General features: G+C 36.4%; 1 long non-coding RNA gene across 1 annotated transcript; it reads left to right on the top strand.

Annotated features, from left to right (window-relative positions):
* Positions 1 to 40,176: 40,176 nt before the first annotated feature.
* LOC118500221 lies at positions 40,177 to 63,762 on the top strand. The gene is made up of 4 exons (XR_004902776.1): positions 40,177 to 40,541; positions 55,232 to 55,242; positions 56,861 to 56,862; positions 63,747 to 63,762. It is a non-coding gene; the product is annotated as an uncharacterized LOC118500221 (long non-coding RNA).
* The last annotated feature ends 8,327 nt before the right edge of the window (positions 63,763 to 72,089 follow it).

The following is a 72,089-nucleotide window of genomic DNA, read 5'->3' as shown; positions in this document are numbered from 1 at the left end:
TGCAGGGGTGAGCAGCAAGCGGTGGCTCTTATTAACCTACTACCTGTTCCTTTCAGTCTCCCGTCTTGCTTGCACAACGTTTTTCTTTGGAAAGGATACAACTGGGAATGAATGGGAACACAGTGACTCATCTTGGACAGAGACCTGTGTCTATCCGAAACTCCCAACCATCTTTTCAAGTTAGGAAATCATCCAGCACATAGGATGTGCAATCATTGTCAGCCTGAGACCATCTGTGGCTTAATCCAGTGGTTGGCAGTCCCTGGCCTAGGGGCACACTCAGTCTGTTGCTTAATTTCTTATGGCCTGTGAGCTAAAAATGGTTTTTAAATTGCTACATATTGGAAAGAAATCAAAAGAAGAATAATACTTTATAATGTGGAACTACTATGAAACACAAATTTCAGTATCATAAGTAAAATTTGATTGAAACAGCCGAACCCATTCATTTATATTAATTTGTGGCTGGTTTCCCACTATGTAGAGTTAAATACTAGACACAGAAATTGGATGGCATAAAGTCTAAAATACTTAGTCTTGCTGGTTTATAGAAAAAGTTTGCTGGCTCCTGGTTTAATCTGTTTATCCCACTTCTGATACCAACATCAGGGGCTGGACCTCCCTGGCCTATCTGCTCTAAGGCTGATATTTTAGAACAGAAGTTTAATCCTAGTTGGCTCATTTAACCTAAGACTAATTTATTAGATTGGAAGCCTATTTTTAAATTTGTTCAGCTGCTGTATCTTGAATAATAAGCAAAATTCAGCAGAACTAAAACAAATAGGGAGGCAGCTGCTAAAGAATACAGCATTTAAGAGTGCATTATTCAAGAGTACATTCTGGGTGGCGGGAGAAGTGGGGAGAAAATGGAGACAACTGTACTTGAACAACAATAAAAAAAGAGAAAAAAAAAAGAATTTGAACTAGAATGCTATCCTAGCCCGGGTTCCTCACAAGCAGAGCCTGAGATGGAAGTTTATACACAGTAATTTATTTGAGAATCCCAGAGAACAAGATAGCAGAACATGGAGAGTGAAAGATGAAAGAAAGGAAAACCCGTACAAGGATGTGACTGAACTGACAATGGCAAAGGGCCCAGGTGCTCAGTCCTGTGGGGACCCACTAATGGGCCTTCTGACAGGCATCTCAGTATGGTGTCAAGCATTTATCCAGCCTTTCCTTTATGAAAATACTCATTAAATGCTTGATAATCTTTAAAAAAAAAGAGTGTATTGCAGCTATAAGCATCACTCACTTTCTCATAATCTCTTTATCCCACAGTAAGATAATCATTGAAATATCAGGTTTTTTAAAAACAATTCATCCTTTCTAATAGGTCTATTCTTTTTTCAGGCCTACTTCTTGGAAGCAGGAAACTACTTCTTAGTGTCTCACTGACTCATCCTAATTAAGGAGACAAAGCTTAGAGGCCCCGGTTATTGTCAGCAGTTACTGATGACATCAGTTTTTTTGTCCCAGTGTTTGCAATGTGTGAACAAATGTAATGTGTGCATTGCTTTATGTCCCAAGGCAAGATTATCTACAACAGAAATTAACTTTCAAAAATGGTGGTAGATTGGGGTGTGATAAGGAAGGAATGCATAAAAAGCATCAGCCATTTCTAAATTGTATTTACCATAATCTGGGGAAAAAAAACCTTAAGAATATCTTCCTTCAGGTTTTGAAGAGATGGCCCATGATTTATCATCAGTGTTTGATATTTATTATCAAGAAAATATGTAATACAGTAAAAGGCATACTTTTGTTTGCTTCTGGTAACATTATTATGACTCAGTTTCTGTAGTCAAGCTCCATGATAACTAGAAGAGTAACTCAGAGATATTTAGATTACCAACAGGGACCTTCATTTTCTTTTTTCATCTACTGCTTTTACTTTCAGAATATATAATCTAATTGGATCAGTTTTCACCAGCCAAAATGGAGAGGCAATATGGACTGAAGTTTCATTCAAGCCACCTTAGAGACAGTTAACCTTCACACACTGCACAGATGTGTGGTTACCCACCATTTCTTGTTTGGGGCATTATTCCTACCCTCTTCCATAGCAGCACCATTCCAGGTACTTGGTTTCCTTAGAACGGACTTTGTCGGCCCAATGCCAGAAGTAGTCACGTGACCCAGGCCTGGCCAATATCCCCAGCCTTTGAGTAGTTCAGACATGACCATGTGGCCATATTACAGGAATTGAAATTCTTGACAGGGATTTTATTATCAGAAAGACATACTCTTTTCTTTTGAATATAAGGGACTTCATTAGTTTTTTTTTTTTCACATTAAACAAATATTAATGAGTATCTTTATGTGCCAGTCTCGGCTCTGGACTGTACAATCAGTGAAACCTGACAGGACAAACATTCCTGCTCTATGGGGTTTACATTCTAATTGAAGAGGAAAATGGGTAATATGCAATAATCAAAATGCTTTTGTAACATTTAGCATGTTAGAAAGGAATAAGAGCCATGGGAAAAGGGGGAAACAGAGCAAGATGAGTGGGATTAGGAGTGCTGGGGCTGATGGAATGCAACGGTGAGTAAGGTGGCTAGGTAACTCTCAAAGAAAATGACATGAGAATAACTTGGAAGAGGTGAAGGGGTTAGTGGTGCAGGTATCTGAGTGTAAAGTGCTGCAGCTACAAGACTGATGATATTATGAAAGAAAGATAAGAGGCAAATCAGGAAAGTGAGGTGTCATGGAAGGAGGTATAATCAACTTCTAGCACTTTATTATTGCATGAAAAGAACCTGCATGACATTGAAGCTAAGCAATGCAAAGAAACTATGTTGAATTAAATTTGTCTGCCTTTCATTCTCACTCTGCTCTCCTCTAAATCACTTTTTCCTAGGACAATAGATTTGGATTCATTTAACACATATATGACAAGAATCAGAGTTACTTGAAAAGAAGAGGTCCATTTTGAAATTTTGCCCAAAAATGGAGCAGTGTAATTGACAGATATTTCATTTTTCTTCTACATTAAAGAAAATACTTGCTAGACTCAGCATTTCTTCCTAGCTCCACACTTCCAAAAAATTTTTTAATAATATAGCTAGTTCACATCGAACCAAAAATACATCCATCTCCTTTCCAAATGAGTTGCAGCCAAAACTATGACTTACTTTTGCAGCCAAAAATACCTTCCAATCATTTTGAAACTACTTTCTAATATAACAATCTAGTCTTGAGTGACATTTATATACTTTCAAAATTTGTAGATAATACCTTATTTACACAACTTACCACAAAGCCATTTTTAATTTTAGACTTTTATTCTCTTTCCTTTGCCTTTAGCTAGTTCCTTAGTTGACCTTGTAGCATAGTATAGCCTATGATTCCTAAGATGTCTAGAGATATACTTCCTCAATGACAGTGATCAGGAAATAAAAAAGGTACCCCCCAAATCCCCTAGTTCTTCTATTCATTGATAGCTTGTTCATGCTCTGTTTGGGGGTAGAAGGCATTTTCCCTGTCAACACAGTGATAATCTTTTTTTAACATATATATATAATTATTTATGTAATTACAGTTGTTATGATGATCTTTCTTACTACTTTTAGCATGTCATGAGATGCCAAGATCGTCAGGTACCAGGCACAGTTTACAATTTAGTAGAACCATTTCTATAGTTTACATGAAATATAAATATGTGTGCCTCTTTTGGATATTTTTACTTTCATTCATATGAGCTCATAATGCAGAGATTCGGAGAATATCTTGAAAGAGAGACATCAGGTAAGATTTTAAAAGGCACTACTCCTAACACTTCTCAATCCCTAGACCTATGTATTTAGTTACAAATGAGGCATTAAATTGTATTAGTTGTCCTGTCAGACCACGTATCACACAACATAGGGCAGATCTTCCCATTACGGTGAATTGAGGGACACAGTGAATGAGCTGTCAATACAGCGAGTTATCATTATATAAGGCCAACCACTTATACGTAGTGTGAAGATAACAGTAGTTCCTTTCAGCATATTGCTTTTATTTCTGGGAAGTAAGTGACACTGACATAAGCAACACTGATGAACTTGATAGTACATGAGACATTCCATTAAGCCTATTGTCATAGACAAAAGCAAAATGGCCACAGGAAATAAGGTTAGATTCCTAATAATCTTGTCCAGTGAAGGTAAATAATTGCCATATTTATGCTGCACAAAAACCTGATGTAAACAACATCATATCATCAGCTAGATGTTTTCTAACAGAGTATAGTGATCTATTAAAAATTCAGAGCTTGCTGTTGGTGGCAAATTTGGCCTTCAGTTATGGCTGCAGTCAGAATTACCTTAGCAATAAGAAAAGAAGCCACTGGATCCAAATATAGTCTCTGTTCTTCTCTGGTGAGATAACAAGGCTCTGGCCTTTTAAAAAAAAGATTTACCCACACAGTGTTTGTCTAAAACCTTAGGGCACAAATCCTCCAATTTTAGTTCTTTAAAGTCCATGATCATTCAGCCAAATGCCTGCCACTCTTCCCAAATAAAGGTAAATCCGAATTTCAATCTAGACTTCCTTCCAGGCATAACAAACTGCACAATGTCTCCGTTGAAGTTTCGCTGAGTGGGAGGACTTCCTCAGTCCATTATCTTTTAAGCTATCTCTTAGGAGTGTTCTGAAACTGCAGCAAACCACTTTTGGGTAGTGCTGTCATATGCTGCAGGATTCCCTATAAGCATATCTAAATACTTGTATCCTTGTTAAGTTGAACAAGACAAATTTTCTATAAACTCACAGGCATAGGTTAAGTGAGAGAGAACATCAACGTGACCAACACAGAGTCAATGAATACTGGGAGAATTTGTTCACTTAGTGTACCCAAGCCCTTGATCCTAAAAAGACCACTTCCATTTAATGGCAGACTTCATCTGGGCATACCCAAACTTATGGTTTAGTGGATCATATAACAGATAATAGATCACAATGGTCAGTTCATGACTCAAGGTCACCTGTATTTCATGATCAGGCTTTTGTACTCAAGATACTTGTGGAATATCAAGCATTCTGTCTCAAAAGACAACTAGTATTCTACTACAGAACATATAATTTTATGTCTAACCTTCAGGGTCACATTTAAATGTCCTCCCTTGAGCTTTTAATACTTGACATTCTGCTTTGTCGGCAACTGCAGACCTCCCGTATTCAGCAGAAACGTAGGCACTAACTTGTTCTGCTTAAAATTCTTCAGTGGTTCTATAAAGTATACAAAGTGAAGTATTTTTCTTGATGGGATAAGGAACCATGAATTTTATTTTGTTTCAATTACTAAATACACTTGCCAAGTATGTACTCTTGAATTTGGAACACAACTGTTGGAAAAAATATAGACCACCTGTCCCAATTACTGTGAAATAAACTCAGTCACAATCATTTACCAGTTGATGCTGTAAGTAAGTCCCCAGTGAAATGCTGGGGTCGGTCAATGTCTAAAATTTTTAAGCTATTCCTTCTCTAAATAATAATCACATGTCCTTACAATTTTCTGAGTTCTTGAAGAAGACAGAGAAGAGTGACAAAAGTATATATAAAGGTAATTATAGCAGCCTTTACCAGAGGTTCTTTGTTTTCTGGTTTTCTAATTGTCTCCAGTCCTGTTACAACTAAGGAAACCAAGTATCTTATCTTACTAACAAAATATAACATTTACTATTTCCAGAACTTTCTTGAGTATTTTATAATGTATTATATTTAATAATGTAATGTATTCTATATACATTACCTTTATTCTTACAATGAAACTTTTGAGCACTATTCTTATCCCCCTTTTATATTGCTTTTGAAGAGAGCAAGGCCCAAAGTCACAGAGCAAGTATAAGGGGTTTCAGCATTTGAACCCAGGCTGTTCGCACTCTGCTGTCAATATAACACCTTGTTGGCATGAAAGCAGCACAGCTCCCTCTGTCTTCAGGCCAGGGTGGTTTCCTTGGTTGTACTGATCAAATAGAATCTTAGTAAATACTTTTAAATTTCATCCTATACTTTGCAAGTACAACCAAATATCTCTGGTGTTTCCATTCCCTAAAGCTGGAGTACCACTTCTTGTTCTTGTTGAAACTCACTACCTGTGCCTACCAACTCTGATTGTCCTCATTTCCATTACAATAATAATGCTCTTATAGTTGCAGCTTCTCCCACAAGTGGGGGAAGGACAAGAGGTCGTTTTAACCCTCCTGGAGATTTGCTTTACTAGCTTCCCCTTCTGATCTCTAATAGCCAGATCTACTATATAAGCCCTTTCTCTTCAAACTATTGAATGTATTTTCCTAAACTATGTCAAGCTCTGGCTCTTCACAGCAGTCATCATGAGGCAGGGCCTAGTATAATTGTACATTAGTTCCAACAGCAAACTGTTAAAGCTCTTGAGCACTGTCCATGACTGCACTTTAATGTGCTTCCTGGTGGGTCAAAAAAAAAAAAAAAAAGCGGCATACTCCAAGTACATGCTCTGGTCTCCTGGACAAAGTATCTTTAAAATCAAAGACTACTTCATCTCTTCTACCTTCTTTCAGTCCTCTGACAACTTGTACAGCTCCTCCTGGGCACAGTTCTACTCCTGGATACGGTTTTGCATAATGAGGCTGAAGCCAGTGACAAATTTCAACTCCCATTACCAGATGTGTCTCATAATTGGAAAGATGATCCTAACAGCAAAAAAGGAAAAGGGAAGGAAGGGTTCATGATTCTAAATGCTCTGGTGTGACAAAAACCTCACTTAATCCTTCCAGAAGCCCACACTTAAATGAAAACAGAAATCTGATTTTTTTATCATCAAGAATTAACCATGAAGAAGTAATAAAGCTGGGAACTCAGCCTTCCCTTCCAGGGTCCTCTGTGCTCCACACCATTGCACTCCCTGCGACACAACAGTGCAAGCACTGGATTTGAGCTGGAAGCATTTTCTTCTAGAGTCACTTGGTTGAGACTCTAGAAGTTAGTGCACTTTGAGTACAAAAACCAATGGACCTAATGGACCTAACTTAATGAACTTCAATTTTGAGGCTTCGTTTGCTTATAGTACAACAAAATTCTGTAGTAAGGGATTCCCAGTGTTTCTCCAAGAGTTCAATAACATCATCAACGATGGAGGCTCTTTTCATGCTCTTTTTCAACCACGCTCAGCAGGTTGACTCAGCTTTAGTCTTGCTCCTCATGGTCAGAAGATATATAGTTCATAGCATCACCATAACCAATATAGCATCCAAAGGAAAGGAGTATTTATCCAAAATTTCTACTGTTATAGATGAAACCTTTCCTATAAGCCAAAAATTCCTATAACCCTTCCTATACCCTAACCCTATTTCCTATAACCCTTCAATTCCCATACCAGGCTGCAGCTATTATGAGCTTAGGTGCTTGGCATGACCTAGCCACAGATAAAGCAGGCAAAATGAATATTCTTTGGACAAAAATGCCCTTTAAAGAGAATAGAGGGAGAGGATGTTGTTTGGATAAGCAATCCAGCATATCTGACACAACACTGGAATTTAATCTGCTTAGTTGTCTATAGTCAGAATATCTGAATTTATTGCTTTCTCCATGTAATATAACACAGGGCCACCAGAATTGCCTGTTTATCTAGTTATTTTTACACATCATAATCCCTCCAAATTACTTTAATATCATGTCTATACTACATGGCTTGAAGCCTTGATTTTGTTGGGTTGCTATCCTGAAATAAGAACATAATGGGGCTGATACCTTACTTTCTGATTTACCCAAACCCACAGTTAGCTCCACAGTACTAAATGGGAGTACCTCATGCTATGAGTTTCACCTAGCTCCATTCCAATGTCTGAGGTCTAGTTCTTAAAACCTCACTTCCAGGTACCAATATGTAGCAAAAAGTCTATAAAAAACAGAAGAGCCAAAACCCAGGTACCTTTGCTATGGGACATTTATGACAAGAGTGCTCAAAAATGTTATGTCTCATTACCCACACTGTTATTCTAGGTTTGGGTGTCAGTTTTTATAAAAGATGTGCACCAGACTTTTCTGAGTGAGATCAAGTAGCCTGCCTTCTCATTTATTTAGTAGTTATACAAGGTCTGTCCAGAAAAAGTCCAGCCATTGTTAACATAAAAGAATGGTGTACACAACATTGATGTAATCTGGCAGCCAAAGAGAGTGGACTGGAATGCACATGAGTGAAGAATGACAACGCTGACAACTTTACCATACTAGTCAGTGGGGCAGTGCATGCCCTTGAGTGAGCATGTGTACTGTGTGGCCATCACATTCAAAATGACCCAGCAAGCAGAGTGACAAATATGCATCAGATTTTGCTTTAAGCTTGAATATTCCTCCATGGAAACTATTTGGATGATTCAGAAGGCCACAGCTATGAGCAAGTGGTGACTGGCAGCTTCATCATGACAACGCACCCACTCATGCATTACATCTTATGCAGAGATTTTTAATGAAACATCAAATCACCCAGGTAACTCAGCCCCACTATAGCCCAGATTTGGCACCCTGGGACTCCTGGCTTTTCCCAAAACTAAAATCACCTTTAAAAGGGAAGAGATTTCAGACCACAGATGAGATTCAGGAAAATATGATGGGGCAGCTGATGACAATTGGGAGAATTGTGTGAGTTCCCAAGGTGACTACTTTGAAGAAGACTGAGGTATCATTGTCCTATGTACAATATTCCTTGTATCTGGCATCTTCTTCAGTAAATCTCTATTTTTCATATTACATAGCTGGATACCTTATGGACAGACCACGTATATCCTAAGAATGATCATTTTGTCACCACGCAATATGGGGAAGCATATTGCATAGCATATTGCATATTGCATATTTACTGAGCATAGTTTCATCTTGGCTATCTCAAGAGGAATAGGTTTTATTCAAGAACAGATGCCAGTGGACTCTGAATCAGGTACCACAACCCTAGATTCCATCATTTGTGTCTAAGCCAGCTGAGTTACTGGCATTCAACACAGTGAATAATACACAGAAGTTTATTGTTTAAAAAAAATTTATCAGAAGGATGCAATGAATTTCAAATGTTCTTTAGACTTACTTTTGAATGAATCTAAGGCTTACCTGGAGCCTTTTAGAGAACACCTTTTTCATACCACTCAATATACTAAGTGTGTTGCATATTTAATCAGCATAGAGGTAGTAATATCTCTATTACACAGATGAAGAAACATAACCAGAGAAGGTGACTGTCCCAATATCATACAGCAGGGAAGCCTATCTACACTCCTAGAATTATTTGACTTTGAATAGCCTAAAAATAAAGTTTTTTAAAAAGCCATTTAAATTGATCACCTTTCAAAAATGAGGCATGTAAAGAGCAATAAACACAAGGATACAAAAAATTAACCATCTTAAAAATTCAAAAGCTAAGATTTTAAGCAGTCTTTAATTATTAAGTTAACTAATGTGAAGGTAAGATATGTATGAACTTTAAGTAATAATCTTCATCCTAATAGAATTTTACTTAGACCCTCAGTTTCTTAAACACATTCTGTACTCACTCCTGTTTTAGATTTTTTTTAAATGTTGCCTTTCCCACCTGTTAAACTAGAAGGAAACTAACTCTACTGTGACTACTGTATGCAAGGCATGAAGTCAGGTGCTTTATGCATACCAGGTCACTGAATTTAATAATCTTGTATTTCTCTTACTTGCAATGTGTACTTTCCGTTTGATTGAAGAAATAAATTACAGTAATATCTTGTGAGACTTCCTTAATATATACATTTAAATATTATATTATATCATTTATCTGAGAACTTTATCATCTCTGAAATATCTCCAAATTTATAAGTTATGGTTTCTCAAAAATGATTACAGGTATTTGTCATTGTTACCATGATGAATACCTGTAATTTTCCTTGTGATTACAACCATACTCTAAATGGAATGGTACCAATTAACTTAGGTAATGATTTTGATCTACATTCTGATGTTGTGTACATGCCCCTCACTTTTAATTTGCACTCAGATATTCACATCAGGAGGCAAGAGTTTGGGTGTTCTAAAGACAGAGTGCAATACCACATCCAAGTAATTGGAAATTTGGGACTCAGTCTTGTATGCATAATGCATTGTTTCCTAGTTAAGATTTGTTTTCAATCTGAGGTTGTGTAGTAAAAAATGCAAACATTTTGAAAATTTTTAAACTAGCAACTTATTATTATGGATACTCTGCAGTCTATCAATATGTGCATTTATTTTTATTTTTTAAAATATATTTTATTGATTATGCTATTACAGTTGTCCCATTACCCCCTTCATTCCCCTCCACCCGCACACCCTCTCCCACCCACATCCCCCACTTTAGTTCATGTCCATGTGTCATAAGTTCTTTAGCTTCTACATTTCCCATACTCTTCTTGCCCTCCCCTGTCTATTTTCTACCTACCATCTATGCTACTTATTCTCTGTACATTTTCCCCCTCTCTCCTCCTCCCACTCTCCTGTTGATAACCCTCCATGTGATCTCCATTTCTGTGGTTCTGTTGTTCTGTTCCAGTTCTAGGTCTTTACTTAGTTTCTTTTTGTTTTTGCTCATTTAAAACACCAAAAAAGTTCACGTTTTAGAGACTTGCTTTATGGTATCAGCCTAAATTAAACTTCATTCAAAACGTATTACTTTTTACTTTTCTCTGTTTGACAAGCAAATATAGATTCAAGTTCTGCCTTTCCTGCTATAAAATTGTTTAACATCAAGCTCAAGGTCTCTAAGCCTATTCTTTACCCCAGAAAATCCCTTAATAATTTAGGGTATTTTTTATAAGGATTATGAGATAACATATGTGAAAGTGCCTAGCCCAAGGCAGACTTTTGGTAAATGTTTCTATGTTTTATTTCTGCAAACTGTTAACCTATCTAAATGTTACACAAGCTACATAAATTACCGAAATCAAGGAAAATTAGAGTTTGTAAAATATATATATGTACTATATCCAACGCATTTTCTTTTCACTTCCTACATGTGAAAATATTGAATTTTGAGGTGAAGGATGACTCTGGTAACCAGTGACAAGGCAAAACATAACTATTACTTTTCTTTCTCCTCAATTAGTTAATCAAATATTTAAGTCTCTAAGAGGCAGAAGGACTAAGTGTTTTCGGCAGTCATTTGGGACACCCTCCCCTATAAAATATTCCTGATTATTTCCCAATGCTGCCTCCAATCCGATGTTTACCTCACTATCCAAGCTTGCATTTTAAACTAAAAATGTGCCGTTTTTATCCCCACACTTCTATAATGCTACCCCCACTTGGCCCTGGATCACCTCTTCTCCTGTTACTTGATCAAGTCCTTTACCTTACATCTCAGTCTAGATAATACCTGCCCTAGAAGGTCTTCCATAAATATCATACTCCCCAAACAAAATATAATTACTTATAATTCTATCCTTTCCTCTGCCAATGGGGAGAGCAGATGCTTACTAAAGAGGAGCACATATGGAATTCTAATGCTTGTTAATTTAACCCATTTCCATTGCTCTATTGACTTCTTTTCCTATCCTACTGTCCATATTCAGCTACGGTAGTATGCTCAGCCAGGAACCCAATTTGAGACTTCTAAGAATTAACTGATGTGATTTTAGTAGCTAATATTTGTACTTTGGAGTCTAATGTACCTGTCAAGTCCATAGGCACAAATAATTCAGAGTGGGAAAAAAGGGAAATTAGGAAAACATCTTGGTCTGTGTTATGAATTTACCTAGGCCTGATCATGAGCTCAGATAAAAAAATAAAATTAAAATAAGATGATTAAATGAATAGCTGTAAGAGCAGTGAACTATTAGAATTTTTGCACCTGGAACCTTATATGTCAGTTCCTTCCTGATGTCTTATTGGGTATCAGCCCCTAACACTGACCTTAGAATAATATTAAGCAATTCTGATTGAGCAATGTAAAGCCATTATCCTATAGGTCTAATAATAAGAAACAAACACAATAATAAAATTTTTAAAAATTGGACAGCATAAATGTTATGACTACATTAAAAGTAATGAAATATTAACTTGAAAAACATATGTAATAATGCCTCGCATTTATTCATATCATATTCAGAAGCACAAAGGAAACACAGCCTCTTCACTTTCGATGAACACATGTGATGTTCCCCTAAGGTTCCTCCTCTTGGGGAGCTCAGTGTGGGGGGTGATGAAAGCAAAGCAGAGAATATTACATTTATTCCACTACAGTAACATGGGTCTGTTATAACAAGTGGAAAGTATTTCAAACTTATGTATTCTCTTTTAGATCATTCCGTCCTCAAAGATCTACCTTTTTTCCTGCGAATCTGAGGACTCCTCTCCAACCTGGAGAGACTGTGAAAGCCACGTTGCTTACATTTCAGGGTGTCTCACTTGCACAGGTCCCTTCCAGAGCTCTGGCATCTATGCACAAGGTGATACAATGTTTAACAAAATTTGCAAAATTACCTGCTAACCACAGCTGATGCAGACCACTGGCTATTTTAACTCAGATTGTCTTTCTCTCACAGCTCCCCTCTTGTGTCGTAACTCTGTCATGGCCATGGGAAATTCTGGAATTAATCTATGGGGATATTTAGCTGAAAATACAGAGTCTATACTTAATGTATTTTTGCATTTCACAGTTGTTTCTGTGTAAGTTAAATTATTGCTCACAGTCTTGAAAGGCTCCTAGGAGAAATGTAGTCAATTGAAAGAATAGTTTGGTACTGAAGGAGACTTGCAATGCCCTCGATTTTTTTAAAGCTTATGTATGAGAGAAGCTTGGCAGAGGGCTTTCCAGGTTTGTCAGCAATCTGTGTGCAGGTCTACATGACATTGCCAACTATAAGTCATGAAGCCAAAGGAGCTTTTCTTAAACTGTTACTATTTTTTAAGAAATTAATTTTCAATTGATGATTTTTAATTCCAATTTCTATTGAACATGCTACATGAAAGAAAGTTACTTGTCTAATCTCTTTGCATAGGTGTGCAACAAATTTATCATATGAAGAAGCAATTAAAGTGAAAGCAGTCAATAATGTAGGGGTAAAATGTATCATTTAGTTACATCCTTTTCCTCTGGTATTTTTAGAGCATTTTACAGCTTTTGATAACATACTTTCTTCTGTAATTTTTTTCCTGTTATAAATATACATGTTTATTTCCATTCCTAAATTTTTACTTGTAATTTTCTATTTTTTCTTTCTCAGAAAAGCTCCAAAAATCTTGTGAGCTTTAGGTACCAAAAAGCCTGAATCATCCTCTGGTTGTGGCTTAAGCAAATTTGCAGCTCCAGTTGGGGCAGAGACGACAAATGTCCATGGTGTCTGCCTTTGCTGCAGAGATCATGGAGCAGATTAGTATGGATGGCCCCATCTGGCGTGTGGGGGCATTATGCTGGCTCCATGGCAGGGGCCCTTGTTCTCAAACACTGGCTGCTTTGCTCTCTTTGCTGCAACCCCAGTCCTCTGCTGCTCCACCAGCCTTCTCTAAATACACCCCAGTCCAACAAGGAGGTGTATGTAGATGTTCTGCAGTTCCCTTCTCACAGGGCACACCAACCACAGGGGAGCAGGGGCAGTGCTTCAAGGTTCTTGTGAATAGCTGTCTTTCACCAATATCACTAAGTTCCTGCACCAAGTTGCAGGGGACTCCAAGATGGGAGCTTTCTTAGAGGTTGTGACTCCCATAAAAAACACCAAAAGTTTCTTTTCAAATCACCACTAACAATCTATACATTTCTAAAGAACATGATCTCATGTCAGCGAGGACCCCCAAAAACCCAGAATTTATAAAAAATTGTGTATTTATTTTTACATGTTTAAACTTCAGTTACCTTCAAAGTATTCTCCATAAGTGAGTATTGATGCAATACACCTATCAAGACTCTTTCCCACTGCTCAAAAAACAGTTTTTGAATTCATTGATTTTGATGCCTTTTAGTGCTTCTGCCATTTTTTGTTTCACCTCTTCCACATCCACAAAACATTTCCCTTTGAGGAATTTTTCTTTCATCTGCGGGAACCAAAAAAAATCGCTCAGGGTGAGATTGGATGAATAGGGAGGGTGGGAGATGGTGGTCATGCCATTTTTTGGTCATTTTTTTGGTCAAACTGCTGAACATTCAGTGCAGTGTGGGCAGGTGCACTCGTAAATCACCCACCATAAAATAGGCAAATGCACTGAAAGAATCTTCAAAAAAAAAATTTACTGAAGCTGAATGCAGCCTCTCACAACGCCAGCTGGTACACTGACACAGATGGGTTCCTAGAACACTCAGCTAGCCAGAAGAAGCCTATAATACAAGGAGCCCACCCTCCAGAAGATAATTCTGGGTTGTTGTTTTTTTGGGGGGGAGGGTCCTCCCTTGTAACTTAACAAAATTATGATAATCCAAACATTTAACCTAATTTCCATTTTCTTGATCCAGTTAGACTATGATTATATTTTGTCTCTGACCATAACCTTCCTTACATAAACTCCAATACTCTAGGTCTATTTCTTGCTTCCATAGAAAATAAAGTCATACACTTACAGCATGGAATCCAAGCCTACTTTCTCACTAAAATTTTGAAAATCCTACTTTGGATGTCTGAAGCCAAATATAAACAATGTCTTTCTTCTTTTCATTTTTGCTGTGATAAATCCTAATCTACCTCCAATCCACCAGTCATGAAAAATAATGGATCTCATGTTGATTAAGGAAAAGGTCATAGACACAGAGAAACAAAAAACAAAACAAAACAGATATTACTAGATTTTCCCAGTCTTTTCCTCCCCCTCACTTCACAGGAGTAGATGAAAGAGAAGAAAAATAATTTCAGAAAGCCTATTTCAAAGCTAATTGGATACGAAAATGGGAAAGAAAAAATTCTAACAAGTTATGAGCACCAAACTGTCTTCCATTTGATCACCTCTACTCCTCCTTAAGGGCTTTCCACTGAGTCACCCTTTCGTGAGGGAAAGACAGGAGGAAGGGCAGAGAGCTGGATCCACCACAGGAAGTGACTTCAGGCTGGTGCAGCGCTCCTGCTGCAAGAACAGAAGGTGCTCTTCAAGGTTGGGATTCTGTTTTTAACGGTGACGAAGCAAAAAATAGAATGAATATCCATTCTGACATCTTATTTGCATTTGCATCTTTTCCCTTTAGTAACTGTAAGAAATCTATGCTATATGAATTTATTTTATATTTGCTAATGGCTTTTCTGACAGATGTGGCATAATCTGACCACTAAATTCATTATCCTTGTTTATATTTGGCCAACTATGTCACATAGCAGGAGAACATATTTATATTTAATAAAAATATCAACCTAAAGCAAAGTATAATACCAATAACCAATTCTGTTACTTAAAATGTGAACTCAACCCTCAAAATGCTGAAACATTTTTGCCTATATCCACCTGTTTCATTTGTTCCTTTCAACATTCTATAGTGATTGCTGGAGCATTCAATGCTGCCAGCATCTCCGTTTCCCTGTGTTTTCCAATAATATTCCTAATCTGCAAGATCATCACATGTTAAACAACCCTACTTATTTTAATTTGGAAGAAACTGAGGCTCTAATAGAAATAAGTATATTTTCTAAAAACTAACACCAAGACAACCAAAACCATCTTGTGGCTCAGTCTCCACACTTTATACTACACAATAGCCTCCTGAATTTGACTACAAATAATTGTATCACTCCATTTTGCATAAGCTTTGCCTGGAAGAATCACAGAGGTTTTGTGAGATACCTCAGTAAAAAAACTGTTCAAAAAGCCTTTTTCTTTTTTTACTAAAGAAAACAATATCCAGAGAAGTAAAATTCTTTACTCAAAATCTAGTACCCAAATGGTGACAGATCCAAGACTCCAATATTATACACCATATAAAATTGGTAAAACTATGATATAAAATATATGGTGTAACGTAAGGAAATGGCACTTGTATTTGTAATTGAGTAAAGCAAAAATTTTAACCTAAGAGCATTAAGATTTTGTATGGCATGCAGAGAAAAAATATTATTTTGCAGAGTTTTCATATATTAAATAGGCTCAAAAAACTCATTTTGGAAAAGATCAAAAACAAATTCCAGATGAACGAAAGAGTACATTTTAAATGTAAAAACAAAAATAAAATTGTATTTTAAGTAGTAAATAGAAATTAATAATTTCTAAATCTCTATATAAAATAAGACTTTCTAAGATCAATTGATAAAATGAAAAAAATGAATCTGACTACACAAATATATAAAACATCTTTGTCTAAAATGCATACAAACAAGATATCATAAGGAAAAGAAAAAGAAAAAAAATTCTGATCACAAGGAGAATTAAAAATCAAGCAAGAAGCCAGGAAAATGTATTTCTAAAAACATTACAGGTAGTTAATATCTTAATATTTATAAAGAAATGAAGAACATTAAGACTGTTCTGAGCTGAATTATGTCCCCTGAAAAAAGGTATGTTGAAGCCCTAACCACTATTAACTCAAAATGTGACCTTATTTATGGCCTTTACAGAGGTAGTTAAATAAGTTTATTGCAGTGTGGCCTGATCCAATACACCAGAATCTTTACAAAAAGGGAAAATTTGGACACAGAGATACACATTCCTACAAGCAACATGCCCTCTGAACATGCAGGCACAGATGGGGTATGATCTCCCAGCCAAGGGAGAGCAAAGGTTGCCAGCCAACCAGCAGAAGCTAGCAAGGGGCATGGAACAGATTCTCCTTCAGGATTCTCAGATGGAACCAACCTGCAGACAACTCGATATTGGAATTCTAGCCTCTAGAACTGAGTCAATAATTTCAGCCTTGTTTCTCTCTCCTTGTTTAAGCCTCCCAGTTCATGATATTGTGTTAGGGCAGCCCTGGCAAACAAATACAAACCCCAAATCATAAATGGGCAGAGGACACAAGCAGATCAATTTTTAAAATAGCTTATACAAATGGTTAATAAATGGTTTTAAATGATTAAAATTTGCACATAATTTTAAAATGCATATTAAAAACATAATTTTCTCTTTCATAAAATAAATTGGCAATTAAAATGCTAATATTGAATGTTCTTGGATATACATGGAGAAACAATTTTTCATCATGAGTCAAGAAGCTTCAAAAAATGTTCTTAATTTTTCACTGGGTATTTTTCATTTCTCTAAACACCTCTTTAAGGAAACAGGCAGTCAAAGGTCAATGTACACAATATTACATTGAGAGAGCAAGTAACTAAAATACCTTAATTTCCAAGAAAAATAGGGAAAGATTTAAATAAAGTACCCATACAGGAGGAATTAGTTTATATGTATGGATAATATTAAGCACAACAGTTTTTAAAACTACTGGGAAAAACTCATTATTTATTTTTTTACAAAAAATAAAAACTCATAATTAAAGTTAAAAAACTTCTTTTTTACAAAAAAAGAAAACTCATAATTACGTGATTTACAACTATAAGCTTTGCTATGTCAAATGTTATTTCAGTAAAATAGGTAGTGATTTTTCAATATGAAAAGTGACTATTCTGAGATATATAGGATTGTTTGTTATTATTTTCCCTTCTTTTATGTGAAACACACATAAGAGGGAAAATAATCAAAATGAAAAGTAACATTTTCCTAAAGCTGCCATAACAAATTACCACAACTGGTTTGTTTGGAGAAAACAAATGCATTTTCTCACAGTTCTGGAGGCCAGAAATTCAAAATCAAGGTGTTGGCAAAGCCAAACTCCATCTGAAGGTTCAGGAGGTTTCTTTGCCTCTTCAGAAGCCTGTGGCTTCCAGCTTTGTTGGCTTGTAGCATCAGAGCTCCACTCTCTGGCTCCGTGTTCCCATGACTTCCTTCCCTATCTTTGTGTCTTCATCTCCTCTTATAAAGAAGCCAGTCACCAGAGTTAGGGTCCAGACTAAATCCAAGACAATCTCATCTCAAGTTCCTTAACTATTGAATGTCAACTGTAAGTTAAAAATTAAAAAGAACAGTATAAGATGAAAGTAACCTAGATAAATTCTTAATAAATTCTAAAGATGAACTTAAAAAAAAGATTCTTAACTAATCACATTTTCAAAGACCGTATTTTCAAATAAGGTCACATTCCAAGATTTGAGGTAGAGGTAGACATGAATTGGTAGGATACTTTTTAACCCCTTACAGAAAGCACAAGGAAAAAAGGAAGAAATCATAATTAAAAAATAACATGGTTATCTTTATGTTCTGAGATTATACATGATATACTAACACGGCTTCTTTATTTTATATTATTCAGTTTGCAATTCTCTTTATACTATCACAGAATAATTTTAAATCAGTAAGATCATGAGTCTTACGTAAACACACGATAAACATGTCAAATATTTATTTAACTCATTTAATGAAGACACAGTAAGATGTTAAATTGATTTAAAGATCTTTCCAAGCTTTAGGAGAAATCTCACTGCTTTCAATATTTCTGAAGTGGGGAAAGAAGAGCAGACACACACAGATGTCAAGATCAAGGAGCTCTGGAGATTTGATGTCTAAACCTCAGGGATGATCCAGAGCTACCTAGTTCTTCCCTCTGAACAAAAGCCAGCTCTGAGCTCCTAAGTCTGGGAGAAAGAAAAAGCACTCTAGCTGCCTGCTAACTAGGGAGAAAATCTAGACAAGAGGGAGTTAAATATTTTTACAAGGTTGCTGAAAATTTTGTGCTACAGTAAAATGCTGTGCAGCAAGGGTTGGCAAACCACAGGCTAGAAGCCAATCCAGCCCACTGCCTGCCTTTGTAAATAAAGTTTTATCGTAACACACACACACACACACACACACACACACACAACTGATTCAAAGAGCATTTGAGAAGCTCAATATTAATCTGTAATATTAGAATAGGATTGCTGATTTAGATACAAAACTAGTTAAATTTAAAAGGGCTATAACTATAACTTTTGAGGTATTTTTATTCTACCATGCAAAAATCATCAGCATCTCTACAAGATAAAAATTTTGAAGTCAACTTGTAACTTCACTAAGTCTCAGGCCTTTCATCAATAGTAAACAGTGAATTCAACTAAATACATTCCCCTCACATCCATATGACATTGAAAGAATAAGTGGTATAAAGAAAAATACATTTTAAAAAAGGAATAATATTATACATATTATATACTGACAATTTCAAAAGTTAGTTTTTAATTATATCAAAAAATAGCTCATAAAATAGTGAAGAGATATGATTAAAAACAATTAATATTCCTTTTAAATATAATTAAAGATTCCACTATGAAAGTTTAATAACAAGGGTCTTATGTGATTATAGATTATTTTGAGTAAGAAAAACGTACTATCAATTATTAGTTTCTATTTTTCAGTAATAAATTCAAACTCATTTTTTGAATAGTTTTATATTATAAAAAAATTGAGGTGTCATCTACATAATTTATTAAAATAACTATATACATAAACTATCATATCCACAATATTTCTTTATTTTATTATATAAGGTGAGGCAAAAATAGGTTTATAGCTGAGATTATACAAAACACAGAGTTTATTCCTGTATATCATTTATGAATTATTTTATTATTTTCCATATGAACCACTGTAAAGCTACTTTTGCCCCACCAGATGTACATATGTATAGTGTGGTTTACATGAATATATAATAATCTATATATAACTTCATATATTGGGTTGGTCAAAAAGCCTGTTTAGTTTTTTTCTGTGAAATAAGACCCATTTTTCATTTTTACCAATAACTTCATTGATTTGGGTATTTTGAGTATGCTGACTATTGCCCCTGTGGTATGATCATTGTTCTCAGTTAATATTTTGATTTGATCACTATCAACTTCAACTGGTCTACCTCACTATAGAGCATCGTCCAGCCAGAAACCTCCAGCATGAAATGTCACAAACCATTTTTGACATGTTCAATCAGTCACAGCACCTTTTCCAAACACTGCACAAATCTTTTTTTTTACATTTCAGTTGCATGTTTACCTTTCTTGAAGTAATAAAGCACAATATGCTGAACATGTCTTGTATTTTCTTTCATCTTCAATATTAAAGTAGCTATACATAAATTTGCCAATTTTGATAAGTTTTATTTTTAATGCACAGTGATATGATAGCTATCACAATACAATGTAACAAAATTGTTTTGAATGAAGTTAAAGACAACTAAGTGTTACTCATGGGAAAAACCAAACAAACATTTTGGACAACCCAATAGTTTTTAAAATGACATATAGCTTTATATGTCATTTTAAAATGACTGTTATTAAACTATAAGTCATTTTTTAAACTATAAGTAGTTTTATAAAACTGAAAGTCATTTTTTTATAAAACTATAAAATGACTTAATTTAAAGTTTTAGAAAAGATGGGTCAGAATTTTTAAATTGTTAAAACTTTTTTACCCTGGCTGGTGTAGCTCAGTGGATTGAGCACGGGCTGGGAACCAAAGTGTCCCAGGTTCGATTCCCAGCCAGGGTACATTCCTGGGTTGCAGGCCAGAACCCCCAGCAACCACACAGTGATGTTTCTCTCTCTCTCTCTCTCTCTCTCTCTCTCTCTCTCTCTATCTCCCTCCCTTCCCTCTCTAAAAAAATAAATAAAATCCAAAAAAACAAAACAAAAAAAAAACAACTTTTTTATACACAATAACACCTAGTAGAAAGTACATTTTTAAACAACCTTATGTAGCTATGGGAAAGCATCAAAATATTCTTCCATACCTACATGTATTTCACTAAAGGCTATAAGGATTTTCTAAGATCAAAACTGTTAGAATATTTTGCTCTTCAAAAATTATATAGTGTACCTATGTGATTTTTTTATAAGTACACTTTTCTTCATCTATTACAACTGCATCCACCAACATTGCCAATTTTATATAACCAGAACAAGGTGACATAAATTATCAGTTGTACCTTTCACACTTAAATATCAGGTATGAGGCACAGGTAGAGACCTAGAAAGAAGCCAAAAATGTATTTCAAAGGAACTCACTGGAAAATATGTAAAAAGCATTTTAAAACTTCCACATATTAACTATTTCATTCAAAGTGAAACTAAACAATAACTGAGTCTTTTTTTCTGAGCCTGGTACTTGGCTGGATGCTATAGGAGAAAGAAAAAGTCAGACTTGGAGAGCTTTCAGTTTCCCCTACCAGACAATTCCCAAATCCTGAGAAAGCTGATAATTGCAATATCTTATTTATATTACAAATGGAAATTTATGTTTGTTTCTTTGTTGGTTCATAATCTGAGAGATAGCTCATGACTAGTACATCAACAAGACTGATATTAGAAAGAAAGAATGAAACACATTCACCCATTTAGAAAATAATTACAGAGCACCTACCAGGTACTAGATGCTTTGATAGACAACTGAGGGCAACCCCACTAACTCCTCTATTTCATGATGCTGGCTATGGCATTGTAGATAAAAATCTGTTCACATGAAACAAATTGAAAATTATAAAAGAGTGTATATAACAAAATATAGTTTATAATCCAGTACTAAAGCATTGAAACAATTCTTGACATCTTTGTTTTTCTCCTATTCCATAAGCAATCCATCAGGAAATCTTGCCTTCTTTTCCTTCAAAATATCAAAATCCAAATACTTTTCATGCCATCTCTTGTCTGATCCACCATCATCCTAACCTGGGCATAGTAGTAAGCACCTGCGTACCTACCCAGCTTCCATCTTCATCTTCCTGTAGCCTATTTCTAGGCTGTGAGAGTAGCTGTGAAAGTAATCTGCTTGAAATTTAAATCAGGTCATATAACTCCTCTGATAAAATGGAAGATTTGGGCAAGTTTTTATTTACAATAAGAACCATCACTTTGGCAATGTCCTACAAAGCCCTATTTGGTATGGCTTGGTTACCTCTCTGACTTGTCTTTGGCTCTCCCCCTACTGACACTTTATTTTCCAAACATAACAAACCTATTCTCACCTCAAAGATTTTATGCTCCTTGTTTCCTGTGCTTTCATGGCTATTCAATGACAGTATCTGAATGTTTCCCTCCAGGGAAACTTCCTTCCAGGTCCCTGCTTACACATCATCTTATTAGAGACTTTCTCAAGGACTGCTATCAAAATATATAAAATATACAAAATAATAATATATCTCTGTCCCTTTCCACCTTCCTCTGTTTGTTGTTCTTCATAGAAGTTAATAGCCATTTGGTTGCACTAGATATTGACTAATTTTTCCTTTTTTGTGGTTTGCCAAAAGATAAAGAGAATGCTGGATAGAGGAGGTACAGCCTGTTTAATCAGCACAGGGCACAGTGAAGCTGGAATGGAGACAGGGAGAGACAGGAAGGTAGAGATGAAGAGGGAGGGTGAAGACAGAGAGACTGATGTGGGGGTTAAATGAAAAGATAAGCAGAAGGAGGCATGGTGAGAAGTTTGAATTTCATTCTAGCTGCAGTGGGTGTTTTACATATCTGATTTACAAGGTATAAAATGGTAATATTGAAAGATCACTTTACTGTGTGGAAAAAAGATCGTGGTGGAGTGTGTGGAATATTTTCTGGCACTCCCTATTCACTTTCTTCCTTTGTCTATTCTGGGAAGCTGATCTTTATAAGCAGTATAATCAGACACTCTGGCCTTCTGACTTCCATTAGATTTGGCCAATGGCAGAATTCAAAGGATGGAAGGAGGGAAACTGGGGGAAATTTGTCCTCCCAATACATACTTGCTGACCTGAGGTTTAGAAATCTTCATGTTCCTCTACCAAAGCCCTCAGCTACTAAGGGGGACAGAGGTGTCCTACAGTCATTGCTCACACCAGGTTCCAGTAGCCCCTCCTTTGCCCTGCTCTTTATGACCTTGAGCTGGCCCAGGTATGTTTGACCATCCCTTCATAGCAGGTAAGTCAAGAATGAGTCAGGAAGCAACTATGGTAGTTCAGAAGGGAGGAAGCTTAGACTAGTATAGTGTCAGGAGAGATAAAGATAGACATGAGATATACTTTGGTGTAAAATTGGAGGACTTTACAGTCATACTGTCACTAGGGGATTTGCAAAAAAAAAAAATACATAGGAACTCCTATGTTTGTGCTTATTGTGAGCTGAACTGATGAGTCATGTAAAGAGACAGAAAAACCAGGATGGTGGAGAACAGTATGGAGGAGGAAAAATGTCAAGTTCCTTTTTGACATTTGGGACTGAAGTTGCCTCTTTGGCGCAGAACTAGATTAGGAGGTTGTAGGACAGGGAGATAAAAGTGTAAAAGTTGTGGGCATGGAGGTGGTGCTTAATATCAGATAACTGGATAAAGGTGTCATCTTAGATAAAAGCATGACTTTAAATTCAAAAATATCAGGACATTGCCCTTCCAAAAGTGGAAAACACAAACATTCAGAAATTGGGCAGAGAAGGAGGAGTCGGAAAAAGTGAGAACAAGCAAGGTACCACAGGAGCGGGTAGAGATGAGAGAGTCAGAGTGTAGTGTTCCAAAAGCAGAAAGGCATAACAGTTATTGCATGGAAAGCAATTTCAGTTTAGGTGTGGAGTGGGAGTGAAAGTCAAACTAAACAAAGGCATTCATTAGCATCCAGCCAAGCTCATTAGAGATCTCCTCTGAGGATAAAGAATAAAACACCACCTAGTAATAAATATTCCTTTGTCTTATGTATGTATGTATGTATTTAATACTTAATTACCAACAGCTGAGGATATATTTTTCTTGGCAGTATTTAGACAGACTGTGCTATTCCCCAGTAGGATTCGGGTGTTCACTGCCTTGCCCAAATCACTATATGTTTATTCATAATTACCTATTACCACCTCATCTTAACTGAATTATGAGACAAGTTATGTTTTACAAGCAGAATAACAATAATCACAAAACAAATTAGAAGTTCAAGATGGCATAACAATGAATGCACACTCATCCAAAATCCTACTTACAAAGTTTTCAGCATATCCAAAGGCCTTTATTATCATTTTCATTGACTGGCTTTAGAAATAACTATTTGAAATTTGACTGCATAAAGTGAAACTATACTAGCTATATGGTCTCTTTTATTCATAAATTCCATGGAGTATTTTGATTAGAAAAAGAATTCCATTGCCAAATACACAAACCATTTTTGGGAAAAGTGGCATGTTTATTCCTTAAGAATGCTTACCCCCTTAATATTCCACAAAAAACTATTAAAAGCAATAAACAAATACAATAAAGTTGCAGGGTACAAAATCATTATATAGTAGTTCGTTGTGTTTCTATGCACTAACAACAAAATCAGAAAGCTGAATTAAGAAAACAGTCCTTTTTACACTTTAAAAGAAAGCAAAATAAAAAACTAGGAATAAGTTTAAACAAGAAGGTGAAAGACCTGCATACTGAAAACTAAAGCATTGTTAAAAAGAAATTAAAGACACAAAAAAAATGAAAAACTATTCCATGCTTATAGACTGAAAGAATTAGCATTGTTAGAATGTTCATGTCACCTAAAGCAATCTATAGATTCAATGTAATTCCCATCAAAATCCTAATGATATTCTTCACAAAAATAGAACCAAAAAATCCTAAAATTTGTATAGAAGTATAAAAAACCTTCAATGGCCAGTAATTTTGAGAAAAAAGAATAAAATAGAGGGATTAAAATCTCTGATTTCAACTATAATACAAAGCTATAATAACAACTACAGTTTGGTATTAGGAGAAAAGCAGGCACACAGATCAATGAAACAGAATGAAGAGTCAGGAAGTAAACCCACACATATATGGACAACTAAACTAATTTACAACTAAGGAGCCAAGAACAGACAATGGAAAGTCTCTCCTACAAATAATGTTGGCTTATTTCTTAGCATAATATTTTCCAGGTCTTTCCATGCTGTCACAAACAGTAAATTTTTCTTCTTTATTTTTATTTATTTATTTATTTATTACTTTAATGACTGAGTAGTATTCCATTGTGTAAATGTTCCATAGCTGTTTTATCCACTCATCTACTGATGGACACTCAGGCTGCTTCCAAATCTTGGTTATTATAATAACACTGCAATGAACATAGGGGTGCTTATATTCCTTTGAATTAGTGTGAATCAGTCAGAGAAAGAAAAATACTATATGATTTCACTTACATGGAATCTAATGAACAAACTGAACAAACAGGCAAAATAGAGACAGGCTTATTGATAGAGAGCAGGCTGACAGATCTGAGGGGGAGATTTGGGAGTGGTGGAATTGAGCAAAATGAAAAAGGACTCATAAACATGGACAACAATGTGGTGATTACAGGAGGGGAGGAAGTTGGAGAAGTGAAGAGGATCTAAGGGGTATAAATGGGAATGGAAAATACAATAAAAATAAACTATTAAATATTTTAGTTAAAAAATTTAAAATATGGTGTTGGTAGATACTGGACAGCCATCTGCAAAGGAATGAAATTAGACCTCTATCTTATACCATACACAAAAATTAACTCAAAATGGATTAAAGACTAGAATGTAAGACCTAAAACCATAAAATACGCAGAAAAAATAGGGACATCTGTTCCTTGGCAAGGGTCTTAGGGATGTTTTTGTGAATTTGACATTAATAGTGAGGGAAACAAAAGCAAAAATAAACAAATGAGACTACATCAAACTGAAAAGCTTCTGAATAGCAAAGGTACCTACCAACAAAAGAGAAAGGCAACTTACTAAGTGGGAAAAGATATTTGCAATTATACATCCAATAAGAGGTTAATAAATAAAATACATAAAGAACTCATATATTGTAACAATAAAAACAAACAATGTAATTAAAAATGGGCAGAGTATTTGAATGGACATATTTTCAAAGAAGACAGGCACAGATGTTTGACATCATTAATTATTAGGGAAATGCAAATACAAATTACAGTAAGATGTTATGTCATACCCATTACCTGTTAGAATGGCAGCAATCATGAAAAAAAAAAAAAAACTGGCAAGTGTTAAAGAGGCTGTGGGATTAAAAGGAACCCTCATTCACTGCTGGTGGGAATGTGTATGAGTGCAGCTACTATGGAAAACAGTATGGACAATCTTCAAGAAATTAAGAAAAGAACTGCTATATGTATGACCCAGCTATTCCACTTCTGGGTATTTACCTGAAATATATGAAAATTCTAATTCAAAAAGATATATGCACTCTTTGTCAACAACAGCATTATTTAAAATAAGAAACGAAAACAACCTAAGTGTTTATCAGTGGATAAATGGATAAAGAAGATGTGGTGTGTAAATACAATGGAATATTCTTCCACCATAAAACTGAGTGAAATCCCACCATTTGTGACAACAAGGATAAACTTTGAGGATCTTATGCTAAGTGAAATAATCAGACAGAAAAAGGAAATAGTATATGATTTCACTCGTGGAATATTAAAAACAAAACAAAACAAAACAAAAAACTCATAGACACAGACTACAGATGGAAACTTACCAGAGGGGAAAGAGGGATGGAAGGAGGGCAAAACAAGTAATGGGAACCCACTGTGTGTTCACAGACGGCAACCATACTTCTGGAGGTGCACAGAATGCAATACATATACATATTGACTTACAGTGCTGCCCATCTGAAACTCATGTAATGTTAGAGACTAATGTTAACACAATAAAAATGTTTTTCTGTTTTCTGTTGAAATTAAATCATTCCAAATATGTTTTAAATAGTATTGTTTTTTTTTTGCTTTTCCTGTTGCAAATATTATCATGCATTAATAGGTAACAGGGTTTGACCTCATTATTAGGATATGATTTAACCTTGTCAAGAAAAGCCTAGTCAAACTAAAAAGATTTGAGTTGTAGAATGTATTTTTAATTTTAAACAGATTTTATTATAAATATTGAACCAGATTTTTTTACTCCTTATCCTGTTTTTCAGATGATTTCTTTAAAAAGGATATTCCTCAAAGTAGTATAAATAAGAACACAATATATGTAAAATGATCTGTGGGCTAGCTTTAATTTTTCTGTACAAATTTTAAATGTTTCAGATGTGCCAATTGTCTGTCTTTAAAAGAATCAAGCAAATTAGAATGCAAACTGACTGATTAAGATTTTTTATCTAACATGAAAATGAATGCTTTGATCCAAGACATGGACAGATGGCTAATGCTGTAATTAAATGAAACATGGGTCTGTTTTTTTTAAAGATTTTATTTATTTATTTTTAGAGAGAGGGAGAGGAAGAGAAAAAGGGAGGGACAGGCATGTGCCTGGATGAGGAATCAAACCGGCAACCTTTAGGTTCACATGCCCGCACTCAATCCACTAAGCCACACCAGCCAGGCCAGGCCAGGTTTTTACATTTAGATAAACAACGTCCAAAATAATCCCTTTTTACTTAAAGAAACCTGCATCTCTCAAACGTCCTTCCCAGCTTCAGAATTGTATTTAAATAAGCCAGAGTGTAAACAGATTAAAAGTGGACTGCTTCAACTGGGCTGTGGATCATCATATTCAAAGTAGAACACAGAAGTGGAACAAAACCAACTCCCAGAACAAAAACAAAAGAGATTTGATTGAACACAAAGCTTCACCCACTTGTTCTTGAAAAAAACAAAATTTTGCCTGTGTTACTTTTGAAATTGCTTATTTTCAGGGAGAGTTTAGTAATTTTTTGAGATGGAGGATTTGTTTGTTTTTTGTTGTTATTGTTTGTTTGTTGAACCTCCTATGGAAGTGAGAACTATTAAGTACAGCTTAAAGTAGTAAAATACATGGTTACATATATTTGAATGAGCACCTTCCTTAAAAGATCCAGCCTTCATGGTTGCATGCCTTGCTTTTAATAAGGTATCAAATTTCCACAGTATGGATTTGGTTTTTCCATGTGAAAAAGTAATGAATTGATATTTATTGGTATAAATATAAACTACATGGCTAACTGTTAATTTAAAGTAGTAGCTATTTTTTGAACAGTTCATCAACTTGTACACAGATTTAGAGAGTGTTTCAAATCTGATATGAATCTAGTAACTTAACTTGGAAATGACATATACATGGTATTAATATTTTCTTTTACTGATTTTTGGTGATAAAAATGCAGTTTAATTTTTGTCTTTCACCATCTATTTAAAATTTAATCAGTGGAGGCAGTTTTCTCTTCTGTAGGAAAAAAATATACTCTGACAGTATCTATGACTTTTCTGGTGACTCCAAGGTAATAGAAAATCTTATGGTCATTTTAAGTTGTAAACATTGACTCAGAAATTATATTGTCAAGACTAATATGTTAAAAAGCATTTCAATTTCCAACCCTCTAGTAGGCAGGCTGTTGACCTTCAAGGGAGAGCTGTTTAGTGAACTCTGCTCCCTCTCCGTTTTCTCTCTCTCCTTTTTTTTTTTTTTTTTGATATATCAGATTTACAGAAGCATTGCAAGAATAATACAGAAAGTTTCTTCATGCCCTTTATTCAGGTTTTTAAAATGGTAAAATAAACGTTTTACCATATGTTTTATTCTCCTTTCTCTATCCATATATATTTTTCCTGAACTATTTGAAGATATTTCACAGTCATCTTGCCTCTTTATTCTTTAATGCCTCCCCATACAGTTCCTAACAACAGGATGTCCTCTTATACAACTTATGAATTTCAAAATCAGAAGAATATTACTGATACAACACTATTCTTGACTCTGCAAGCTTTATTTCAGATTTTGCTAGTTATCTCAATACTATTCTTTAGAGCTAAAGAAAATCCCATGTCACACCTTGCATTCAGTTGTCATGTTTCTTTAGTCTCCTGTATTCATCTCAAACAGTTCCTCAGACAGTTAGTGTGTTTCAAGATGTGTGCCAATAATTTTGAAGAATGTACTTCAACTTGAGTCTGCCTGATTTCTCCTTATGAGGAGAGAGTTACGTATTTGGCAGGTGCCCTACTGAAGTGATCTTATGTTCCCAGTGAATTCTTTCAAGAGACGTGTGATGCTGAATGCTTCCATATCTGGTGATGCTGCTTTTGATCACTCGGTTAAGGTGCTGTGTGCTGGGTGTTTCCACTGTAATGGTTCCACTTTTCCTTTTGTAACTAGTACATGTCTTGTGGGAAGATACTTTGTGATTATGTAAATACCTGTTTTTTCCACAAAGTTTCAACTTAGTTTTGCCATTTCTTTGATGATTTTTGCCTGAACAGATTATTGCTATGATGTTCGCTAAATGGTAATTTTAAATTCCTTCATTTCTTTCATAGCTATTATTTGGTACTCTGCTGTAAGAAAGGGATTTTCCCTTCCTTTCCCCCTTTTCCACTCACTATTCTTTCCTCCCTTCTTCCCTTCCTGTGGGTGTGAGTTCATGGATCCTTGTTTTATTTTTTTGTGTTATATGTTGTATCATTATTTATTTTGATGCTCATATCCCAGATGTGGGAATGCCTTGAAACCAGATCCAGAATTATTTTGACATGTCTTATTCTTTAATCATTTCATTATATTCTGCAAATTAAATATTCCAGACTCATCATGAATGTTCTATTATCCAGCACTGGAATCAGACATTTCTCTGAAGAGACCTACTTCTTTTTTAATGGAAAAGATGTTTAGAAGCCAAGGTCTGAGGTCTAGGTGATATGTGCTCATTGTTTCTGGATCCTCTCAGCAAAGCAACTAGAAAACACATGCATATGTACACACATACACAGGATACAAACACCCACCCTTACCTACTGTTACATTTATTTGTCTATTTAAAAAGTGAGTAGATTTTGATATTTCCAGTTTTAATCCGCTATCATAGGGTTTATTCTCTCTCCCTCTCTCTCTTACCTCTAAAGATCCTTTTGCCAGCGCTGACCACAATATACCTAATTAATTCCTCAATCCTAAAATATATAGAAAATAGTTCCAGAATTATCAATCCTACTCCATGCTACCAACTGGAGTTCAATATTTGTTTATAGCTGTTTTTTTTGTCTTTAACCTGGGAGCATATGAACCAAACACTATTTTAAATTTTCCTGAAGGTTATGTTTTCCTCTTCAGTATGGCTATGCTATTCATTTGTTAATGCAGCTCATTCTTTTGTTTCTGTTTTTATTACAATTTGGGTGTTACCCCTATTCTTATTGATTTATTTCTACTTATTGCTTATGTGAACCATAAACATGGTTTCAGAATCAGAGCTGTCCAGAGAGATGTCTTTCTAACCCTCTTCCTTCTGTCTTTCCTGCCCTGTCCTCACCCATCTCCTAAAGGCGCCAATTTCATTACTCTTTGCTTTATTCTCCATGTATTGTGTTTTACACAAATTAGTTAATAGTTGAAAAATGCCTTACTTCCTTTTCCTTCTTACACAAAATATTTATTTCTATGTTGCTTCTCTAATTGGTTTCTTTTGTGTTTTTTCTGACTATCTCTTTTCTAAGGGCCATCTCTGGCCCAATGCCTGTTTTTGTGAATTAAGTGCATTGGAACATAGCAGCACTCATTTATTTATATGTTGTGGCTATTTCTATGCTTCAATGATATAGCTGAGTAATTTCAATAGAGGATTTATAGTCCCCAAAGACCAAAATATTTATTGTAAGGTCCTTTATTGAAAAATATCCATCTGGCCCTTTAGAGAACATCTATGTCTGGTTATTGTTTTGTATGTGAAGGCTGTAGATTTCTGTATGTTAACTTTATATCCTACTAATTTACTGAATTCCTCTATTCTCTGGGTTAGTTTTAGTTTTGATTCTCTAGGGTTTTCAGGTATACAATCACATAATCTGTAAATAGATGTACTTCTATTTGGCGGTGGTTGTTTTTTCTAGCTTTTCCACCTCCATTTTTTCCCTCTTTTCATATTACATTAGCTAATATCTTTTTTAAAAATATTTTATTTATTTATTTTTAGGGAGGGGAAGGGAGGGAGAAAGAGAAGAAGAGAAATATCAATATGTGGTTGTCTCCTGAGTGCCCCCCTACTGGGGACCTAGCCTACAACCCAGGCATGTGCCCTGACTGGGAATTGAACCAGAGATACTTTTGGTTCGAAGGCCAGCACTCAATCCACTAAGCCACACCAGCCAGGACCACATTAGCTAATATCTTAAGTAAAATGTTGAACAGCAGTGGAAATTGTCTTTAACACCTTCATGATCTTAGTGGAAATACCTCTAGTGTTTTACCATTATTACCTTTAAAACTAATACTTTTTCATTTATGATTAATATTTTTACTATGTTAAGAAAATCCCTATTATTGGTCTAAGAAATAAAAATACAGCTAAATGAAAGAGAATGAGAGTTCTGATAGAGACCCACACATACATGATAAACGAATTTCAAGTTTCAAAAGAACAGAAAAATTTTCAACATATGCTCAAGAAAACAAATATTTGTGTGTAAAAACATAAACTTGAACACTAATCTCACTTCACACATAAAAATTAACTCCAAATAGATCATTATTCATAAAACAGTATAAGAGCTAAAACTGTATGACATAAATATAGGAGACACTCTTTGTGACTGGATGAAGTAAAGACTTCTTAAGCAGCAAACAAAAACATGAATGATAAAAATAGATAAGAATTTGTAAAAATTTTAAACTATTGCTTTTCACAAAGCACTGTTTAGAAAGATAAGCCTTAGACTAAAGGATAATAATTGCAAGTAATAGATCCAATAAAAGACTTATATCTAGAATATATTAATAAGTCTTATAACTCAATATAAGAAAACAAAATATTTTTAGAATGTAGCTCTTACATTTAAGTCTTTGATGTTTTGAATTTTTATATATGGTTCAAGATAGGCATCTAACTTCATTTTTTTAATGTAGATATTCAATCATCCCAACACCTTAAAAAAAGTCTTCTTTCCCCATCTAATTTTCTTAAACTTAAGTTTACATTTGAATCTATTCTTCCTTAAGTACTTTATATTTTAGTATTTGCTTGTATTATTTTTTTTCTCTAATCTTTTGCTGGGTTGAGCAACTCTCATTTTCTCTTTCCTGCTTCTGTCCATTTCTCTACTTAGTTTTTGAATTTTTGATTCAAAATCTGTGCCTTTAAACTACCTCTGAAAAGTTACGATTTTCTTTGCTGTCCTTTTTCTTTTGGAAAAATTCTCATCAGCTAAATTGTTTGGATTCTCATTTTCTATTCTCTTATTAAAGTAGTCGTATAAGCTATGCGTGAATGTGTGAAAGCTATGTACAGAACTAAATTTTTGCTGTGATTTATAAAATTATCAGTTCAAAAGTATCCCTTTTGTCAGTGTAGCAGTGTCATTTCTTGACCGATGACTTTATTTTTAAGGAATAGTTGGAGAATTTTATGCATGCAGTTCAATTTTTTAATTTTCTGTTATAGGATTCTACATTTCCTTCTGTTCTTTAATTTTTTCCTTTATTATACAGTCTCCAAAAGGAATCCTTCCCTTTCTTTTAACCTCTTCTTTCCCTGTACTATTCCTGCCCCTCCACATCTGTGCACACTTTTCAGCTCTTCTCTTTTAGCTAATACTCAGATCTACCAAAACCTTTCCCAAGAATTTCAATGTTTTGGGTAGACTGACTGGCTGACATTTTTCAGCCCAATGCTAGCTCTCCACTTTTCTTGCCCATGCAATTTTTTTCTAGACTGCTTTTCTAGACTTCTTTGAAGTCTTACCCTGTAAGCACAGGCAATAGGTCATGGGGGTGGGGGTATGGTTCTTTTTCTATAATAGGTACTTTGAAACTTACTTTCCACCTCCTAGATGGGATGAGCATGTAAGCTTTTGGAAGTTATTTTTATTATTTTTCTATGCTTTTAAAAGGCTTTGGAATGTTCAGATTTATTCCTGGACTACTTTAATGATTCTACAGATGTGCAATGTAAGACTCCAAAAAGGCCAGCTAGAGATACTTCTTTGAAAGCAGTGAGATAAACAGATTCCAGAAGTCACACAATGCTGGGAGTCAGTGGGATGCTAATCTGCCATAGTAGGGACACCTCCCAGAGCACCCTAGCATTTGATTGAGGCTCCTCCAAATTTCCACACTTCAGGGCAAGGGCTACTCAGCTCCTGAGCAATGACTCCTTATGATCCCAACAAAATTCCAAACAACCCTCAAAAGAATCAAGCTTATTCATCCATAAAATAAATGGTCACACCTCTGGTTGCAAAATACCTACACTGCCCTTCTTCAAACCTAGAGGATCTCCCTCCACTAAGAAATGCCATCATCCCATTCAGTCCCTCCGCCCAACTCAAGCCCTGGACCTTTGAATGAAGTCCTATCCCTTAGGTCCAGATATGGTCATCTATGAATGAATGAATGAATAATCAAGTTTTCTCTGTTCTTCCCTTATATGAGGATATCAACCTTTATATGCTATAGAATAACAGGGACAAAATATTTTCAGTGAAAGTCCACACTAGAATAGAAAGAAACATAACAATCATTAATCAACTGTGCAAATTGTCTGAATTAGAAATCTATTCTCTCTGTTCTCTGTGACTCTGGGCTCCACCTTCTAGGAGTTTCTTTCTTGTTTATTTTCCTCCTTTACCACAACTGCAGTGATTGTTGGATGTGTAGTATTTTGGGACTTCTAAAACTTTCACAGCATGACTCTTGCTCATGCAAAACTGGTGGGCTTGAAGTGGTTTTGATTTCAGAATAAAGTTTTTGTTTTCCTTGGGTTTATAATTTTTTTCTTTCAGCAAACCAATTCTCTAAAAAAAAATTATAGCTTTGCTCAATTTCATCCCAGTTTCTGGTACCAGTAGGTACCGTGAAAATATTTCTTTGAAAACATGATTCACAAGTGTATTTTTTTTTATTTGATTTCTCGCTCCACTTATCTTTCTCTCAACCAGTTATGGCTGCCTTGGGACTCCACTATGAATCATGTCACTGTTTCACTATTAGGTCACAAACTCCATTTTTTTTTTTTTTTTTGCGTTTCCACTAACAAATTCTTTCTCCATATACATAGAGAGTCTAAGGACCATATTTCAACCTTTTGCCTATTTTATTAATGAGTATTAATAACAGAGTATTAATTGCCACCTCATAAAACATTTTTTCTAATAAACAACCTGAAGTAGGTCCCCACTTGATTTGCTCTAAAATACTACTTATCCTTCTCAGCATTTACATACTTTGGATTCTTAGTTGTTTATTTTTATCCTTGCAAGATTTCTGCCTCCCCACACATTACAAAGAGCATGAGGCAAGTTCCAAGAATAGTATCCCACACATAAGGAGCACTCACCAACTATGTACTGAATTAACATGTGGATAAATGGGCAAGAATGAATGTGCTTTGGTTAAACGTGTGGTACAGCATTTCAGGATTATTGTTTTCAATGCCTCCTGAGCCATTACTGTTTAATGGTTCGCGAGCACAGTACATGAAAAAATGGGAAGAAAACTCTAACCAATCTCAAATTTCTAAATTGGCTTTTTGAGCCACGATTAATTACTCAACATGGAACAGAACACACTCTCAGTAAAAGTAGGCATTAAACTGATGAGTACTTTGTCTCCACAATCTACCTAGTAAACTAATTCCAAATGGAGCTCAAAATTAAGGGTTTCCTTAGCTCACTTCTTCTATCTCACCACCCCTCCCTGATATCTGAGTGCAGTCTGGAGCAATAGTGTTGTTACAGAACACACAACAAGGGGGGCCTGGGACGATATACTATTACTGAAAGAAGGCCCTGGGTCCATTATGTCCGCCGCCAGAGGAAAGATGTCTCTCAATGCCAGAGATTCGTGAAAAGGAAAGGAAACGTTTATTTAATGCTACACAAACTTAAAGTAGTGACCTAATGTCTTCACCAAAATCCCAAAGTCCCTTAAAACACCCACAAACACACAGTCCTTCCTTCCCTCCCCCTTTGCCCAGTCCAGAGTACCATATCTCAGGAAAGGAACTAGAAGTCCATGGCTTAGGTAGTCTTCTGGTTCTTCCCAGTTAGATCTCCATCTCAACTGGGAGACCTCCCTGGGTTCCCGGCAACCTCCGCTTAGTCACCGGGATCTCTGCTTAAAACCAGGTGGTGGTTCCCCCTTCTAAACCTGTGGGGGGGGGGTCCCCACTCTGCCAGGCCGCATGGTTCCCTCCTCAGGGCTGCAGGAGTCTATACTCCGTCAAGTCCGCGTGCTTCTCCTCCTAAAGCAGCATGGTTCTCCTCTCAGGGCTGCGCATGGCTCTCCTTCTCCTCTCAATGGCCGCCAAGTCCGGGTTTTAAATCCCCGTGGCCAGTCTTCCTCTGTAGCCCCATTTCCGACTCCTCCCACACTCGGCTTCACATGCCAGAACTCATATCCTTCCAGCTTTACTGGGCTGCCATCATGAGTCTGGGCAGGCGTGGCCCCATGTCCTGGAGCCAATCCTCTCTGAGCTCCCATGCAGGCGCTGTAACACAGGGGACCTGCCCCCCCAGTTACATCTAGGTGGGGAAGTTACTTCTGGGTGGGGAAGTTACTTCTGTTCCCCTGTCTTAGAGCTGATCACAGCTACTTAACATATCTATGCAACCAGCCAAAGGCTATAGATATGTTAAATGACCAACCCAGAGGTTAGCTGCAAGGCTGTTGCTATGCAAAACAGCTCTCAATGGCCCTGCTTCACTTGTCCCTTCCCCCAACCCACACCCTGGGTTGGGGGATGGAGACATCTTAAAATCTCCTGGACACCTTAAGTTCTGGACCCCATTTCAAATGCCTATTTGGGGCCCCCCTCTTGGCTGCACCCTGTAACAGTGTGTCACTGTCAGCAATATAATGAACCCAGGAATGGCCTTTCCTCATATGGGAAATTGACAAAAAAAATAAAAAGGACCCCTTAATCTTACAGTTTTGGGGGTGTTATAAGAATTAGTAATATAGAAAACCTAGAAATTCAAAAAATATACAAAATTGAAAAATCATAGTACTTCTATAAGGACACAAATGCATACATTATTCTTCAGGAAGTATAATGGAAAGGTGATGTAACACTGTCAAATGTAAAATATCAAAAACTATTGATAGACTGACAGTATGCAGTTCTGAGATGTCTGCCTGACCTCAAAATTAAAATTTTTAATTATTACAAAATGAATTTAAGTGCAAGATCCTCTTGGTCCTATTTGTGATGTCACTTTCCATGCCAGCATACTCTTACTCTGCAAGGATGAAAACTTTATTGAGCTATGGAATATAAAGTGAGTTCAAGGCTAGGGAAGTTGCCTTTTTCAAAAGAACACCAACACTGTGACTTTAATTGATTTCTGGATGTGAGTTGTCACAGGTAGCAGCCCAAATTGAGCAGTGGAAACTGAAAGCCCCTGGTGTGCATACATTTATATCTACACACATATATATCTCTCATCAAGCTAATTATATATATGTATATATTTCTATTACTATAGATCACAGGTCATAAATGTATAAATCAGATATAATTTATATACAATTGCATATATATTATACGTATTTAATAATTTTACATATCCCTCAAATTAGAGGGATGTATTATCCATGTATTTGGATAATAGACCTTATTTTTAGGGATTCAGATAAACTATGAAATAATAAAATTTATCAACCATTGACTGCTCTCTGTACTATAATATTGTCAGTACATTTTTACAGGAAACAGGTTAGAAATAAATGGGAAGGATATGTTTATGTGAGTGTTTTGTGAAGGGGAGTGTGTGTATCATTTTCTAACTAAAAAGCGATTTTCCTCTCAATGATAGGAGATAATCCCCAATTTTATTTAATTAACACATGTTTTTCTTAATTGCTTGTGAATTGAAGGATGTATCTGCTAGTCATCTGAATAGTTTCCACAGAGGAAAGTTCAAACTTAATGCAAAATCTGATGTGGATTTGTTGCTCTACTCAGTCATTTTCAATGTGACAGCCACAATTTTCACATGCTGACTCTTTGGTGCCTACCACTCACAGTAAAGCTGTCATTGTTCAAGCATGCATATTCCAGTCCACGCTCCTTGGCTGCCAGGTTCCATCAATGTTGTACAAACTGTTCTTGTTATATTAACAATGACTGGACTTTTTCCGGACAGACCTTGTGTGTATATATACACACACACAAGATGCAAGATGTGGAATATATATATATATTATAATATTATAATATATTATAATATATATATAATAATATTATTCAACCGTGCAAAAGAAGGAATTCCTGACATTTGTGACAGTGTGGATAGATTTGAGGAGATACTTATTTCATGTTAAATAAAGGCAGACAGACATAGGAAGATAAATGTTGCATGGCATCACTTCCTGTATGTGGATTCTAATAAAAAGAAGTTCAACACATAGATACAGAGTAGAAAAGTGTTTTCCAGAGCCTGGGGGTGGGAGAAACATGGAGAGGTTGGGAAAAGATTACAAACTTTAAGCTATAAAATGAATAAAATCTGATGATCTAATTTTTGTAAATTATCAACTACGTGTGACTATAGTTGATAGCATACATTGTGTAATTGAAGTTTTCTAAGACCATAGAACCTATATGTGCTTGTAAAAAACAAAACAAAATAATTTTATTTAAAAACTGGAAATACCATCTAGAGAGAAAATGGATAAAATATAGTATATTCATACAATTGAAAACTCCAGAACAATTAAAATTTTAAAAAGGAATGGACTGCTGCCTATAACCACATGGATGAATCTAACAGACATAACATTGAACAAAAGAAGCCAGACACAAGAGTACTTCTGTGAAATTAAAATACAAGCAAAAGTAATCTCTGCTGATAGGAATTGGTTATTTAAGGTTATTAACTGGGAAATGTAACAGGGAGTGTTCTATTTTTAAGGATTTTATTTATTTATTTTTAGAGATAGGGGAAGGGAGGGAGAAAGAGAGGAAGAGAAACATTTATCAGTTGCCTCTCACACACCCCCAACCGGGGACCTGGCCTACAAACCAAGCATGTGCCCTGACAGGGAATTAAACCTATAAACTTTTGGTTCACAGGATGACACTGAATCCACTAAGCCACACCAGTCAGGGTGGGAGTGTTCTGTAGTAGTGTTTCATATATTAATCTGAATGTAAAATTCACTGAGCTGTGTACTAAACATTTATGCACATTACTATAGATGTGAAGTACTTTAATAAAAAATATACTTGATCCATAGATAATAAGGTATGTGTTAACTAAAAATTTCTTGTTTTGCTGTATTCAGGTTAATTTGTATTGCCATAAGTAATATATAGTAATTTCTATCTATATTTCAGAAATACTGCCAGATCCTCATCTTTCAACCCAGTTAATGTAGGACATCTATTTATTAATTACTTGACATTCTATTTCATTAGCAGGTTCTCTTTTTTCTTGAAATTTCTCCCCATTTGAATAACCTAGAGAGCACTTAGAGTTTTGAATAATCTGAATAAACTTGCCTAAACCAAGGCATCACTTTGAATTTCAAAAATCCATTTGAATGACCAAATATTTCTGTGTCAAAGACAGTGATTTAAATTACAGCAGAAATGGAAACAAAATTGATAGTAAAGCAATGTGACAGAAAGAAAATGAATCTAATAATATTAGTATCACTGTTTTTGGAAGTACCAGGTTAACATGATTTCTAATGTCTTCATTTCTCAGGTGCTCCTGCACCCTGAGAAGCTGAGGAAACCAGCGACGTTGGCACACTTGTTTCAGAAATAAGAGTGTTGCGTGCCTTTTGCTTTACTTAATTGAAGCCACATATATAAACTAGAAAGAAACTAATACCACTTAAGAAGGTTACAAAAAAATACAATGTTGAAACATATATTAAATTATAGTCCACATTTTGGGAAAAAAATTGTTGGGAACCTCCCTGACTGGTATCAGAAGCTGAAATCCCTGCCTAAGCTAAGGCTAAGGGAATGCCCTTGGAACCGTAAGCCAGCAAGGAGACAAAAGCTTATCTCCCTGGCAGGAATGCTGCTTCTGCTGCTTTATTCATAACTGAACCCCAAAAAGCTTGGTTGGTTAGCCAAAGATGGGTAGGATTCCCCAACGGGCAACGACCTAAGACAGGCATGATCACTTTGGGAGGCCCCCAAAAGAAGGACTTGGGGGGCTGCAGCAAAAAGGGGGTGATGGACCCTCGCTCCTCAGCTTTGACATAGCCTGAGTTCTCATCGTCTGGGAGAAAATCTCCGTATCTCTTGGTTGCCTTGGTTCCCTTTCTCCACCTAAGCCTGAAACAATGACAGGGTGGTGCAGCTCTGTGCTGAAAAGGGCGGATTCCCGGGTGATCGGGCCTAAGAAAGAATATGTAAATTACTGTGAAACCTACTTTGTTTAGAATGCTCTCAGTTGAATGAGAGGGGTCCAAGGAGGAAGTTAGTTTGTTCCTCAAAGACTTACGGCTCTTTTACCCCGACTCAAAATAGACCAGCAGAGTTCCTTGTTTTCTATGGTTCCTTACTTCCCCCTAATGAGTACTGTACTTTACCTGAATTATTATGCAAAATGAGCCCAATAAAAGCAGGTATGGATGGTAAATCAGCGTACTCCCCACTAGGGGGGGTAGCCATTTCGTCCCTACTTCCCCACAGAAACTAGTTTGTCTCTGTGAATGTTGTTTTTTCTCGCTTGTTTTTCGACGAGCCATCCACAGCATTCCGTGATCACTGCTGGCAGGTGACCCGTGCATCAAAAAATAATTGTCTTAGTCAGATTAGGCTAACTATCACCAAATCCCACAGACAGTACAAATCAATTTTCTCACAGGTCTGGAGCCTAGAATTTGGGATCAGGGTTCCAACCTGGTTCAGTTCTCTCTGCCTTATGGTCCTGTGCTTCTGGAGAGTAAGAGGTCCCTCCCCCTCTTCTCATAAAGCCACCAATACTATTAGATTATGACCTCATTTAACCCTTAATTACCTCCTAAAAGTCCTATCTCTAAATACAGTCCTTTGGTGTTAGGGTTTCAACATGAATTATAGGGGGACATAATTCAATTCATAGCCATAATCTAGTAGCTAAAAGTGGGAACTCTGGAGTTAGTAATCAAGTTCAAATCTCTGATCCACCACCTCCCATATTATCTTAAACTCTTTCTGATATACTTTTCTCATATGTAAATCAGATAATAGTACTCACCTAATAGAAATATTGTGACATTTAAATGAATGTATATATGATATTCAGAATAGTGCATAACAAATTACATTTTTTATCAAAACTTAATTGACATATAAAATTGTATTAGTTTTAGGTGTATAACATATTCATATATTAATACTGATACATGCATATATTACTAAATGATTACCACAATCCATCTTCACATAGTTATACATTTTTCTTGTGATGAAAACTTTTAATGTCTACTGTCTTAGCAACTTAGCAAATATAGAGTATTGTAAACTATAGTCACCATGCTATACTCAACGACACTTACTTGTCACTAATCAGTGTTTTAAGAATCACTGTAAGACCTTTCCAATCTGCCATCTACAGTACAATCACCACCAAGATGCAGATTTTCATGAAAACCCTTGTAGGAAAGACCCTCATTCTCAAGGCTGAGCCCTCGGGTACAACAGAAAACATAACAGCCAAGGTCCAGGATAAGGAAGGAGTTCCTCCTGATCAGCAAAGACTGATCTTTACTGCCAAGCAACTGGAAGTTGGACATCCTTTGTCTGACTGCAACATTTGAAAGGTGTCCCCTCCTCATCTTGTGGTGAGACTTTGCAGTGGTGCTAAGAAAAGGCAAGAGTCTTACAGCATGACCAAGAAGATTATTGATAAGAGAACAAAGGTTAAGTTGGATGTCCTGAAACACTATGAAGCGGATGAGAATGGCAAAATTGTTTGCCTTCGTTGGAAGGATCCTTCAGATGAATATGGTGCTGGAGGTTTTATGGCCAGCCACTTTGAAAGATATTATTGTGGCAAAAATAAGGCAAATTTGTCAAGGAGGCAGACTTCATAGAGAGGCAATCTTTGATGACAACTTGGCATGGAACATTGAGCCTTGTGTTAATTTTATGCCAATAATGAATAATAGGAGAAACATGGAAATCTATAGGCAAATACAATAAGGTGTGTTTATTTAACATAAAGGTTTTATTAAGTTAATTCTACTTTAGAGATAATAGTGAGAATTATGGTGTCTCCCCCTGAAATCTCTAGGATATTTCTTTTCCAAAAAAAAAAAAAAGAGGAAATGTCATATGAGGAACTATTCTGATCTAGAATTTATGCAAACTATTTCTGTTCTAGGCTAAGAGCAGCCTCATTTAACAACACAATTGTACTAAAAACTTCATTGAGGACTAGAAACCACTTTTGCATAATCTTACTTTAACTCTGCATTTGGCTTTGTAAAGGAGCTTCACTTTATTTTATAATGACATTATGTCACTTTTTCATTGGAGTAAAATATTGATTGACTTGGAAGTATTGTATGAGAAAGACCTGGCTAGTGTCCACAGCAGCACCTCCAAGACATTAAAAATAATTCAGAAGGAGAAGTCAAGGTAATTACTCTGTTGCACAGATAAGGAGACAACATGGGTCAAAGATTTCAGCGGCCTGTGATTTGCCACAATTGAACATGCAAGTCAAAAAGAAGTGGCCCATTGTACATGCTATGTGCCTGCACACAACTATTCATTGGAAAATCCCCTCATCGGCAGCATGTCAACAGGCCTCTGTGGTGCCCTCAAATGGTTTCCTGGAGAAAACTCTTCACCATTTATTTAACCTCAAGATTTATTTCTTTATTTGGTACATGTTTCTAACCTTGGTCCATGACAACAAAAGCACCCCAGAGGTGGGAGACAGATCAGTGAGAGGGTATGGGGGAAAGGGAAAGTTGAGAAGAAGTGATGGTGAGTGGAAACCTTTAATGCTAACCATCCTTAATATTTTTTAATTCATTAGAATGACTTTCATTTTGTTTACTTGTGGTAGAATCTTCAAGCTATCAACTAATTAAAATATTAATGTATGCAGTTTCTACCTATCCAATGAGACCATTCAAAGAAAAGCCAATATAATGCTATGCAGAGGAGGAATATTCAAGAAGGACTTGCTATTGATGTGATAAGCAGGATATCAAGACTCTTAATCACCAAATTACCTCCTCCACTGGCATCTGAGGAGCATGTAATTGTGTCCCTACAGTATTGTACAGGGTTGTCTCTGTGCTTGGGTCGGTTTATTAGCACGGTTTACTTTGTGACTTTATAGTGGCCACTTCATTTGTATAGGTAAGGAGAAACTGCACAAGTGCTTAATTAGTATTGTACTGCAACAGGGACTGAGGTCAGGGGCTTATCAAAGGTGTATTAAACCATCAGTTAACCATAAATAGAGCATGACTTTAAACAAATGTGCATTATATTAAACCATTTGTAGCAGAGTTGATGTTATTTTGCCATGCTAATGGCTTATCATTATAACCATCCTAGTGCTAAAGTCCAGTCCTTGAAACATAATTTTTTCCCAATAAGATTCACTAACCATAATTGTCACACATAAATCAAAACAACTTGTTTTAATTAATGGCTTAACATAAAAACATTATTTAGACATTAACTCACAAGAAGGCAATTTATAGTTGAAGTAAAATTGTTCACAGCCTATCAGTTTATAATAGACCATTTAATTTAGTTATCTAAGAATTTCGGTTACATGCCAAAGGATTTAAAAATAGGTCTTTCAATATTTAAATATGAAGGACTCTGGAGTGTCAGGAATAAGCCATGTGAAACTCAAGTTACTTTTGAAAATGATACTATTTAAAAATATTTCTGTGGTAGTTAACTTTTACATATCCAAAGAAATCACTTTACCCACTTAATACCATAGATTCTACCATAAATATCTTCTTTGAAAAATCAGATTTTCTTTTCATTGCATAAACTAGGCAATAGTTTTAATTTTATCAAAACTGTCAAAATAGATTTGGCGTGTAGAGATGAAAAACATTTTGAAGTGTTAATATAATTTAATTAGCAATCTATAATGTGTAAAATATTGTTTTAAATCACAATAGTTTGCAATAAAAAAATCTTTATTGCTCCAATCAATATTTAGAAAATGAATCCACTCCTTCTCAGAATAATTTGGTTTTGCTGGGAAGGTTTTACTGGACAGTTTTTAATGGTCATCATATATTCAATATTGTGTGTTTGATATATTATGCTCACGTCACCTGAGAGTCTTCAACCAAGCTTTAAAAATTGTACCAAAGTGGTTATCCACAGAGCTCTGGATTCTGTCTGCCTGGGATTGACTCGTGGTTTCTCATAGAACCAGCTACAATGGAGTGCAAGTTATTTCTTTAGTTTCCTTACCTGCAAAATGGGATGTATCGATATCTATTGCTATGTATCCTGTTGCCATGAACCTAGTGATGTTGATCAGGTTCCACCCTCTTCCAGAGTTGGGAGTCCTCTCCAAAGTTCTTTCGAGTTGTTGGCAGATTCAGTTTCTCGCAGATGTGGAATGGAAACTCTCAGCCCTGAGGACTGCCTCTCTCCTCAGGGATCACAAATGGCCTGCAGCTTCAACACAAACAGGAGAGTGTCTCTGCTTCCAGTCTCTTCTCTCTGGAAAGGCATGGGCCCTCTTTCAAAGGGTTCAGCTGATAACATAAGGCCTATGTAGGATATTCCCCCTTGTGATTCATTTTGTGTCAGCTGATTAAGTACCTTAATGTTACCTACAAAATCCCTTCACCTTTGCCATATTTATTGGTTAGAAGCAAGCCACAGGTTTTCTTCCACCTGTACTCAATGAGAGGGGGATACCTAAAGACGTGGATACCAGGTGAAGGGAATTATAGCAACATCTTATAATTCTGCCTTCCACATTGGAATATAAGAGTACATGCATCTTTAGATTGATTTTTTAAAAGATTTTATTTGTATATATTACTTAGAATAGTGCATGACACACAATAGGTATTATTGACTTTTTTAGTTTGATATTTATTTCTGTAGAAGCTTTGAGTAATGAAAATGTTGGCATTACTGGGAAAATTCTTCAGGTGACATGTGAGTTGTAAGAGAACCACATGGTATTCATTGCACTCCATGAATATCTTGATGGTAAGTGTGTTCTAATAGCTCACATGCAGAATGAATGGAACCAATTGTCCAATTTCCACAAAACCATTACCATGTCCTATGATGTCCCATGGTCTATCATATTTTAAACATTAAATAATTTCCCTACTGAATATTGAAACACTAAGTAAAAGTTGATAAGAGGTAGGTAGTTATTATATGAGTTACTCCATAATCTTTACATTTTTGATCTCTTCATTACTTTTAAGTGGGATCCAGATATTCTGTCTTAGGAAATGGCTTCTCATATAAATGGTAAACAGTACATCATTGGGCAAAGAAAGTATATATTTTTAAAATAGTTCTGAAAATCTTGCCCTTTCCTGTGCCCTCTACATTCCAAGAAATACCTTCTAATCATCCATAGAAATACCTCATTTAATTGGAATTGACTAGGCAACCTACAATAGTATTAATTTTTTGCTTTGGAAAAGAGGAAAAGCTCATTTCCTCCACTTGAATTCAGCCTCAGACTGGAGTGAGGCAGAGGGAGAAGGTAAGGTGACAGACACCCTGCCACATTAGTTTAAGGTAAATAAAAGCTTTATTTTCCTGAGCATGTGCAATCTGAAAGCAAATTTATCACCATTTCCCTCCACTCTACCCAGATCTCCTTTTAATCCCTAGAGAACTCAGAGGAAACCAGGGGCACACCCCAACACAGTTTCCATTATTGTTAATAATAGCCACTAAAAGTTGTCACAGCTTTCTCTCACTAATTCTCAAAAAATCCTAGTGGATAAAAGTCTTAAAAACAAATTGCAAAATGCAATGATTCCAAAATTTAATTAGATAAAAAATACATATTTGGTTTATTGGTTGGCTTGTTTTGATAAGTCATTGACATTTTAACTAGATTTACAAAATGGAAACTTCAAGAATATTCTCACTTAAATATGTAACACTAAAAAACTCATTATGTTCTTTCCTGGTATATAAGTAACTTGTTACTCCCTTTCAATTCCCCACAAGGCTTCTTTTCCTAAGATTCCTTGAGAAATAACTTGTTTGCATATATTGCCCAAACAATTGATTGGTTTTATATACCAATCAAAATATTATTAGTAAGTTTAGTTTTAAATTACAAAACAGGAAAATATGTTGCTTAATATGACAAAGAGAAACTATTTTGTTAATTGTTATCTTCTCCTTTTTCATTGAATTTTGTGCTATTTCTTATCTCAGCTTTTTTAATCATTCCGTTTTTTCATTACTTAATATCCACTACCAATTTGGGTTTTATTTCTTGATCACCTAGGTTTAATAATAATTTTTATTTGTTTCTGACTGTAGAAAAATACTTTTTAAAATAATTTATGCAAACATGCATACCCTCATATATCTTATTTATACATAACCATATAATATTTTCAAGGGGAGACAAAAAAAACAATATTTATAAAAAATTGTACATTATTCTTACATGTTTAAACTTCAGTCATCTTCAAAGTACTCTCCATTCAATGCAATATGCCTATTGAGACTTCTTTCCACTGCTCAAAACAGTTTCTGAACTCATTGAGTTTGATGACTTTAGTGTTTCTATCATTTTCTCTTTTCACCTCTTTCACATTGGCAATACATTTCCTTTTGAAGACTTTTTTTATCCAGGGAAACAAAAATAAAACATCATTTGGGGTAAGATCAGGTAAAGAGGGAGGGTGGGCCATGGGGATCATGCTGCTTTTGGTCAAAAACTGCTATACACTCAGCAGAGTGTAGGCAGGTGCACTTATAAATCATCATCGTGAAGTGGGCAAACATGTTATGAGTCTCTAAACAAAAATTCACTGAAATCAAACTCAGCCTCTCACAACAACACCAACTAGTACACTGATACAGATGGGTTCCTAGAACACACACCTAATGGGTAAAACCTGTATAACAAGGGACCAGCCCTCCAGAAGAGAATTCATTTTGGGGATTCCCTCACATATTTGTAGGAGGGGACATAATGAATGTATGTATGTAACAACACATAGGCTACATTTTCAGGTCTCTTGAGACCACCCTACCCCATATTTACAATTTTCCATCCATTTTCTTATGTGTAAAATTTCATAGTAAGTCTCAATTTTTTTTAATTAAAATGCTGATGCCATTGAAAAGTAGGTCCTTGATGAAAATTCCAATTTGATATATTTTGATAAGCAGTTATGTCTCAGGCCTGCTAATGTCTCCCTGCAATACTTAGAAAATCACACACATGCAGTCTGAAAGCAGACCCCCACATAAAATAGGGCTGATCATCCATTCATTCACAGAATCATGGCAAGATTTACACTAATTTTAAAGTTAATGGACCTGACTGGAAATGCCAATGAGTGGAATAACCCATTTTATGATGTCAGTAAATCTATTGCTTTAAATATTTTGAACAATCCTGTCTGCTTCCCTTTTTTGGACTCTCATATAGCTACACAAAAGAAAAGGCAGCCATCATTTCACCTCATGGCTACGTGTTTAAGGCAGCAGTGGGCTTGTCCCTTCTTTATACTCACACTTCCAACAACCTTCCCATCCTGAAACACTGAGACAGAAATGCTTGGGGGCGGGGGAAGCAAACCCGCAAAACAAGGAGGCTGAACTTGGTGGGAAGTAGATTGGAATTGGCACATGTCTTAATGGGAATCACAGTTCCTAAAACACAAGGTAGACTTGGTAGAAAAAGAAAAAGTTTCTAAATGCAGGGCATTCTGAAACTTGAAGTCATTCATATACTTATTCCCTTTATCCTAGTGTAGCATGTTTCCAGGAAATGAGAATAAGTGAAGAACCCACGTTAATCCAGATGCCAAATGTTTTTTGGACATAGGAAATTAACTGAGTCAGCAATTTACCAAGTATATAGGTTATAAGTAACTACCATACATATTAAACATTGCTCAAAAGAAGTAATGAAATAAAATACAAGATACTGTGCTCTAGTGACTGAAAAACACAGGTTAAATTTTTTTAAAGATTTTATTTATTTATTTTTAGAGAGAGGAGAAGATGAAGGAGAGAGAGAAGGAGAGAAACATTAACGTGTGGTTGCCTCTCATGTGCCCCCTACTGGGGAAATGGCCAGTAACACAGGCATGTGCCCTGAAAGGGAATTGAACCGGTGGCCCTTCAGTTCGCAGGCCAGCAATCAATCCACTGAGCTACAACAGCCAGGGAAAAAAAAATAGGTTAAGTTTAAAAAGCCGTTTTTAAACTCAAGATTTCTCAATTTTTATTACCCTTATATCCATTGTAATAATGGCCATGGAAGCAGCAAGCTGCCTAGCTTGCAGGTTTTACACACAAGGGTACCACGAATGGCACCCCTTCCCACATTTTGTGGGACTAGAACTCTGCAAAGAGGATGCAATTATTAGAAACTATATATATGTCAGCCTAGCCTTAATCTGTAAGTGTGAGAACTCATACAAGTCAGATTACCTAAAAATAAGTATTTAGTGCAATTATGAGTTGAATGAAACAAGCAAGCCTTGGTAAACGAGACAGACTGGGAATATATTACTTCTTTTCATCTTCTGCAGTGTCTCTTTTTGTAACCCACTCTCTTCTTACTAACTAGACAAGTCTTACCCAGCAGATTTGTCAGCACCCTCTATTCCCTGGTCCAAAATCAAGACAGTATGTATAACTTGATAAATTTATACATATTGGGCAGAGCTCTTGGGGCCTTGCCAGCTCTCTGTTCCCTGGGTGGGGTCACCTTTGACACAAGGGCCCATCCAATGCCCCATTAGAGTGCAACTTAGCTTATTATGTTTTCCTGACCTAGGGGTTATTGGAAAATAAGACTGAGCAAGAAGAAAAACCTGATTAATAATTCCATAGTTGTGGAATAAAATCACAAAATTAAGGGGGGCAGGGAAGCATCATTCTGAAACTACAGAGGAGAAGTACAGCTCTGAAAATGACCTTCTGAAAGAATCCAAGTATAGAAAAACACTGGGCAATTTCAGTAGATTCCAGAAGACATTATTTATTGGCAAAAGAGAAATCCTTAAGAAGTGAAAATGTCAGAACAAGGAAAAAGCAGGATGAGTTAAAGAGAGAAGGTGTCAAGGAATGAAAAACTGCAACAAGATAATTCAAATATACATTACAAGGAGTAAAAAGCAGAATTAGTGATATAAGAATTTAAATATTTAATGTGGGAGTCAAAAGCACAAAATGATGAACACCGAAAAAGATGATATTTATGTAAGGTAGAAAACACTGGTTCAAGGCCAAGTGCTCTGAAATCTTCCCCTCTGCCCTCTGGGATTTGCTGACAGTTACCAGAATCTTCCCTATATGTAGTCCTTACTGAAATTTTCCCAAAGAGGACATCTAACTTACAATTCCCTCATATCAAGCCCACTTTAAAAAAATTGATTACATTTATCAGAGTGACATTGGTTAATAAAATTATTATATAGGCTTTAACTGTACAATTCTGTAATACATCATCTGTATATTGCATTGAGTTCACCACCCAAAGTCAAGCCCCCTTTGAGCTTGCTTTATATTTCCTATACCAAGTATCCCAATTCATAGAGATAAACCAAGTTTCTCATTGTTCCACATCACCATTTCCAAATCACTTTTAGGCCTTTTTCTTTCACAAACCTTATCCACACTGTAAACTGTGTTCTGCACATTTACTACCCTTCCTTATGTGCCATCTATGTATTTTTATACAAAGCAGTGTATAATACCAGTGTCTCCTTCTCCACTGGTATTTCTGAAATTAATCTTTTTTCATCTATCATGGGAAATACTTCATTTCTTCTTCTTTTATAATTTTTTAAATTACAATTTACATTCAATATTATTTTGTATTAGTTACAGGTATATTGCAATGTGTAGACAATCATATACTTTACAAAGTGATCCCCCTGATATTTTCAGTACCAACTGGCATCATACATAGTTATTATAGTATTATTGACTATCTTTCCTGTGCTTACTTTATGCAATTATTCTTGAAGCTATCAAAAGTCATTTGGGGCATGTGCCTGACTTCCAGTCAAGATGTCAGCATAGGTAAACACAGCTCAACTCCTTGCACAAGATCGAAATTTCACCTAAAATATAGAACAACCATCACTTAGAACTATCAGAAATTGAGCTGAGTGGAAGTCTGACAACTAAGAAATTAAAGAAACCATATCCATTCAGATTGGTAGGGTCTCATGTGCATGTGTGGTGGATAACAATTTGAGAGGAATATCTTGGGACTGAGGAGTCCCAGCCCCACACAACAACTCCAGCCCAGGGTTCCAGTGACAGAGAGATAAGTACCCATAACTTCTTACTGCAAAAACCAGCAGGGATTGGGTTGGTGGAAGGAACTTCTGGAGTTCCAAGTAGCTCCTCTTAAGGAACCCACATACAGACTTACTCAGATTCACTCCTTCTGAGCTTCAGCAGTCAGGGAGTAGCTTGAAGGCATCAGTAGCATACAGGGAGAAACTGAAGTATCTGGCATCAAGGTGAGAGGTGGGGGACAGCTTTCTCTCAGACAGAAAGATGGGCAGAGGTCTCTGCCCCATTTCTGAACTCTCCCACCACAGAGCCTATAGGTTGCTGCCATATCTGAAACTCCATCAACCTGGTTAACACTGTTTGCTCCACCTTGGAGATCCCCAGAGACTCTGACCCATCCAACTTACAGGACCACCAAAGCTGTGTTTCTATATGAATGGCTGGTCTTGGCTCATACTTCACAAATTTCTAAATCATCTTAAACAAGCAATAACCAGCCTCAGTGAGCCCCCAGCCCCCCAAACCTCTTGCTAAGTGGCCCTGGGCCCAGCACTAGCAGCAGCCAGCCTAGATTCACAGCTTGGCTTCACCTGGGAATCTCCAAGGCAGCATAAGTAGCAGTCAACTCAGACTGCTTTATAGCTCAGGCAGGGTGGCCCTGGGCAAAACACAGGTGGGGACTGACCTTGGCTTGCACCACCTGGGAAATCCCAGATCCAGCACACCCACTGGACAGTTACAGACCATGTTGGAGTACCACCATCCTGCTCCCACACAACTGATCTTCCACAGAGGGCAGAGGTTCATGGTCAATGGTCCCAGCCATTCCTTGAAGCTGACTGGCCTGGGTAAATACCTCCCATTAATCTACAAACAGCAATCAAGGATCAAATACAAGAGGAGAATATATTGAGCCCACATAACGTGCTCATCTCAACTACCCTGCTTGGGTGATAGGGGAGGCTCTCTCACTAGACTCTACAGGACACCTACTACATTAGACCATTCTGGAAGTCATAGTAGCTCTACCTAACACATAGAAACAAATACAGAGAGAATGCCAAGATGAGGAGACAAAGAAACATGCCCAAATGAAAGGAGAGGTCAAAACACCAGAAAAAGAACTAAACAAAATGTGAATAAGCAATCTATCAGATGTAGAGTTCCAAACACTGGTTATAAGGATGCTCAAGGAACTTAGTGAGGACCTCAGCAGCATAAAAATATCCAGTCAGAAACAAAGGATACACTAATTGAAATAAAGAACAATTTAAAAGGAAACAACAGTAGAGCAAATGAAGTCAATAATAAAATTAATGTTTTGGAACATAAGGAAGCAAAAACAACCAATCAGAAAAACAAGAAGAAAAAAGAATTTTTAAAAAATGAGGATAGTTTAAGCTGCCCCTCTTGGACAACTTCAAGAGGTCCAAAATTCACGTCATACAGGTGCCAGAAGGAGAAGAGAAAGAGCAAGAAATTGGAAATCTATTTGAAAAAAAAAAGTAATGAAATAAAACTTCCCTAATTTGGAAAAGGAAATAGACATGCAAGTCCAGGAAGCACAGAGAGTCCCAAATAAGATGGATGCAAAGGGGCCCAACCCAAGACACATCATAATTAAAAATGCCAAAGGTTAAAGAAAGAATCTTAAAAGCAGCAAGAGAAAAGCAGTTAGCTACCTACAGGGGAATGTCCATAAGACTGTCAGCTGATTTCTCAAAAGAAACTTTGTAGGCCAAAAGGGACTGGCAAGAAATATTCAAAGTGATGAAAAGCAGGGCTCTACAGCCAAGATTGCTCTGCCCAACAAAGCTCTCATTTAGATTTGAAGGACAATAAAGAGCTTCTCAGACAAGAAAAAATTAAAGGAGTTCATCATCACCAAACAATTATTATATGAAATGGTAAAGGGACTCATTTATGATAAAAGTTTCCAGATGGGAGGGTGGGTGTGGGGAAATGGGTGAAGAGGTAAGTGGATTAAGATGCACAAATAGGTAGGTAGTTACAGAATAGCCATGGGAATGTAAAGTATAGTTATAGAAATCGGAGTCGCCAAAGAACCTATATGTATGACCCATGAACATGAACAATGGTGTGGGGATTACCTGAGGGAGTGGAGACTGCTGCATGGAGGGGGCCAATGGGGGGGAAATGGGAATAAGTGTAATAGCATAATCAACAAAATATAATTTAAACCATTTTAAAGTATTTAGATAATTTCTTTTGACCTTCAATTTCATTGACCTTCCAAGCTCCAATGATCACTGATTTCTTAAAATTCCACATGGGTCATACCCTTGATTTTCTAACAGTGACAACTGCCCCAAATTCAAAATCACAATAAATACTCCTTTCCCCTCCTCTGGTTTCCACTATCCATCCTTTGGAAAAATGAACAAACAAGTAGCAATTCTTAACTTTTTTTTACTCAACCCCCTCAGTCAATACATCAGCAAGTCATGTTAGCTCTACCTCCAAAATATATCCCAAATGCATCTACTGTTCTCTTTCTTACTGTTACTCTGATTCAATCCACCACCACTAATCACCTGACCTACTGCATAGGACTCCTAACTAGATTTCCTGTTCTTATTCTTGCCTCTTTGTACTCATTTATGACATAGTAACAAAGTTAAATATTTAGAAAATGTAGACTAAATCACTTCACATCTTTCTACTTTGTAAAACCCTTCAGTGGCTTTCCAGGTCAAACTCTCTAGGTCCCTTTATATTCTTTATGATCTGGGCCATCCTACCTCTCAGACGTAAGCTCCAACCACATTACACCACCCTCACTGTACCTGAGGCCTTCTGAATGCCTTTCATTCTTTCAAACAGTCCACCTCATGCTTCCTCATGCTTCCACCCAAATGTTACCTTTTTAAAGAGAATTTTTCTCATGACTCTAAAAGTGGCCACCTTCTCACTCATCTCTCATCAGTATTTTCTATCAACTTACCCTGGTTTTTATCTCCTTGTTTATTGCCCATCTCTTTTTGATAGAATGAATGTAAGACCCATGAGGGATCTTTCTCTTTCCCACACTGACATTTCCAACACCTACAGCATCATCTTCTACAGAATGGGTAGTACTCAGTAAGAAGCCAGGACAATTAGAACATCAATATATAATTTAAAAACTTTTCAGGGCTGAAAAAATGATCTGAATGTTCTGATTTAAAGTATACAAGTATGTAAGAAAAATTTTCGATACATTCAGAACAAATTTTTGAAAATGTTGCCAATAAAGAAAAAAGACATGCTTTCCTCAGATTTTTGCCTGCAAGAATAAATAGGAGGAAGTCCAAGGGCAGCAGAATTACAGAAAGGGGTGGCTGTTATTTCAAGTTTGTAACCAGCTTCATTTTCTTTTATATAGAATACTGCTAAAAGACACTCTCAGATATGGTACAGCTTAAGAAGGTTACCATCAGCTCTCTTTGAACTAAAATAAAATAATACTATAAAGATAAGGAGTAAATAAAAAATCAAGAACCAAAAATAAATAGGCTTTTTTTTAACTTCATAAGCTCAGTTGAACTACGTGTTGTTAGCTGCATTTTATGGACTTAACAAAATATGCATGGTTCAGAGCACTTATATTACATCTTATCTTTTCCTACAACCTCTTTTGCATACCAGGAATTATGTATCTCGTTCCACATGAGTTAGATTTCAAATGAAATATCTTGCCTATCATAATAACCAATTAAAACAGTAATTGGCTTCATTCAGTTTTGAATGCTGAAATATGCTGCCAGTGGGACTGTGCTGGGCGAGCAATGGAGTCAAATCCATCTCCCTCCCCCTCCACAGGAGCAGAGCTCCTAGAGCTCTAGGATGGCAATTTTCATTACCTAAAATCCTAAGTAATAATTTTTATTATCATTGAGTGACCTCAAACACTGGGTTGTTTTTTTTTTTATTTCAACTTGGGGTGACTAATAAAGGATTCCGTGCCAGATGTTATCTGTCATCAGCCAGCCTTTCTTTATGTGACCTGGTATCTGAATATGAATGTTCCTTCATTAACAATACTGAATGGAAAATGATATCAGCTATGTTAAATACATGCAAAGACAAAAAGGCTATAAAGAAATTAACCAAAATGTTAGTGTTACTGCTGAATAACAAGATTAGGCATGGTTTTCCTCTGTACATGTTTCTGAATTTTTGTATTCTGTGACTAACAGTGTCCAGTCAGCTGGAGGTCCTTATATATGACATAATTTTATACATATATAAAATTGGATCATAATTAGGTAGAAAAATACACAGCAGGAAACTGAGAGAAAACAAACCACAGTGTTAATGGTAGTAATCTCTGGCTGTAAAAAAGAAGTGCTTTTGTTTTCCTTTTAATCTAATTTCTTACAATTTTTTTTTCAAAATAAACATGTGTTAACTTTATAATAGGAATGAATAAACTGATTTTAAAATTCATGTATTTCTTAAGAGAAGTTAACACATCAGGTACACTCAGCTGCTTTATAGTTCAGTGCAAATAAAGAAACAGCACAGGATTACTAACGGCGGAATGGGAAAGCAAGGAGAGAAAGGGCATTAATGCACAGAAAGTTTCTTTAAAGCAAGGGTGGCAGTGGCAATATGGAAGTACCTATAATAAGTATTTCCCAGAGGTACTTTCTTTTACATATTTTTAAACATAGTTAAGCCATTTACTTACTTTTCATTTTTGGTTAAGACTGACTTAACTTTGAGGAAGGAAAAAAAAAACCCATGAGCTGCAAATTTTCAGATTGATACTTTTGACATTAGAGGTAGATTTTACAACAATTCCTTATTCCATTCATATATTCTTCCAATTATGTATTTACAATCTACTACTCGGCACTGGAGGACAACACTGAACAAGATGGATGCAGATTTTAAATACTAATACAAATGTGTGAGGGAGGGACAGATAACAAAAGGTAGGCACCTAATCAAGATAATTTTAGCTATTGATAAATACTATGAAAAAAATAAAACAGGTCAACATAATAGAGGAAAATGAGAGAAATTGAAATTTGATATGAATCTAGGGGCTCTCCACATAACACCCCAATTAAATATTTAATAAATATTTATTGACAATTTATGTTCAAACATTGCATTCAGTGAGATGAGAAATGATAAGAGAAAAAAATCACTGCTTTTTGGGACCCACAATTTAGTGAATTTATAGAGTTCCTATTTTTTAATGCAGTGGTTCCCAAAATGTGGTCCCAGACCAGCAGCATCAAGTATTTGTGAGAAGCAGAATTCCTTAGACATAGCGAGTCAGAAATTTTAGGGTTGGCCAGACACCTTCACTTTAACAGCCCTCAGGGTGATCTGAGACATGCTAACATTTGGCACACTGTCTTACTTCCTACTCAGCTGAGTCTGAAAATTGGAACCAATTTTCTCAGCTAACTAAAAATTACTAACAATTCAAATACGTACCCTTCTCTCCCTCCTTGCCTAGAACTTCTCAGAAAGTCATGGATGCTGTACATTGGCTTAGATAGTCTAAGAAAGCATAGCCCCTTCTGAATGTATAGGGAAGAGCCCTGACTTCCTTTCACAAATAGCTCTGCAAAGGACCCAGTCACCATGAGGCAAGAGGAGCCGTTCAGGACTGGGGAGCAACCCCACCTCGTCTCAGCACCCTGGTCACACAAAAAAAATAAATGTTTTTTTTAAACCCTTAACCAAGAGGACAACTAGATTCTTTCTGTTCCTAAGAAACAGGATGGCTTTTTATGTGATGTAAATTGATCGAAAGACAAATAGCTCATTCTCATAGTGTATTAGTTCTTAAGAGAATAGCTATGGAGAAGAAAAAAGTAAACAAGAATGTAATTTTTATAGGCACAAGTGACTATACCAGAAAACTCATTAAAATGTTGACACAGCAAACTCTAATATTCAGTATTTGTTTTATGGAATATATATTGTACTTTCTCTAAAAAGGCTTCTCCATGTCTCATACTATTAGGACAGGAAGAGGTATGAAGCTGCTGGTTTCTCTCTTCAGTTGCAGAAATTCTCTTTACAACACTTTCAGGTCAGTGGTGCTAGCGTTCATTTTCTATATCATAAGTGAAGTTTGGATGGTATGGTATTCTCCCCAGCAATATATCTTACTATTTTAAGGAAAGAGGGAATATAAAGTTGTTTTCTCAGGTATAGGGTGTAATAAAATTTACCTCAAAGCAAAATAAAATTCAAATTAAATATACTTTTCAGTGAAGAAAATAAAGACCAACCTCAAGACTTTCTTCATCTAGGTTTTTAGTTCCAAAAAGACATTTAAACTAAAAGTAAAATAGGGACAATAATACAACTCTAGGAAATACCAGTAATCAGATATAACCACTGTTGATGAATTTGCAAACCAGTCATTTGTCCTCCAAAATAATGCTTTAAGATTTATTTATAAATTAAACTCAGCATCATGCTACTTTCTTATTCTATTCATTATTTTCAACATCCATATAATTCTGAGCTGTTGTGTTTCTTCCCAGTTTTTAATATTAAACCCTCTGTGCTTCCAAGTAGTCTGGAGAGTACACTTAGCCAGAATTGTGCTTGTCTGCCCAGCTGATAGGGATGTCACGGACTTGTTATTACTCTCGGGGAGCTGTGTTCTTTCATGTCTAAAACGTGTTTGTGATGAAGCCAAACTAATGATACAATTTCAATCCCAAATTGTTCCAAGTTTCTGGTAAATTAGAGTGTAGCGTGTACCAGTTTTCTTCATTCACTCATGGACTAAAATGTACTGCTAATACTACACGAAATCTAGTTTAACAAAATGCATGGCTATTCAGTCAAAAATATACAGATAATACACAGATAATGAAAGCACTTTGCTCTTTAAAATATATGTTGTATGCAAGATATATCATTCCATTTGGAAAACAAATTTGTAGAACAAATGCATCAGTACACATGGAAATTTGGGGAAAATTAACAATTTTTATACTTTCATATGTTATAACATTGAACTATCTTGATTATTTAATAAAGGTATCTAAAAGTGGAACATAGTAAAAAAAACCCCTCAAAATTATAAAAGATGGGCTTGCTATAGTAATACCATAAAGTATATTTAAAAAAATGAGAGTGAAGTGCACATATATAAGGATTACAAGAAGGAAATATAATTACAGTTTGGGTAAGGGAATACTTTAACAGGTATTTTGGGAAGAAAGCAAATAGAAAACTGTTTTCTTACAACAAAGAAAGAGGGATATAGGAAGATCACTATAAAATTGGAAAAATTGTGAGCTTATGACTTTTAAAAGACATCCTTTCACAGCTCGCTCATGAAAGTGCAAGTTTCCCCCGCTATCCCAAAGTACAGTGTTTCTCTGAAACCTTTCAATAACTGAAAGTGTAAAGCAAGGTGTGTCCCCCACTTTCTGAAAGTTCCAGGTCAGCGTCTTCACTTTTACAAAAGACCTACATTAGTGCCTGTGTTTGCTAACCAAAGAAACCCAAAGAGGATTTTCATTTTTAGGAAAAAAGCTGCAGCACTCCTAATGAAGGTCTTTCATGTAGACAAAGTGGAGAAAGGCAAACTTTAAGAGCACAGGGGATGCAATGTCACATTGCCCATGAGCAGTATGACTGACAATCTTATTTGCACCCCTAACACCACTAAATAAGAGAGAACAAAGGGAGAGGCTGATTCCATGTTGCGCAGAAGGGAAAACTCAAGGTGGACCAGGGTTATCTTGAGAAAAAAGCAAAAATATTTTCAAAGGTCTCAAAGGTACAGCTGAAAGAGAAAAGGAGTTTCAGTTCATATCAGTCTTTCAGATATTGACCTTCAATGATAAAAAAATAATTAAAACTAAATAAAATGAGTGGAATCTGTGAAAAGCCCTAAATTCAAAAGGATACCCAAACAGGGAAATAAATGCCATGTGTCTCAGCAATTTTATTGTGCAAAAGAATCGCAAGTCATAATTATATTAATTTTATTTGAGATGCCCCCTCTGATCCCCAAAATCCATTAAAAAGTACATGCTACCTATTAATCCCCTAATCCTAACTCTCTTTTCTACTCATCTCTTATCTCCTATTTGATATCACTGAAGATTCTTGGATGCAGGCAACAGAAACCAACTCTGGGTTACTTATTCACTAAAGTAATAATACTAGCACAAAGACCCGATAGAAAAGTTAAAAAATATATAAAGGATTTAGGCAAGTGTCAGACCCCAAAGACAGGTTATGCAGGAGAACCACAGCCCAGGGCCAAGGGCAGGGTTAGTGAAGACTCACCTTCTGGTCCTGCCCCATGATGCTGCAGAGCTTTGCAACAGCAGAGACTTGAAACCACCGCTTCAGATATTCGATGCCACTACTGTAAGTAACATCTAAACTTACACCTTTTCCTCCACTTCCAAACTCCCTGACAAGAGTGTTCTCTGGCTGTACCTAGGTCACCTGCTCATGTCCTCGATGTCAGGTGTAGACAGACTATCACCCCACTCTGTGGCTTCCCTAGTGAGGGGAAGGCATTGCCTCCCACCACCTTATTCAACAAACACAGGATGGGCAAAAGTCAGCTAACAGTTGTATGTGAAGCAGAATATATTCTTGTGATATTATTTATTATTATATACTTTTTCATAAGAACAACTAACTGCAAGTTTTCTTTTTTCCAGCCTGTATTTATTGAGTATATACTGTGTGCCATTTTAGGGACTGGGTACAATGCTGAACAAAGCAGCAAAACCCTTGCCCTCAGAGACTTGTTGGGTAAGAGCTCCAGAATGTGTCTTACATGACTTTGCCTAAAGCTTTTTTTCCAATCTGTTATGAATTAGTTTTGCAAAGATGCAGACTTGAGACAAATGGTTGCCTGATTTTATGAAATGTATGTTTCCTTAAGAATTTAGGTCATCTACAGGGTTAGAAAAACTATCTAAAAGTTTTTCAAGTCTGAAAGGCAGCTAAACCTCCATTTAATTTCTCAAATCTGCACTTTCAACAAGCTTAGCCCCCTCTACTCCCTATCCAGGGGTGTCCAATATTTTGGCAACTCTGGCCCACCCTGGGAGAAGAAGACTTGTCTTGGGTCACACATGAATAAACAAACACTAACAAAAACTGATGAGCAAACGGAAGGTTTTAAGTAAATTTATGACTTGGTGTCAGGCAGCATTCATAGCCAGCCTGGGCCACATGGGGCCCACAAGCTGTGGATTGGACACCCCTGCTCCATGTCTGCCCCGGTCCCATGCTTCTGTCTCACTCGTATGACACAATAAAAATTTGTATCAGTCAGGGTTACTCTTCTTGGATCAGTGATAATTTTTTATTCTAATTTTATATATACTGGCAAATCCCAAATATTATACAAACAATGAATGCTTATCTGTATGGGTTCAAATCTAGAACTTTCATTCCCACCTGTAGCCATCTCTCACTCAAACTCCCCATTGGGAAAAAAAATGCAGTTGGTATATTAATTAATTTAGAACACCCAGTGTTCTTTACATAGATTATGAGGGATAAACACCTAAAATGTTTTATGCAAGAGTTTCAATCCCAGTCTCCTACAGCCCACACAGGGGGAGTTGAAGAGCTTTGTACTGAAATCCATAATTAGCAACAAAATATCTCACCGGAGCAATATGATAAATGGGGTCAAGTGAAAATTAAATCATAGCCATAATGCATCAGGGTTTATTAGTATTAGCATTTCTTTGTTCCTTGCTGTAAAGAAGAACTTGACTACCAAACACTTAAAGAGAAAATAAGTGTTTCCCAGGTCTAGATGTCAAAATGACAGCAGAGGCTCAAACTGTGATTCAACCAGGTTGCTAAAGAAAATATCAGTCTCCTAGGAAACCTACATGACCAGAAATTGTGGAACTCTTTCACTGTTTAAGATGTTCACAAATTGTCACCTTGTGGTAAAATATTACTTTGAAAACCCTAAAAATTAAGATAAAAAACAAAGCTGATTCACCGATTTATGCAACTATAGGCTAGGCATTATTCTGCTAGCTGAATGTATAGCACCAAAACACCTGTCTAAGCCTTTGCTTCTCTGGAGCTGACAGTCTAATGAGAGAGCAATTAGTAAAGGAAAAATAATAAGTTGTAATGTCAGTGGAGGTGTGGGAGGAAGTAGACTTCAAAGATGAAGAGTCATGAGTTTGGCAAGGCACATTAAGTAGAGTGGATGTGGAAGGTGACTCAGAGGAAATGAAACTAGAGCAGAGACTCGTGCAGTGAGGGAGAGCATCAGCGAACAAGCCAAGCAGTTATTTAAGGGGGACAAGTGGTAGGGCATGTGCAAGCCCCATGGCATAGCACGACCCATGTGCCAGGTGGAAGTGATGCTGGTAGGTGCTGCAAGCCACCTGGTGCAGTTTTCGAAGAGTGAGAGAGTAAGCAGGAAGGAGGTAGAAGCTTCAGCTGGAGAAGCAGCAGGGACAGTAAAAATTGGGATTTATTCTGAGTGAGATGGGAAATGAGTTGGGGGAGTTTCTGTTGAATCAACAATCTGACTTTATTTTTAGGTGAACCACACTGATGACTCTGTGCAGGCATGTGAAAGATCTCTTAAGATGTAAGAATGTAACAAATATTGTATGATAATCACTTATATGTAGAATCTGAAAAAGCCAAATTCATAGAAACAGTAGAATGTGGTTACCAGGGGCTGGTGATGGCTGTGCCAGGTGGGGGGCGTCATTGGGGAGATTTACATTGAAGAGCACAACTGGAAGTTTGAAGATGAGTAAGTTCTCCAGACCTGGTGCACAGCATGGTGATTATGTACCACACTACTGTATAACATCCTTCAAAGTTGCTAAGAGATGACATCTTAAATATTCTCATAAAAAAGAGAATTATATGATGTGATGGAAGTGTTACGTAATGCTATGGTAGTAATCATATTGAAATATATAAGTGTATCACATCTGAAAAACCTTAGATTAACACAATGTAATATGTCAATTATATCTCAATAAAAAGATGAAAGACTGCCCATAGAACAATGTCATTTTTGCAAATGAATGTATTATCACTTCTGATTATTTAATTTCATTGATCTTCCCTTATATACATTTTTAGCATGAGGGACTATAGCTCATATAATATTCTACTGAAGCCAATAATAAAGTGTTTCTTTAAACTGCCATTGATGTAATTATTTTATATACTCCCAAAATTCTTGCATTTAAACTCTAGTCCCTATCAGATTTTAAGTAACTATCACAGAAAATAACCAAAAATTTCTGTTCTGTGAGAACTTGATCTCTCAACATAATATACTTCATAAATCTTGATGGCAACAAAGAACTTTTTTTTGCATTCAACTAAAAAAAAGGCATCAGAAATATTGGTGACTTGTGGTCTGAAAGGGTAAAAATTAAGGATCAAGAGAAGGAGGGAGGGAGGGAGGTTATTGGCAAGCCATCAGCCATCTTCTGATTAGTATACACAAGAGGGGCACCTGTATGTTTTGTGTGAGATTCATTATTCAGCAACCAGCTCATCAAGTGTTCCACCGAATGGGACTCTTCCTGGCTCAGCTCCTGGCATGGACTCATTCTGTGGCCCATAATGGCAATAATGATTGGTTCCAGTGGGGGTACATGACAGAGCAGATCTCAGGGATTATGGCAAACTGAGAAAAAGGATGCTGTCTCTTTCCATTAGACGTGGAAGTGTGAGTTTGTATGATTAGACTTGCTGCAATAAGGCAGAGTCTTTCCAAGAAAGGAAGCGACTCAGAAGAAATGCAACTGAAAGTGAGCAACTAGACTTTGGTGTCACAACTTGAAACTTTGCCTTAACCTACACCAAAAGCCAGTCTTCCTTTCCATTTATTCCTCTATGAGAGCCATAAAACTAATTTTCCTTAGGCTAGTTTGGGCTGGGTTTTTTGTCATTTAAAACTAAAAATGTGGCAATGGATATATATATATCCATATATATATATATATATATATATATATATATAGTTTAAATAATCTTGAATATGAATACTAAATTCAATAATATAACATTAGATATTATAATATTGTTCTCCTAAATAGTAGGCAACACATCTCTCCTCATGAATGGAAATTTGTATATTTACATATATAAAATCAAATTAGCAAGCTCTATCCAAACACACAGAGAAAGAGTTGCTTGGAGACCTATGAGACATACTTAGGGTGGAGTGCTGAGACCTGAGCAGACACAGAGGTGGAATGGGATTGATACAGGCTTCAGGGCAAGGACCCTTCAAGGGGACCATGAATGCCAAAGCCACGTAGACAGTACAACAGAAGCCTCAAGTCACAGAGGTGAGTTACTAAGTCAGAATACAAGCGAGAAGCAAAAGAACACAGGGGCCCTCATGCCAGTGAAGATTTAAAACTGGTATGACAAAGGCCAGAATTAAAGGGATGACTGACGACCTGGGGATTAGCTGCAGTGCTTTTTATAGGCCACCTTTGTAGTCAGCACAGGTGGAACTCGAATTACCGAAGGCACTGAATAGACACATGACAAAATAAAATATTCAGTTATGTATCCAGGTCAAGTAATATATTCGGAACTCAGTAGACCTTCAAATCCCCAAGGCAACATTACTTTGAAGGAAAAATATCTTCATGTAGAAAAACACTCGCTATTGATGAAATGGTAACTCTCTACGACCTGCAACTGAATCAGTGAAGGAAAGTACAGGAAGCCAGTTGTATTTCTCTGCTTCTCACCCACCTATACAGTCCCCTCTAACATAGAATGTGTTTGGCATTGATGCTTCACAATAAAAAATAAAGACATGACCTTCACTTAACGTAAATGTATGTGAGATTAAGGAAAGAGGTGAGTACTTTAAATGTATTGCTACATTAAGAGAACCTGGAGAGTCCACTTGCCCCACAGCTACAGGTCAAGGCTAGATTAAGACAATAAATACTGTGAAATAAAAGTTCTTACCCTAATAGTCATCAGAGCACCTCCTGGACAAGCAGCATCAGCATCACTTGGAAACTGCTTAGGCTGAACTACTGGATCAGAAATTCCTGGGAGTGGGCTCAGCAGGCGGTAGTTTAACAAGCATCCCAGGTGATTCTGATTTACACTCAAGTTTATGACCCTCTCTCTGCCTTAGCCCAGCCTCCTCTCAGCTGGAGTCATCAAACTGTTCCCTCTGACAAGCTGACCATAATAACTATTTTCTAAGCAGCACATACTGACCACAAAAGAGAAGATGACATAAAAGCCTCTGGCTATTACAGCAAATGTCCTCAAACACTTACAAATTATATATATATATATATATGTGTGTGTGTGTGTGTGTGTGTGTGTGTGTGTGTATATACATACACAGGCATAAAAAAGAGAAAAAGAGGATGGATCTTACTAAGAGAAGAAAAATATTGTTTTAATCTTTTTTTAATGAAAAAGAATTACCAATAGCCAATCACAAAAACTTTTAGCAATGTGGTTGTTATATTGCATCTGCCTACATTGTGTAAAGATACAAATATACATTTAACATTTTTTATTTCTTTTTAATTTTTGGCAAAAATATATTAAAATCATGCATTGGTGATTGAACTAGAGGGCAAAGACTACCTACCCTGAAATATACCATACTGGTCATACACTCTACATATCAGGGGAACATTAATGGTCATGAATTCTAGTCTCTTAGCCAATGTGGAAACCTCTCCTCCAGCAGCCATTGTAAGTAACTCTCAAGCCTCTGGTTGAATACTTATAAGGAGAAGAGATAGTTTGACTGAGACAAATAATCAGAAAAATATTTGTATTTTTTTAACTTTAGCTTAAAAAGCTGCCTTGATATATCATTTTGTCAGCAGGAAGCCCCATTTTCTGTACCTCTCAAAGCCAGGTCACAAGTGAAATTTCCTGTAAAGTGGTATTTAGACAAGGGTTCTGTTTGCATACCCCACATTGCTATGATACACTTAACTTTCATGTAATTTAGCCACAAATGCTCATAACTTCAGGGTGGAGGATAGCTGGTATTTTGGAAGGTCTAACAAATCTCATGACACTACCATTCCCTTTCTTGAAACCATATTTTAGTGCAACAGTCATCTGCTTCATTAAATATGGACATTAGTCATGTATCAAATTTCTAGATAAATAAAAAAAATTCCTGTTATTAATAACACTAAAAATGTGCAGTGCAAACTTTTACATCCTGAAATGAGCAGGCCTCTTTGAGAAAGCTATTGGTGTGCAGAGCTGATCTTTGTGGAAGAGATAGATCAATTTGCTTATAGTATCTTCAAAGAGAAAAGTCCAAGACTTCAATCATTCCTCATAAGAATCAATATCAGCAAGAGCTAACCAAGTGAATTCATTCATGCATTCATGTATTTATTCTACCATCTATTAAGGACCAAGCACATATCTAGGTGCTAGGGACACAAGAGCAAACAATGTTCCTCAGCTCTAGGCCATGTCTGCTGGCAGAGGAGGACTCCGAGAATGTACTTGCAGAACAGCACGTCTGATCTCCAAGGGTTGAAGTGCACAGGAGGAGAGATATTAGCACACAAGTCTCCCTGGCATAGAGGCTGTATTTTATGGAGCAATAACAAAGCATGGGAGTAGGAGTAAAAAGAGTTTTAATTTGGGTATTGATTGTGGAACATCGTTAAGGTGCTGTTATGGCCCTAGCCCAGCAGAAATATTTCTGCTGCAATGGAGAAGCACCATCCCACATATTTTGTCATCCATCATGTCCATGCTATTTGAGAAGAAGGAATGGATGGCAATAGTGAATCGATTATTTGTTTTCTGTTTAGTGGCTGAATAGTATTAACTTTTTTAAAATAGAATAAACCAAGTTTTTTGAACAATGGGATTTGGCAGGCAGATATTTCGAGAGAGAGATAATGAATTTACTGCTAATGAATAAACAAATGATTTCATGGCTAGTTGAAAAAAAATTGAAGTGGTCGTGTACTTATAAATGCAGGAAAATTGGTAAGGTTGAAAGTGGAGGTTATTACTAAACAATAATGCCAGGGGTATACAACATTGTACTATGAACTATATACAAGGTCTTTCAAGAAAAAGTCCAACCATTTTTAATATAATGAGAAAGGTTTGTGTGACACTGATGTAACCTGGCAGCCAAGGCGAGTAGACTGGAATGCACATGCATGAACAATGACTACTTCACCGTACTAGTCAGTGAGGGCAGTAGATGCCATTGAGTGAGCATGTGTACTGTGTGGCCATCACATTCTAAATGACTGAGTGAATAGAGCAATAATTCTGTATCAAATTTTAAATTAAACTTAAACATTCCTCCATGGAAACTATTTGCATGATTCAGAAGCCCACAGCTATAGGCAACTGGTGACTGGCAGCTTCATCATGACAATGCACCTACTCATGTATTACATCTCGTGAAGAGATTTTTGGTGACATCAAATCACCCAGGTGACCTAGCCACTCCTACAGCCTAGATTTGGTGCCCTGTGACTCCTGACTTTTCTCAAAACTGAAATCACCTTTGAAAGGGAAGAGATTTGAGATTGCTAATGAGATTCAGGAAAATACAATGGGACAGCTGATGGCAATTGGGAGAACTGTGTGAGGTCCAAGGTGCCTACTTTGAAGGGGGCTGAGGCATCATTGTCCTACACACAATGTTTCTTGAATCTTGTATCTTCTTCAGTAAATGTCTGTATTTTTCATAGTATATGGCTGATGATACTTTCTGGACAGACCTCATATATAGCTAATCCTCCCAGCAATTCTGCCTGAGAGATAACCCTTTATTTAATAACTTCCACAACATCACACAGCTGTCTCATGGAAACCAAATAATATTATAAAACCACTGTGTGTATATCTTAAGAGATCAGGGCTTTTTCTTATTAAACAAAGTGGTTTTTAATGCACACAGTGTAGCCATATTAAGGAATTACCCAAAAGAAATGAAAGCCTTTTTTTATAACTTGAGTCCTCATTGGGAAAACAATTATAGAAGCATACTACTACCATATGGAGTTCATACACTCAAAGAGATTTGAAATTGTTTACATTGATGAGAAGACAATTTAACCCTCTGCTCCCCATAAAGTTTCCTCTATTTCTGTGTCCTAATTAGAAATCTACAGGGAGCTGAATGGACCAGGGTGATCAACCATTTGCATAATGACCTTTTTTGGTTCCACCACATTCTGCATTTCTTCTTATCTACAATGTTTATTGCTCTTTGAAGAAGGAATCTAGTTTTGTTGTTGCTGTTTCTTTTGTTGTTGTTGTTGTTGTTGTTGTTTTACAGGATCCCACAGAGCCACCACTCCCCTTCCCTCCTTTTTACTCCTTGATTGGAGAGTAGGCAACAAGGCTCTGCCATGCACCACCTTGTCCTAGTACTGGGCTTACTGAGATGAATGAAACACAGCTCCTGCCTTTTACATGGAAAATGAACCAATAAAGTCAATAAAGCCAATTCCAATCCTATGACAGGGGAATGTATCCGCTTACAGGGACTGCCATAACAAATTACCACAGGCTTGACTTAAAACAACAGAAATTTATTCTCTCAGTTCTGGAAGCTAGATGCCTAAAACCAAGATATCATCAGAACTGTGTTCTCTCTGAAGATTCTTGAGGAGGATGCTTCCTTGCTCTTCCAATTCCTGGTGTTGCGGGCAATCCTTGGCATTCCTTAGTTTATAGATGCAGCACTCCAATCTCTGCCTCTGTCATCACCTGGACTTCTCTCTGCAAGGGTGTGTGTCTACCCTCTGTTTCTTATCAAGATTTATTGGATTTAGAGTTCACCCCACTCCAGATGTCTTCATTTAACTTGATTACATCCACAAAGACCCAATTTCCAAGTAAGACCATAGTCACAGGTACTAGAGTTTGGGACTTGAACATATCTTTTTTTGGAGGGTGGGGAAGGTACAAACTGGAAGTTTGAAGATGAGTAAGTTCTCCAGATCTGATGCACAGCACGGTGATTATGTACCACAGTATTGTATAATACGCTTCAAAGTTGCTAAGAAATGAGATCTTAAATATTCTTAAAAAAAGAATTATATGATGTGATGGAAGTGTTATCTAATACTATGGTAGTAATCATATTGAAATATGTAAGTTTATCAAATCAATACCTTATCAAAAACCTTAGACTAACACAATGCAATAAGTCAATTATATCTCAATAAAAGGATGAAAGACTGCCCATAAAACAATGTCATTCAATTCAATTCACCACAGTATAAGTAAAGGGGTGCTTGATGTTCTATATAGTTCACAGATTTCACCTTTTCCCTAGTATGTTGGATGAATGTCTTCTGAACTTTGGAAGAACACACATGAAATTAAAATATGAAAGAGAGGAAGTTTCAAATATTAGACTACCTTCAAAATCCACGATTCCCTTGGTATGCTGTAGTCCTGAAAGGTTAAAAAGGGGACAAGGACCCCAATGACAACGTTAGAAGCTTGTCCTATGGCTTTTGGTCCTGGTAACATATTTTGGGACATGATTATTTGTGGTAATGGTAAATAACACAGAAAATTGTTTTATATAGGAAGGGGATCATGTATAAAATTATTTGTGAAAGATTATGTACTTGAATTCATCTTGAAATAGAGTAAAGCCTGTTCTTATGGTACAGCTGGCCATCATTACAGTAACAAGTTCAAGGGTTAGGACTTGCATGTATCTTTTTTGTGGGGTGGGGGGCACAATTCAATCTAGCATAGTATGGTAAAGGACTGCTTCACATTCTGGCTCATAGAAGGCTTCACCTAAATTTTACTGAAATTTTATTTAACAAGTATAATTTTAAAATAGAATATTTATGTGCAATGGCACTATAATGTATGGGTGGGACCAGTATTTAGTTCCTTCTATAAGTACTTATTGAAAACCGAGTGTATATTAGACATCGTTTGTTGTTCTGAGGATACAGAATGAATACTAAAGACAGTGTTCTAGCTCTCAAGAAATTTACATTCTTATGGGGGAAAATCTTTAAAAAATTAGTTTAAAAATTTTAGATTATGATAAGGTATATAAAGGAACTAAAAATGGTTACCAGTACAGACCGGGACTAAACCTGTAGTTAGGAGCCTGTGGAACAAAGTTGTTGGGGAAAGCCTCTCTGAGGAAGTGTACCTCAGTTCAGCCCTGATTAAATGTTAAACTTTAAACATTAAAGTAGCATTTGGTGGGAAGAAGAGACATTTTGGTAAAGGAAAGTTCTAGAAAAAAAGTATACAAAGGAAAGTGATAAAATTCAAAGGAAATAAAGGTAATTTAAGAGACACATTTATGTTGCATAATAGTAAAAACTCAGGATTTGTTTTTTAGAGCAGACTTCATTGTATCGATATGTGCTCAGTGGATGTGATTGAAAGCTCTGGTGAGTTATTAAAGGAAGATATGCTCTGTGCATATTTAAATGATAGAAGGGAGATAAAAAGCAGAGGTCTTATTAAAAATCACCTACCTATATTTTTGCCCAGAATGTCACACATTTCCTCTTCAGATCACCTCCACACAGGAGAACAGGATTCGTCATGCTGGATTAGAGCGCTAGTCTACTCCGTGTGCAGTGCCGATGCCAGCAACAGTCAAATAGTTCTTGTATCAAAAAAGCAAAAACTTCCAAAACAGGCTGTCATACTTGCTGTGCTTTCAACAGCAGCCAAATTTCATCTGGAGTTATACTTCACTGGACTCCAATTTTAGATGGAAATCATTTTATTCAAGAACTTTAATAATACTGTGTTATATATTTGAAAGTTGCTAAGAAGGCAGGTCTTAAAGGCTCTCATCATGAGAAAAAATGTAATTATGTGTGTTTGATGACAGATGTTCACTGGATTAATTGTGTTGATCATTTCACAATGTATACAAATATCAAATCATTATGTTATATACCTGAAACTAATATAATGTTAAATGTCTATTATATCTCAATAAAAACAAATTAATGAAACAATTTTAAGACACTTTATTTTGTTTTATGAACATCTGTATAAATGTTATATTCCAGTCTCCCCTTTCCTCCTGTAGGTAACTTCTCTTTACCCAACAGCTGTACTCAAGTTGGGTTTTATGGAAGGTTGGAGATATAAAGCTAAAAAGCTGGAATTCCATGAGGTGTGACTGAGGCAACAGCCATACTTATCTTGTAGTCTGCCTTTACAGGGTTGGGTTTTTTTTTATTCAAACAAACTTCTTGATGTTTATTTTATATCAGTGATTTTTGGAAAAGGGACACATAGTGTGATTTTCTGTGGTCCATGAACTCCTAGGAAAGGCACCATTATCATTCTTTAGAGTCTACTCTGGCTAAAATGCCATAAAGGTTGTGGTGGACCCTTCTCCTATAAAGAGATGGTTAATTGAGCTTAGAATATTTATGTGGCTGTATACTTATAAAAGCAGGAGAATTGGTAAGGTTGATATGGAGGCTATTACCACAACAATAATGCCTGAGGTGCATCTCATTATATTTTTATGAGCTACATATTACATTATATCTAACCCTTCCAGCAATTCTGCATGATAGATGACCCTTTACTTAATAACTTTCACAACATCACACAGCTATCTCATAGAAACCAAAAAATATTATAAACTACTGTTTGTATATATTAAGAGTTCAGGGCTTTCTCTTATTAAACAAAGCAGTTTATAATGCACCTAATATAGCCATACTCAATGAAAGCCTTTTTTAACAACTAGAGTCTTCATTATGAAAACAATATTATAGAAGCATAATATCACCATATGGAGTCCATACACTCAAAGAGATTTAAAATTGTTTATATTGACGAGGAGAAAATTTAACCCTTTGCTCCTCATAAAGTTTCCTCTATTTCTGTGTCCTAACTAGGCATCTACTGCAAGCTGAATAGACCAGGATGATCCACCATTTGCATAATGACCTTTTTTGGTTCTGCCACATTCTGTATTTCTTCTTATCTACAATGTTTACTGCTCTTTGGGGAAGGAGTCTAGGTTTTTTTATTTTTTTTTTACAGGACCCCACAGAGCCTCCACCACCCCTTGCCCTCCTTTTTACTCCTTGAATAGAGAGTAAGCAACAAGGCTCTGCCATGCACCACCTTGTCCTAGAACTGGGCTTACTGAGATGAATGAAACACAGCTCCTGCCTTTTGCACAGTAAAAAGACCAAGAAATAGATCATTTCAATCCTATATGATGGGGTTATGTATTAGCTTACTGTGACTGCCTAAAGCAGGGATTGTATCTTATACCTATCTATAACTCAAATATACCTGCTTTACCTTCTGTATTCTCTTGCACATTGTATGTACTGTACTCAATACACATTTTTTATATCAGCCTGCCAAATTTAATTTTTCAATTGAAAAATTTTAGGCAATTTACATTTGTTGAGATTGCCAATATGTTTAGTTTTGTCATAGTACTTCATCTTGCACTTTCTATTTTCCTTTTCTTACTGTCATTTTTCATGCTCTTTGTCTTTTTTTGTGTATTATTTTCTTCTTTTACAGTTTTGTAAGTCATAGACTATATTAGACTATATTTTAGGGTTAACTTGACAATTTTAATATGTATATTAAACTTAACAATGCTTGCAGTCAGTACTTTTTATCTACAATCTAAACAGTACATGGATATTAGAGTGCTTTAACTTCAATCACACATTTTTTTGTTATATTCTGATAAATATTATCTTAGGTTTATCTTGTTTAACCTTAACTACCAAAAATAGACACAGTTATTAATTTATACAGTCAATTTTGTTTATATTTACACACATAGACACCAGGTTTTGCTCACCATTTGTGCTTCCATTATAGGCCTTTCTTCTGCAATCCTTCACACTTTCCTTTTGCATTTCTTTAGTGATAGTATGTGAATAACAAACTCATCTATGTCTGTCTGAATGTTTTTATTTTACCCCATTTAAAAATATTTAACTGTTTATAGGACTCTAGATTTCTTGGTTATAGGTGGTTTTCTCTCATACTCGACATTATTGTCCTATAGTTTTTTTGGCTTCAATTATTTTTTTAATACCCTCATCACTCTAATTGTCTCATCTTTGTAGGTACTCTGTCTTTTCTATTTGGCAATCTTTAAGTTCTTCTCTTTGTGTGTAATATCCTGCTGGCTCACTCAGAGGTACTGTTACAGAACACACCAAGGGGGGCCTGGGATGATATACTATTATTGAAAGAAGGCCCCGGGTCCATAATGTCCGCCGCCAGAGGAAAGACGTCTCTCAATGCCAGAGATTCGTGAAAAGGAAAGGAAACGTTTATTTAATGCTATACAAACTTAAAGTAGTGACCTAATATCTTCACCAAAATCCCAAAGTCCCTTAAAACACCCACAAACAGACACAGTCCTTCCTTCCTTCCCCCTTTGCCCAGTCCAGAGTACCGTATCTCAGGAAAGGAAATAGAAGTCCATGGCTTAGGTAGTCCTCTGGTTCTTCCCAGTTAGCACTCGATCTCGACTGGGAGACCTCCCTGGGTTCCCGGCACCCTCAGCTGAGTCGCCAGGATCTCTGCTAAAACCAGGTGGTGGTTCCCCCTTCTAAAGCTGTGGGGGTCCCCATTCTGCCAGGCCACGTGGTTCTCTCCCTCTGGGCTGCCGCGTGGTTCTCCCTCTCTCAGGGTTGCAGGAGTCTCCACTCCCTCAAGTCCACGTGCTTCTCCTTTCTAAAGCAGCATGGTTCTCCTCCTCTCAGGGCTGTGCATGGTTCACCTTCCTAAAGCAGCATGGTTCTCCTTTCTAAAGCAGCATGGTTCTCTCCTCAGGGCTGCGCATGGTTCTCCTCTTCAATGGCCGCCAAATCTGGGTTTTTTTAAATCCCCACGGCCAATCTTCCTCTGCAGCCTCATTTCCGACTCCTCCCACACTCGGCTTCACATGCCAGAACTCGTATCCTTCCAGCTTTACTGGGCTGCCATCATGAGTCTGGGCAGGTGTGGCCCCATGTCCTAGAGCCAATCCTCTCTGAGCTCCCATGCAGGCGCTGTAACTCAGGGGACCCGCCCCCCCCCCCCCCCCCCAGTTACATCTAGGTGGGGAAGTTACTTCTGGGTGGGGAAGTTACTTCCATTCCCCTGGCTTAGAGCTGATCACAGCTACTTAACCTATCTATGCAACCAGCCAAAGGCTATAGATATACCAAACGACCAAGCCAGAGGTTAGCTGCAAGGCTGTTGCTATGCTAAACAGCTCTCAATGGCCCTGCTCCATTTGTCCCTTCCCACAACCCACACCCTGGGTGGGGGATGGAGACATCTTAAAATCTCCTGGACACCTTAAGTTCTGGACCCCATTTCAAATGCCCATTTGGGCCCCCCCCCCTTGGCTGCACCCTGTAACAGTATCTACATTTAGATTTCTTTATATGCATCCTGTTTGCAATTCCTGGGACTACCTGAATCTGTGGTTAGGTCAACTCAGCTTAAATGACATAGACAAATCCTTTGAAAGATGCAGATTTCTAAAACTGACACTGAAAGAAATAGAACACCAGAACAACCCCATGTCATTGAAGAAACTGGACTGTAATTGAAATTTCCTTCAAAGAGAAAACTGCAAGTCTAGATGGCCTCCCTTGCTATTAATTCTATTAAAAATCTATGAAAGTTATAACAATCCAAAAAACTCTGAAAATAGAAAATGAAGAAATACTTGCCAATCTATTTGATGAGTCCACCAATTACCCTAATGTCAAAACTAGGCAAAGACTTTACAAGACAAAATAATCACACCCAATATAGCTCATAAATGGCTGAGCTGGGGCTAGAGCTCAGGCAATCCATACTTACAAAACTCTTCCAAGGAGTTG

This window comes from Phyllostomus discolor, chromosome 4 (assembly GCF_004126475.2).
Source record: "Phyllostomus discolor isolate MPI-MPIP mPhyDis1 chromosome 4, mPhyDis1.pri.v3, whole genome shotgun sequence".
Taxonomy (NCBI): Eukaryota; Metazoa; Chordata; class Mammalia; order Chiroptera; family Phyllostomidae; genus Phyllostomus; species Phyllostomus discolor.
This window is presented reverse-complemented; position numbering and strand designations above follow the sequence as displayed.